This window comes from Podarcis gaigeae (genome assembly GCF_964106915.1).
Source record: "Podarcis gaigeae genome assembly, chromosome: 8".
NCBI classification, from domain to species: Eukaryota; Metazoa; Chordata; class Lepidosauria; order Squamata; family Lacertidae; genus Podarcis; species Podarcis gaigeae.
Window position 1 is genome coordinate 73,643,825 of NC_139684.1, and position 60,948 is coordinate 73,704,772.

The 60,948-nt window shown below is 45.5% G+C and overlaps 3 protein-coding genes across 8 annotated transcripts in view; 2 read left to right on the forward strand and 1 right to left on the reverse strand.

Annotated features, from left to right (window-relative positions):
* Positions 1-4,442, forward strand: part of USF2 (upstream transcription factor 2, c-fos interacting) — a 22,559-nt gene extending 18,117 nt beyond the window's left edge. For both annotated transcript variants that reach the window (XM_083754152.1, XM_083754153.1), the window contains exons 7-10: positions 85-143; positions 1,162-1,256; positions 1,541-1,669; positions 2,702-4,442. In XM_083754152.1, the coding sequence (XP_083610278.1) occupies positions 85-143; positions 1,162-1,256; positions 1,541-1,669; positions 2,702-2,791 (373 nt within the window). In that variant the 3' untranslated portion in view covers positions 2,792-4,442. The remainder of the gene's footprint in view (positions 1-84; positions 144-1,161; positions 1,257-1,540; positions 1,670-2,701) is intronic.
* Positions 4,443-21,462: 17,020 nt separating this feature from the next.
* HAMP (hepcidin antimicrobial peptide) lies at positions 21,463-26,963 on the forward strand. Its single transcript, XM_083754472.1, has 3 exons — positions 21,463-21,653; positions 25,201-25,269; positions 26,678-26,963. Exons 1-3 carry the CDS (start codon positions 21,576-21,578, stop codon positions 26,780-26,782), a joined length of 252 nt encoding a protein of 83 aa, XP_083610598.1. The 5' UTR covers positions 21,463-21,575; the 3' UTR covers positions 26,783-26,963.
* A 2,203-nt stretch (positions 26,964-29,166) lies between these two features.
* LOC310851471 (B-cell receptor CD22-like) lies at positions 29,167-60,370 on the reverse strand. 5 transcript variants are annotated; one of them, XM_083753939.1, is made up of 9 exons: positions 60,294-60,370; positions 37,851-38,012; positions 37,286-37,666; positions 36,056-36,349; positions 35,142-35,414; positions 34,141-34,431; positions 32,777-32,876; positions 31,477-31,660; positions 29,167-29,937 (listed from the first exon to the last, which is right to left on the reverse strand). In XM_083753939.1, exons 2-9 carry the CDS (start codon positions 37,891-37,893, stop codon positions 29,794-29,796), a joined length of 1,710 nt encoding a protein of 569 aa, XP_083610065.1. In that variant the 5' UTR covers positions 37,894-38,012; positions 60,294-60,370; the 3' UTR covers positions 29,167-29,793. The 5 variants fall into 5 exon arrangements, with proteins under 5 accessions (XP_083610065.1, XP_083610064.1, XP_083610066.1 ...); XM_083753938.1 differs by lacking the exon at positions 60,294-60,370 and adding an exon at positions 52,261-52,378; XM_083753940.1 differs by lacking the exon at positions 60,294-60,370 and adding an exon at positions 50,807-50,924 and having other exon boundaries at positions 31,520-31,660.
* Between the last annotated feature and the right edge of the window lie 578 nt (positions 60,371-60,948).

A 60,948-nucleotide genomic window follows, 5' to 3' on the forward strand; every position in this document is an offset into this window, starting at 1 on the left:
CTGAGATGTGAGCAGAGTCTGTGCCCCCTTCCCTGTCCCACTCCTGATTTCCCCCCCTCCCATGCCTTTGCTTTGAAAACCTAGGAAAATGGACGGGACGCGGACGCCGCGGGACGAGAGGAGACGAGCCCAGCACAATGAAGGTGCGCAGAACAGTCGAACAACCCGAACCATCCCTTTAAAAAAATAAAAATCAAACACCACATTCAGATCATTCTGGGATTTCTTGCCTTCTGGGACCACAGAACCTGAGGAGAGGGTTTTTACGTGCTTGCAGGGACAGCCACACTGCTGGCAGCCTTCCCCGGAATGTTTAAAGCTTAATTTTTTGTAGCAGGGTGCTTTTAAGGGGGGCGGCTCCCTGTTTTTCTTCCCATCAAAGCTGTTCCTCTCCTCGCCCATGCTTCCTTAATTACCAGGGCCTGATGCTCTTCACAAGCACCCGCTAATAACTGTGGCAGATTTGAGTTAGCTCAGTTCTTCATGGAGGTGCTATTCCCACCCAAACACCCCAACCAAGCTGGTACCCTCCATAGGCTTCAGTCTACAACTTTCACCAGCCCCAACCTGTGGCCCCTGATTTATTTATTTATTTTGGGGGAGGGGGTGGCAATGATCCCAAAAAGGTACAGTGGTACCTTGGTTCTCAAACTCAGTCCATTCCGGTAGTCTGTTCCAAAGCCAAGGCGAGCTTTCCCATAGAAAGTAGTGCAAAATGGGTTAATCTGTTCCAAACTTTTTAAAAAAACAACCCCTAAAACAGCAATTTAACTTGAATTTTACTATCTTAACGAGACCATTGATCCATAAAATGAAAGCAATAAACAATGTAATGCAGTCACACAGTCAATCAATCAGTAGCTGGACTGGGTTCCACACAGTCACCAAAAAAAGCAAAATAAATAGCAAAAACAGACAGATCTCAGCTTAACACTCAAAGCGGAAGCATGGCACTCAAAATGGAAGCGTAACACTCAAAAACGGAGTACATTTGGCTTCTGAAGAAAGTTCACAAACCAGAACACTTCCAGGTTGCCATGTTTGGGTGCCAAGGTGTTTGAGAACCAAGGTGTTTGAGAACCAAGGTACCACTGTTTGTTTTTTAGAAAAATTCCCTTGTCTAATCAGTTCCCTGTTTTCTCTTTGCCTCCCCCTCTCTAGTTGAACGGAGGAGGCGGGACAAAATCAACAACTGGATTGTCCAGCTGTCGAAAATCATTCCAGACTGCAATACAGACAACAGCAAGACGGGGGCGGTGAGGGCAACTTCTGGGCAGGACACGAATGCCGGGAGAGTTGTTGGTTTGGGAGGAGTTGCTGGCTACTGCTGCGAGTGGCAGGCTTGGCCAATTCTTCCGAAGGAGGCTGAGTTGCCTCGTTCTTCTTGGGACAGTTTATATTGGGGAAGGCTGTTCGAGGGGGTGTAATGCCCTCTGTTCCCATCCCCCTCCCCCGGGTGTCAGATTCTATTGCTGTGGGCAATTTTACCTGTTCTGAGCATGGCAGGGATTTAGGAAATGTGTTCTGTGTGTCCCCACAGAGTAAAGGAGGCATTCTGTCTAAAGCCTGCGACTACATCCGTGAACTGCGCCAGACGAACCAGCACATGCAAGAGACTTTTAAAGAAGCGGAGCGGCTGCAGATGGACAACGACTTGTTACGGCAACAGGTACCCGAGCCCTCCAAACCTGCCCTCCCCAGTAACAAAGACACATTGCTGAGATGGCCTAGCCTACCTCACAGGGTTGTTGTGATGATAAAATGGGGAACGCGATGCGCACCACCTTGACATGACCTCCTTTGAGGGGGAAAGTGGTGTATAGTGGTTCTCAAACTTAATCTGTTCCGAAAGTCGGTTCGAAAACCAAAGCGTTCCAAAACCAAGGTTCGCTCTCCCATAGAAAGTCATGCAAAATGGATTAATCCGTTCCAGACTTTTAAAGACAACCCCAAAAACAGCAGTTTAACATGAATTTTGCTATCTAACGAGACCGTTGATCCATAAAATGAAAGCAATAAGCAGTGTACTGCAGTCGCACAACCAGTAGCTGAACTGGGTTCCACACAAAAACAAAACAAAAAGAGCAGCAAAAACACAAAATAAATAGCAAAAACAGACAGACCTCAGCGTAACACTCAAAACGGAAGTGTGGCACTCAAATCAGAAGCACAAAACTCAAAACGGAGCACGTTCGGCTTCCGAAGAAAGTTTGCAAACCAGAACACTTGCTTCCAGGTTTGCAGTGTTTGGGTTCCAAGTTGTTTGGGAACCAAGGTAAAAGTAGAGGTAAAGGGACCCCTGACCCTTAGGTCCAGTCGTGACCAACTCTTGCTTTATTGGCCGAGGGAGCCGGCGTACAGCTTCCGGGTCATGTGGCCAGCATGTCTAGGCTGCCTCTGGCGAACCAGAGCAGTGCATGAAAACGGCGTTTACCTTCCCGCCGGAGCGGTACCTATTTATCTACTTGCACTTTGACGTGCTTTTGAACTGCTAGGTTGGCAGGAGCAGGGACCGAGCAATGGGAGCTCACCCCGTCGTGGGGATTCGAACCGCCAACCTTCTGATCAGCAAGTCCTAGGCTCTGTCGTTTAACCCACAGCGCCACCTGCATCCCTGAGAACCAAGGTACCACTGTATAAACATTTCTTTAAAAAAAAACCCAGCACAATTACCTCTCTTATCTCTTCCCCCGCCCCACAGATCGAGGAGCTGAAGAACGAAAACGCCCTTCTCAGAGCACAGCTGCAGCAACACGGGATCGAGATTGTGGGAGATGCCCCTGGGCAGTAGCCCCCCCCCCAGCTGCCCACTTTGCCACTGCCTCTTTACACAGGATCTCAGCCTCCAGTTCTACTCATCCTTTTGTACAGAGAACCCCCTCTGCTCTGAACGAACGTTGCCTCCCTTCCCCTCGCGTTGGGGGTAAACCGAGGGGAGCGGCAAAAAATCCGGGGAGTGGGGGGTGGAAGAGTCTGATCAAGGGGCTCGTCAGCCCAGCCACGCCAGCCTTCTCCCCCCAATCTCACTTCCTGTTGTCTTCCCCTCCTGGCTCCCTTCCTCTCCTTAGGATACGTTAAGATTAAACAGACAAAAGATGCATTTTTTTATAGTAGATTTTTAATACAGGTTAGCCAGTTTCCACTTGCCTCCCCTTTTCCCCGCTGGATCTGTGGGGTGGGGACATTTCCCCCTCCTCTGAGATGGGCTGTTTCAAAAGCTATCGGATTCTTTCTTCTGACCGTCTTGCCAGTTCAAAGCCTCCCCAAGGGCAAACCCGTCGTGTTGATTTGGCCACGGGGGTGAAAAAGGAGTAGGGGTTTGGGTTTCTCAGGTTTGGCTGCTAGCCCAGGAGTGGGTGAGGTTGACTCCCCCCCCCCCCAACGCGGTTTGGACACAATCCGCAGGTTAAGTATCCCCTGCCTTTGAGGTGCCCTGAAATGAATGCTCTTTGGGTGAAACTCAGTAGCAGGTTAGTTGGAATTGGACTTGCGATCAGGCCAATGGGTTAATTTATGGAGGGATCCTCGTGCCATGAACCAGGGGGAGGTTGCAGTTCAGTTTTGCCTCTCCGGCCATGTCCACTAACTCTACCCCTCTGTTTTCCCACCACTCCAAAACTTGTAAAATAATAATGATTAAGGCACAGCGGAGTTCAGTCCTAAATCTTACTACTATCTCCTTCCTTTCTTCCTTTCCTTCATTCTCTTTCTTTCCTTCCTTCTTTCCTTCTTTCTTTCTTGTAAGTAATCTCTTATTTTATTAGTTCCCAAGCGCGTTTGTATAGAGGTACGGTGTTTGTATGATAGCTGAAACCCAGGCCATTAGAAAGAGGTTTTTTTTAGTGGTGGATTGACTTGACAACAGGGTTGCTTTTGTGTGTGTTTTTTGATATTATATAATTTTTTAATTAAACTTCAGCAGTGTTTTAGATTTCAGGTTAAGAAAATAATAATAATCAGGAGATGGATTTTTTTTTTTTAAGAAAAGAAGCAATCTCCTATATTTTGGGTTTCCTACCCCGCCCCCCTGCTTTCACACAGAATTTTTTTTAAGAAAAGAAGATAAATGGTTCCTAAAAATTATAAAATATTATTATTGTAATAGCAAGTTCCTTAGGTTTGATTTTTTTTTGTTTGTTTCATTTTATATCTTTATATACCAGCCCTCCTGGAGAAAAAAAAAACATATGTCCAGGATTGTAACTGGATTTGTGGTAATGTTTGTACCCAAATATTAGTCTTGCTCCAATCCTCTATGAATGTGAGGAGGAAGAGATGAAGTGAGGTTAAATCGAGGGGGTTGGGGGAAACAAATGGTATATCAAAAAAAGGAAAAAAAAGTTGGCTTGCAGAGTTTGATCGTTGGAAAGTAGGAAGAAATTCTGTTTATATATAAAAGGAAAAAAGAAAAACCTGCATAGAAATAATATTGTATCAAATCATTTTGTGGTATGACGGTGTTTGTGGCTACGTGTGGGGATAGAACGAAATTGTTTGGCAGTTCCCTTTTCCTGCACCCAAAGACCCAAGTTTGACAACCAGGGGTTTTCAGCTCAGTTGCAGTAGCAACCGTGGGGTGGAGTGGGGGGCTCACCAGAGCTTAATATGTTGTTTATTTGCTGCATTTATATCCCTCTTTTCTTCCAGGGGAAGTGCAAGGTACTCTACATAGTTCTGCCTCTCCCTCTTCCATCCTCACAACAACCCCATGAGAGAGGGACCGGCCCAGTGTCACCCTGTGGACTCTGTGGCCGAGTTGGGACTGGAACTCGGATCTCCCAGGTCTTGGCCTAAAACACTAACCACTACACCACACTTTCTTCCAATCCCAAGGCTTCCTCCCAAGAATCTCTGAGGGGACGGCATCACCTTTTGCCTCAAGAACTCTGTGTGATAGGTTAAGCCGAGAGATGGCGGCTGGCCCCTGGTCGCCCACCAGATGAGATGGCTTCCCACAGTCCTAATACCTCTATGCCATATAATCATTGTGAGCAGTTGGTGAAAGACACACTTGGTCTACTAGTGCCCCCTAGATCTGCCTACAGTTATAGCTTTGGTCCATTAGGCCTTTTCCAGCTGCAGGCTCATTGAGACAAATCCCCACAACTTCCTGTCCAGAGTTTGTGGTACCCTGTATCTCCAGCAGGAAATTACCATAAGAACAGCCTGCTGCGTCAGGCCAGTGGCCCATATAGGTCAGCATCCTTCTCTCCTAGTTGACCAGTCAAGGAGCCTGCGAGAAACCCAGCAAGCAGAATTAAGAGCACAAGCATGGTCTCTCTGGTGGTTTCCAAGAACTGGCATTCAGAAGCATTGCTGCTGTGTAAGTTCAGAAGTTTGATTTGCGCCGCTGTTACAAAGACAGACATGGCATTGGGTAGAAGATGCAAAGTTGTATACTGCTAAATGGTGCTGCTCTTGAGTAGGGGAGTGCTTGTTGCATGGAACTTTTGCAAGAAGCCCCAACAAGGGGGGATAGCTGGCATCCTCCATTCCTGGGATGCACAGGACCCCTGACCATTCTGGCTGGGCTTGATGGGAGTCCTTAGAGTCCAAAAATAGCTAAAGGACCACAGGTTCCCATAGGCTGGAACATAGATTAGGGCTGTGCATGGCCCCTGTGATCTAGCTTGGGACCCAATCCAGTCTGTGTAGATCTGTACTCACCACCACAAGCCTGTCTTTGCTCCTAGATAAGGTTGGGGAACCTGTGTCCCTCCAATTGCTGTTGGATCACAAGTCGTAGAATCCCTGGTTTCTGGGCATCCTCTGGTTGGAGCGGATGGTACTGTGGGAGTCCAACAATGTCTAGAGGGCATCAGGCTGCTCAATCTTCCCTAGAACAGCTGGATAAACATAGCATGTCTCCCTCTTAATACAGAACTAGAATCCTCTTAAGTTGGAAAGGACCTCGGCTCTTCCAGTCTAGCATTCCTTGGAGAACATCAACCCTCAACCCCAGCCAACGCAGCCAATGTTTAGCAAAAATGGGAGATGGAGTGCCACAACATCAGGAGAACCACAGCCTCCATGTCTCTAGTCTAAATTACCTAGCTATGCAGTGGAAATTTAGAATCTTGCATTGGTGCTTTCATACAGAAGATGGTGATATTCCAACGTGGTTAAATCCCCCAACGATCCATGGATCCAACGGCTTATCTGGATGTTAAAAGCACTTCAGGCTACTGAAAAGCCACTAGCCCAGTGTGTGCTGAAGACCAATACTCAACAGGGATGGTTGGTCATAGAGTGGACCATTGAGGTCTTCTGCAAAAGAGTGTTTGGCTCAGAACTGCATTAGCGCTTCCTTGAGGCACTTTAGTATTGTTTTATTTATTTAAAAACCTTCACCCTCAAAGAGTTCCCGTGAAATGGGGTGGGGATGGACTTCTGTTTTCCTCAAATCTCTTTGCATTTGCCCTCCTTTGTAGACCTCCCCTCCTTCCTGGACGCCAGCCCCAGCCTGTAGTAGCAGCGGCCTTGAGCTGCTCTGACAACAAGTTTGTTGACATCCCTGCCCTGCGCAGGGCGCAGCAGGACAGCTTGCCCAGGGGAATGATTTAGCTTGCAAGCCGCTTGGCCAGCCTGCCTGTCGCCTGTCCGTTTCTGTGCCTGTCGCCACTCGTAACCTGTGATCTTGGCTGTTGCTGTCCGTGTCCCAGAATTTAGGGGCGGGAGGGGAGAGGGTGATGCCAGGAGGGCAAACAGGGTTATGTTGCAATGCTCTCTGGCTTGTTTGCAGATTGAGCATCATGCAGTGGTGTCCTCTGACCTGCAGTTTGGCAAATGGTTTTAGATCTGGGTCCCTAGAAAGAAGATTCTCCAAAGGAAGAATGCAGGGATCATGGGGTACCTAGGCCAAGTCTCCCCAAGATGGTGAAAGAGTGAGAGGCGAAAAAAGTCCTGTCAGCCTGCAGGGTTTGGAATAAACAGTCTATGAGAGCACTTCCCCAGGGTTCAGTTTCCTCAGGGTGAGGGACAGCAGAGACTTTTAAGACATATAGCCTATTTATGCATATGTACAACCTGAGCCCACGACGAAGGGGTTCACAGCACGAGCACCCCAGAAAGGTCTTGCCTCTCCCATAGCCATAGCCTTGGATTCAGGCAGATATCACGCATGTCTCTCCCTCTGAGACTTCTGCCTGCAGCCTGCTCCAAGCTCAGCTCACGCACAGCTCTCAACTCTTGCATTTCTCCTAACTACCAGCCACTTGAGGGAGACTGCACCAAGTGTTTGCCATCTGGCACATAGCCACTTCCTTTGTTACCCTAACAATCCATACTTAGGCCATTACCAAGACACTGGCCTGGCTAGTCCAACAACCAAATGCTTGCTGAATCCAGGAATTGTCGTATCTCCTCAAACCTAATGCTTACCCTTTTTTGACCAAATTACATTGCAAAAATTAAGGTGTGCATTAGATTCGATGGCACACTCGCCAGCAAATACTTCTTTGGGTTTTGAAGTTCTGAAAATTGAGGCTTGCATTAGATTTGATGGCGCATTAGGCTCGAGTAAATACGGTACAGCCTCACCCCTACCCACAACACACACAGCCCACCAAAACAAAATCTAAAGGCTCCTCCACATGACCTATTTATTTACTGAGCATCATCCTCATTTGCTGACATAAAGCAAAGCTTTCGTAGAGATCAGGTTATATCTGGTCTTTCTTCGGCATTTGTTCTGATTTTATTTGCTTTATTTGTCCTTTGCATTTATAACTCACCTTTTCCTCTAGGGACCTCAAGGTGGGATACATGGTATTCCATCCCCTGTGAAGTTGGTTAGGCTTAAGAGGAAGGGGCTAGGTCACCTGGTGAGCTTCCTGGCCTAGTGGAGATTTCAACTTAGGCCAACATGCTAACAACTACAACTCCCTGCACATTGGTTTGCAGGGAGGTCATATGGCATTGAGAATCCATCCTGATGGTAATTATATGTCTTCTTGTCAATCATTCATTCATTCCGCGTTATTCAGTGCATTTTTCCATCACTCTCCTAGCTGTCAAAAACCCTTTTTTAAAAAAAGTGGATTTATTGTGCTTGAGTGGCAGCACTCTTTAATCTGCTTTGACCGCACAGGCTCACGATTGTGTTCACATCACACAGTTAAAGCACACACCTACATGCCTCCAGAATCCTGGGAGCTGTAGCTTACCCCTCGCAGAGCTACAATTTCAATAATGATAATAATATTTGTTAATAATATTTGGTGCATGTAACTGATGACCCCACAGAAGGGAAGGAAAGCATTGCTTATTTTGAGACTTGGGGTTTGCAGAAATTGAGGGAAATGACAGTGAAAGAAAAGCAAGTGCACCAAATAAGAACAGCCAGTTTCCTCCCACATCCTTCACAGCCGTGTGATCTGAAGACAAGGCCATTTTGCTTTTTGGCTCTAGATTGGGGGAGGGAAATTTGGACACAAGGGACTGCCCTCTGTGGTGGATGCCTCCCTGACTTCAAGGAGTCTTACCGTTGGTCCATCCAACTTAGTATTGTGCCTGTTCTCCAAAAAGTCTCAAAGAATATATAGACAGAGGCTCTGAGATCACATTTGCAATCTCCTTTAGTGCTCTTGGGTGCAGCGCATCAGGTCCTGTAGATTTCAATTCCTTTTAAGTATCCAGGCATTTCCTTACCACCTCTCTTCCTATCTTTAGCTTCAGCTCCCTCCCCGCATCGTTTATTCTGTTACCTCCAGGTTAGGCACTGCTTTCCTTTTGCAATGAATTCACACTAAACACTGATGAATTTTCAGGACTTAAAAAGAAAATTGCAAAGCCATGTAGAAATCCGGAGAACCAAATTTAAGATTAGGAAAATTAGAAACTGAGAGAAACTGACATCAGCATATTCAGCCACCCTCTGGAAGTAAGTACCATTGGGCTCAACTGGGACTCAGTTCTGAGTAGGAAGGCATAGATTGCCACAATTAATAAATTAGGTTATGAAGAGGACACTCATCACAGGCTTGTTTTTGTTAGGATGGAGTTAGGGTGGAAGCCTGATGGCAGGTCCCTTGTTGACAACATTTGCACATAGTAGTGGACATCACATTCATAATCTGTGGTCACTGAGCATGCTCAGTCCTCACTGGGCTGTTTTAGAGTCCTGCCACCAACTTAGTGGGTTCTTTCCTCCAAAACAATTGCACCTCTGCAAAACTTTATGCAGGTCCCCAAACTCTGCTCTTATGCACAGGTTGTGCCATTTTTGGCTACAAGATGCACACTCTGATAATAAGTTGGATATTAGCAGACCCTCCAAGTGTCTATTTTCCAGGGGTGTCCCAGATTTATAGAAGCCGTCCTGGTTTCTGATTTGATACCAAAATGTCCTGCTTTTCCTTCGGATGTCCCTACTTTCATCGGAGAAACTTTGGAGGGTATGGAGTTATCTGACCCCGAGTCATCTGAAGGCAGCCCTGTATAGGGAAGTTTTTAATGTTTTATCATGTTTTTATATACAGTGGTACCTTGGTTCTCTTTTTTTAAAACATTATATTTATTAACAGTTTAAAGACTATAAAAGGGGAAAAAAGAATTCAACAATACAATACAAATACAAAAACACTACATAGCACCGACACTAAAACATTGAATCAACAAAACAAAACAAACACAATTTAAAACACATCCAATAATTTCAATATCTTATCTTTCATTCACTTGTTTCCACAACCTCCTCACACCTCCCTTTTTGTATTCCACTTCAATTAACTGTTTCAGCAATTCCTTTCCATCTTCCTCTATTTTCTGTCCTGTAATTTATCTTAACTTATTCTAACCTTATTTTTCCTTTTAATACATTAAAAATCTATCTGTACTTAATTCCTTATAACATTTCTGCTAAAGCCATATAACTTCATTTCAACATTTTGGTACCTTGGTTCTCAATCTGTTCCGGAAGTCCATTCCAAAACCAAAGCATTCCAAGACCGAGGTGCGCTTTCCCATAGAAAGTAATGCAAAATGGATTACTCCGTTTCAGATTTTTTTTAAAAAAAACAACCCCTAAAACAGCAATTTAACAAGAATTTTACTCTCTAAAGAGACCATTGATCCATAAAATGAAAGCAATGAACAATGTACTGCAGTCACACAATCAGTCGATCAGTAGCTGAACTGGGTTCCGCAGTGTCACAAAAACGAAACACAAAGAGCCGCAAAAACAAAAACGCAAAATAAATAGCAAAAACAGACAGACCTCAGTGTAACACTCAAATCGGAAGCGTAACACTCACAACGGAAGTGTGGCACTCAAAACCGAAGTGTAACACTCAAAACGGAACATATTCAGCTTCCCAAAAAAGTTCCCAAACTGGAACACTTCCAGGTTTGCAGTGTTTGGGTTCCAGGTTGTTTGAGTACCAAGGCATTTGAGAACCAAGGTACCACTGTATGTTGGAAGCTGCCCCGAGTGGCAACCCAGTCAGATGGGTGGGGTATAAATAGTAAAAAAAAAAAAAGATTATTATTGAATAGGACGTCACTATTTTCATCAGAGAAATGTTGGAGGGTATGTATTAGTAGATAGGATGCACATTTCATTTTTATCCCCCCTTGCTCCCAGGAGCTCAAGGGCATAAACAGGGCTTATGCCAATAATGGCACCATATTCTCTCTCAATTTGCATCTCCTGCGCTCTGACTGTGGCCCTTTCCCTTGTCCTCAGCTCAGAGAGGGCTGCTGGGAAGCGATTTCCCCAAGGCCACTGGTCCTGGGCAGACTGAGTGGAAAGGAAGGTGTGCTGCCTGGCGCCTTTGGGTCTGCACTTGGCCGACGCAGAGGAGCCAGGTCGGCTGGAGCCCGGCCAAATCCCGCTAGGGATGCAAGCAAAGTGGAGAAATGGCAAACAAACTTGTCTCCTCTGGGCTCTGAGCAAACACGTTCAGCCAAGAGGGTGGCATCTCGGCTCAAGGCAGACCTCTCTCTCTGCCTGGAAGGGGAACGTCTGTCACTGAACTCAGAGCACTGGGGCCAGGGGGAGATTTTTTCCCGTTAACACACATGCAGATAGTACATCTTGTCATTCTGCACACTAACAGCAAACTCATCTGTGTATGGATTTTTCTGTAGCTGAAAAACATCAACAGGTGAATCTGTCAATTTCAAGTTTCCAATCTTAAGTTCAGCTCTGTATTTTCACATCTGTTTGCAATTTTTCAAAGTTCTCGTGACAGTTCATCGAATTTATCCTAAACATAAGTCTTTTAGTATGCAGTTTTGCCTAATATGCACATTTTTGCAAAGCAAGCTTGCCTAATATAATGGCTTTTTTTGTATATCATTTTTAGCAATATACATTGCTTCTTTGTACAATTTCCCCCCTAGTATCTACATTTTAATATACATGACTTGGCCTGGGAATGGCATTACTCCTCGTTCACTGGGTTTTGGACTGCAGTCTTAAATAAATGCTTAGTTTCCCCATTGAAATCAAATGGATTTATAAATGTTTAATTTTGGCTGGATTTCCTCTTCATTTCAAAGTTTTGCATCCTGTCTTTCAGTCAAATGATATTCAAGGCAGTTTGCATTTAGCTGAAAATCCAGATCAAATATTAAAGCATAACATTACTTTTACTACTACTACAACAACAACATTAGCATTGTTACAAACTAGCCTGAATTAAATTCCATTGAAAGCTCATCAAAGTGCCCTGGATTTACATTCTCAAATCCTAAATGGAAGTTGCCCAATTGCTAGATGGAAGTATTTTTGGTTACGATTCTGCTTTTCTAATATATTGATGTTACCCATATGGAGCTTTTCAGATTTGTGTTTTTAAACACATAAATGAAGTGCATTTGAAAATAATCCCATCACAGGCTCAAATCAGTTCATCTGTTTATCTTTGTGCACAATTTAACTAATTGCTCTAAGATGCAAGTTGGCTGATTTATTTTTGAAGAATGTTAAAATGTAGCTTCCAGGGCAATTAAAATGGGGGGGGGGTGTTTATGAAAATATTACATATAAAAAACTGAGAATGAACATGAGAAAACTTAAACATTATCAGCATATTAACACACTAAAAATAAATGGGTAAATCAGAAGATGCCAATCAAACATACAGTTATGCCCTATCTAAATAATTATTGTTTTAATAATTTACAAAGCCTAACTGAATAAATCAATTAATTCAATTTCTATGATAGCTTCTTGAAAAATAATTTAATAAAGTATGCTTTGCTTTTATTATTTTTATATCATTCTGAAATTGATGGAATTTGGGAAGTTTTGCAGTATTGATTAATGCAGCAAATAAATTCTAAATGCACCGATTCCATCTCCTAAGAGTAATTAAACAACAGCAGCAACAGTTCTAATGGTACAATCCAATGCATGTCTTTGCAGAAATAGCTCCCTCTGAATTCTGTGCGTAAGTCAGTACAGCCTCAGTCAATAAAGGACATAGTTAATAAACAAATTGCAACAACCAGCACATTCAGAAATGGGACAGATATAAGCCGTGCCCTTTGCAAAAATATAATCAGATTCGTATTTGAGTTCATATAATAAATTATTGGTAGCCAAACTTGATCCACATGATATCATTTACATGAAAATCTTGTAATAGCTAAGGGTTATATCCAACTAAGTTACACCCAGAGCGGAAACAGTGAAGAGAATTGACCCAGGTTAGACATGTCCATTATTTCCAATGGGTCTAAGATGAATACTGGAAGGGACACAAATATTTTATTATAATTTAAATACTAATTCAGCCTTTGTATTCCTTAAATAAAAGTATCTAATATCCCTTTCTTTTCTTTTTAAATCAATACATAAGAAAGGAATGCCATTCAGTTGCTTTCACTAACCTCCTGAGAACCTATACTTTTTAAAATCCAAATCCCAGAAACACCAGGCTGAAGAGGATTTGGATAGAGTGTATTTTAAACTAGCATATATCTGGCAGGCACAACTTATGACAAGTCCCCGTAGTTTGTATTGCTCTGCCTTAACCATTTTTTTAAAAGTTATTTCTTTACATTATTTTTAATCAGGATTTTCCCCCCATTATATTGATGAAAAATCTTATAAAGATATACATATTATGGAAACCCTATTAAATACATATTCCAGCTCTGCAGTTCATCTCTCTCTCTCTCTCTCTCTCTCTCTCTCTCTCTCTCTCTCTCTCTCTCTCTCTCTGTGTGTGTGTGTGTTATTGAGCTGCTTTAAGCCTGCTATATTAACAACTCAACTTTTGTATCTGTTTAACTTGGCTTCATTTTCAAAAAAAAGAATAAAGAAAGAAATACATGATTTATAATATCTGTCGACTATGAAACTAGCAATCAGTGAAACGTATCATTATAATGCTATTCAGACATCTTACAAAAATAGTAACAAGTCGAGAGGAAAACAGAAATCAAAAATTTCATATACAGTGGTATCTTGGTTCTCAAACTTAATCTGTTCCGAAAGTCCATTCGAAAACCAAAGTGTTCCAAAACCAAGGTGCGCTCTCCCATAGAAAGTAATGCAAAATGGATTAATCCGTTGCAGACTTTTAAAAACAACCCCTAAAACAGCAATTTAACATGAATTTTACTATCTAACAAGACCATTGAGCCATAAAATGAAAGCAATAAACAATGTAATAATCAATAATCAATCAATCAATCAGCAATAAACAATATAAGCAATAAACAATCTATCAATCAGTAGCTGAACTGGGTTCCACACAGTCACAAAAAAAAGCCGCAAAAACTAAAAATAAATAGCATAAACAGACAGACCTCAGTGTAACACTCAAACGGAGCTCATTCGGCTTCTGAAAAAAGTTCGCAAACTGGAACACTTACTTTCGGGTTTGCAGTGTTTGGGTTCTAAGTTGTTTGAGTACCAAGGAGTTTGAGAACCAAGTAGAGTATAATACTCTACAGTATTATACTACTGTGTTCTAGATTGATATACGAATGAATGATAGACAATTAAATATATATATACTTTATATAGCCTCTCTCTTTTTTTACCAGGCCCACCCACACAAATAACAACAACCTCAGACTGCTATTAACAGTAAGTTCTGTTAACTTTGGTTCCTCATGACATACGCGATAAATTTAAATATTCCTAAAATGCAAACTAAACAATTTCTAAGGATACTGGCTGAGTTCCAATGTTTTGCTGTAACCACACAATCCTATACATGCTCACCAGAAGTCAGTTCCATTCTGTTCAATAAGGCTTGCTTGCAGGTAGGCGTATTATAGGATGGCAGCCTAAGGCACAGAGAAATAAAAAACAGATTTTATCCTTCTCTGGATGGAAGTGAGACTGGAAGGAGAGCAAAAAGTATTCTAAATCTATGGCCATTAGGAATTGAATTATGTGCATCTCAGCTATCCAGACAGATTCGGCAATAATGATTTTTAAAAGTAACAAAATCTTATTCAGAAAAAAAAACCCAGAAGTAATGGAAAATTTTGTATAAAAAGATTCTGGGAATGAACATGGAACAACTTAAACTTATGATCAGCATATCTACACCACCAAAATAAATGAGTATTAATAAATATAGTTGTGTGTTATCTAAATAATTATTGCTTCAGCGTTTTGTTCTGGGACCCAAACGAATTGAAAACCTCATTTATATAATTTACTAAATCCATAAATGCTTGCTTGAGCTCAGCACAACTTGATTCATTTCTGCTTCTACTATTATTTAGAAACTTAAAATACAGAATAAAAATAACTACAACTACCTGCACTGATATTTGTATGGATTAAAAAAAAACCAACAATATTCAGTGACTGAAGTCAAATCAATTCTACGGAGAATCTTTGCCATCAGTCTTGCAAAAGAACTCAGCAGAGTCGTGACACTAAAACGAACAGTCAGAATTTATGAATGCTAGACTGAAGGAAGGGAGAGTTTAGCTCTGTCGCAATATAGATTGCAATATAGATTGCCTGAGCAGCTTTGGCTTTAGATTCCAATATAGATTGCTTAAACAGGTTTGGCTTGTGACACTGGTCAAGTAGAGAATAGGAGAAGCCACGTAGGCACAAGGAAAAGGTTTACCAAATAAGACAAGCAAATAGGTGAGGAACTTGCTTAACGTGATTATCCTCCTAAGGTAAGATGCTTGGTTGGCGATTGGTGATTGGTGGAGAAAGGTGTGCCTACAGTATAAGAATGCCTGCCAAATGCCATGTATTTGCGGCCAGTCTTTGAGAAGTGATTCCACTGGCAGCCTCTGCGCAGATCTCAATAAACTCTTTTCTCTGAAGAGGAAGCAGCTTCTCTGGTGCTTTTGTGCTCTCCTCGGTCCTGGGCAAGCGGGCAAATGAATCCCCCTTAAACTAAGGCTTCATTTGCGGCCGTGGTGGCGTAGAGAAATATCGTCTTGTCTTCTTTTTTAATTTCTTTACCTGTCATTCCCAGCAAGAAGGCTTCAGGTCTTTTGGGAAATGTATATTTCAATATTTTTTTAAGCTCATTATATATTAGTTCCCAAAAGCCTTTCACCTTCTTACATAGCCACCCATATGGTAAAGATCTCCCTCCGCCTCTGCACATTTCCAGCATTTCTTATTCTTTGATCTATACATTTTGGCCAATTTCACCGGCGTATGGTACCATCTGTATAGCATCTTCCAAACATTCTCTCTGAGTGCCATACAAGCCGTAAACTTTATATTACTGTTCCACAGCTCCAACCACCTTTCGAAATCAATATTATAGCCAAAGTCAATTGCCCACCAATTAATAAACCCTCTGTGGAAGAACATTGTAAATGTCCACCCAGACCAGATTTCTTATATCTCTACTTGGAAGACCAATGTGGAGAAAAATCCCCCATGGTTGAGGGCTTGCCGCCAGGACGGTCAGGCCAACCGGATATGTCCTGTAAGACGAACTGGACTCCCTCCGGTCCTTCAGGATCCAGAGAGGGAAGAAGATAAAGTTTTGATGCCCCTCCGCCGTGTTTATGATCCGCCTGGTCCGCCCGGGCCTAATAATGAGGTGCACTTATACCATTCAACACATACCGTTTTCCAGTGTGGATGTGTGTAACTGGCGGAACCAGAATCCTACCTTTGAGGAAGATCCTGCAAAGATAATTAAATTGTTCAAAGGGATCTTTAAGGCCTATAAGCCTACCTATGATGATATACAGTACCTGTTGGATTCTCTTTTAACTACTGAGGAGGTTAGGAAGGTACATACTGGGGCTAGAGAACATTTGAGAGCCAGGGAATGGCTGATGCTGCAATAGAAAATAACTACCCCCGAACCACTCCTAATTGGGATTATAATACCAATGGAGGTATTACTACCCTGGAAACTTATCATAGAACTGTGTTAGAAGGGATGAAACGGGCAGCCAAGCGCCCTATTAATCTGGATGCCAGAATCTCTGTCCCGGCAGGTTATTCAGCAATATCACGATTCTTCACACGTGGGACCAGATGCTACTGCCAAGCAACTTGAAAGGTGCTTTTACATCGCCAACCTTTATCAACTGGCTGCGCAAGCCTCCAGGAGGCGCATCCTCTGCCAGAAAAATAACCCCAGAACTGGCCCGCTGCCCCCTCCCGGTGTCCAACACTGCGGCACGGCACCCATGGAAGATCTGGTAGTAGACTTCACTGAATTGCCCCGTTGTGGACTGCACCGTTACCTGCTCGTGGCTGTTTGCACCTATACAGAATGGGTAGTAGCATGGCCCACTAAAACTGAAAGGGCCTTGGAAGTGACCAGGTGCTTACTGCGGGAAATCATTCCCCGCTATGGACTACCTAGGTCAATAGGGTCTGACAATGCACCAGCGTTTGTCCACTCGGTCCTACAGGAACTGGCCAAAGTGTTGCAGATTGCCTGGAAATTGCATACAGCATACAGGCCACAGAGTTCTGGAAAAGTTGAGAGAATGAACAGAACTCTAAAGAACCAGCTGTCCAAACTGACCCAGGAAACTGGGTCCAATTGGGTGACTATGTTGCCTTTGGCATTACTCAGGGTCTGCAGTCTTCCATCCAAACGAACTCACTTTTCTCCTTTTGAATTAATGTTTGGGAGACCTGTCCCATATGTATGCATGATTTCCCCCACCCCTGTCCAGGATGTTGAGATGGATAATTATGTTCAGTCACTCTCCCGAGTTCTCCTTTCTCTCAACAGGTGGACCCAACCTCGCACCCCTTGTGTGCTAGTCGAGCCTCTACATCGATACGAGCCTGGTGACCACCTCATTTCCCCATCGCAACCGCAGATCTGTTGATATCACGAATATAGCCTCAGGGAGCAAGCAGACCTGGGGAAAGGACGAATGGCCACCTGAGCGAATAATTGCCCACTGTGATCCGGCCTCCTGGAACCCTGATGAGTTAGTAGTAGGTGCCAGAGAGCCCATTTACAATCTAAACCGCATAATCCGACTCCAGGCAGTAGTAGAGATTGTGGCCAATGCAACGGCCACCGCCCTTCGCCTTGTTGCCACCCAGCTGGATGAGACCTGCACTGCTGTCCTCCAGCTGCGTTTGGGAATGGACTTTATTCTGGCCAAACCTACGCTCAGCCAAAAGCCTTATCGAGCAAAGATTAGCAGACATTGAAAATCAACACAACCTCTCCAGGGGTGGGGGTGTCTGCTCTCCCAGGTATCACGGAATAACCCCACCACTTGGCCTTCCATCATACATGTCATCTCTTTCATCTGCACCACACCGACTTGCATTTATTCGTGCAAGGTTCAATGTTTTTCCATCGAACCTGTTGAGCTACAGATTTTCCAAGGGTTTGGTGTCTCCGCTATGCGAGTGTGACGGGAAAACAGTTGAATCTCTTCCTCATATAATGTTCAACTGTCCCTTACATAGCATAGCTAGGACTAAATTCCTGGGTCCTGCTTTACTGCGCTTGGTTGGCAGGCCTGTTGAGTCACATGCCGCACTGCTCTTGCAGGATACAGATCCTTCTGTAACTCTGCAGGTGGCGAGATTCCTGAATGCGGTTATCTCACACACAGAAACCACCAAAAAACAACAACAACAACAAAAACTAATCGGACAGTCATGATGAGAGTGCATGACGGATCTCATCTCCAGTTCTCCTTTTTCTGTGAACCGTCCCTTGGATCTTTCCAGGCCCCAAGCCGTTACTGTCACTGTTCAATGACCACCCTTGCATCGTGGTCCCCTTCTGTTGTTAGATGTAATGGTTTTTATGCTTCTGTGCTTTTATGTTTGTACATATTTTATGGGCTAATAGCCGTAAATAAATAAATTGAATTGAATTCTGGCCAAACAAGGAGGATTTTGTGCTGCCCTCAACCTGACTGGTGGAGCATGCTGCTTCAATATTTCAGATCATGGTGAAGCCATCCGTAATCTAGCTGCAAGTATTGAGAAGGTGGCACACGTCCCTGTACAAACGTGGGAAGGATGGAATATGTCTTGGCTGGACAAGTTTTTGCTAAGTGGGTGGCTCAGAGGAATGTTTCTTATGCTCTTAGGACCAATTTTATTTTTATTGCTTCTTTGCTTCTGTATTCCCTGCTTGGTGCAATGCTTGCAAAATATGGTGCACAAAACAATGTCGCGCATGATGGGTCCCCGAGTGATAGCTTTGATGCGTGAATACCAGCCTATTGCCTTGGACAAGCCAGAAGGCTGTCCAAAAGAAGAGGAGGGAATGAAGGAAGGGAGAGTTTAGCTCTGTCGCAATATAGATTGCAATATAGATTGCCTGAGCAGCTTTGGCTTTAGATTCCAATATAGATTGCTTAAACAGGTTTGGCTTGTGACACTGTTCAAGTAGAGAATAGGAGAAGCCACGTAGGCACAAGGAAAAGGCTTGCCAAATAAGACAAGCAAATAGGTGAGGAACTTGCTTAACGTGATTATCCTCCTAAGGTAAGATGCTTGGTTGGCGATTGGTGATTGGTGGAGAAAGGTGTGCCTACAGTATAAGAATACCTGCCGAATGCCATGTATTTGCGGCCAGTCTTTGAGAAGTGATTCCACTGGCAGCCTCTGCGCAGATCTCAATAAACCCTTTTCTCTGAAGAGGAAGCAGCTTCTCTGGTGCTTTTGTGCTCTCCTCGGTCCTGGGCAAGCAGGCAAATGAATCCCCCTTAAACTAAGGCTTCAAGGCAAGATTTCAGAATGGATTGTGCTGTATATGGTGACAATAATTAACAATATTATTAGCTAGCCGAAGCTGTAGTTGGTTATTTGGAGTTGCAAATTAAGTGCGTGCTTCTCTATATCTTGATTGTTTTGTTTTTGTTTAGTGCAAAAGAGAACAGCAAAGTTGCCCTTTACTTTTCACTATAAACAGTAAGTCTTATTTATTAAATTGTAAGTTGTATTTTCTTCAGCACCTCAAAAAGACACAGACATTGCGGTTTTGGCAATCTGCAGATATATATAAATTTAACAAATGGAATGAGTAAGATTGTCAGTTAACTAGAATTCTTTAATCTGTTGACAAGTTTCAATTTATGAACTAGGCATCAAACTAACAGGACACATTTACAGAGGTTGTCTGAATAAGTAGGGTTGAAAGGGAAATTTCCACCCATTTAAAATTTGCACAGTCGTGGGGTTCATATCCGACTTCTGAAATTTTGAGTGTTGGCAGATTTAGCATTTGAAATTCAGCACTTTGATTAATACCTTAAAAAGAAAAAAGAAATGCTTGCATGGGTGAATTCTAATGCAGTAAATTACGGGCTTACTAAACCCAATATTTGCTTCTTTTTAAAATAAAATAATTCATAATTGAGAATTTCTTGCAGATTTATCTCCCCTCCTTACTATCTTTAGCTGTATTGGTGGTAGTAGCAGCAGCAGCAGCAGAACCACAATTATAATTATCATTATTTTCTTTTTGTAAACTGTACTGGGAATATGATTGAGGGGCACTATAAAACCAGTTATTAAAATATTAATAATTAATTGTTGGGAAGACTGAGGAGGGGGAGTGTAAAATGTGGATATGATGCAAACAAATGCAAGATGAGATAATTTGCTTGGGAATGTTCCCCTGCAAATTCTTTTTGGCTCACAGGGATATCTTTGATGTGTAACATAAAACCTATGTGTTTTAATTCTCATTCTGACTGGATTTGAAACAACAGATTATTTGATTTCCAGTCCCTATAAATTCTGAGGGCTTTGCAACCTTTGGAACATGGACAAACTCAAAAACTCTGAAAGGATATGTGAACACACTATAGTTTTAAGTTTTCAATATAGCCATTTATTATTATTGTTATTATTATTATTATTATTATTATTATTATTATTATTATTATTATTTTACTGTTTGCTGTTTTTAAATATTTCCTCAGATTTTCCCATATCTGTTCAAAATTGCTGGGGTTTTGATACTTTTAATTAAATAGCTTTTACACTCATGTTTTGCACTTTCACTGTTCCTTTTTTCCTTCACTGCCAGCTAATTGGTCATTTTCATTGGCTGAAAAAGTGGGGGGTGGTGGTGATTATTTATTTATTTATTTTAAACCCCTGTGATTCAAAATAGCAAACACATCAAATCCTTTGGTGGCACAAAATTATCCAGAAGTAAGTAAAGGTGCAGCAAATAATTTAATAATGTCATTGTTCTCCTCTTTCTTTAATTTCTGAGAATTCACAGCCCAATTGATAATTGTAGATGACGCTCAATGAATTGGACCCGACTTCACAATTGCACTGTAAGCCGGATCTTAAATAGATTGACACCAGCCGCCCGTTCATTGAGCTGAAATCAATTTGCATTGAAATCTGTCAAGGTGCACAGACTTCATAAATCCGAATTCGAATTGTGTTGTTCCTATGTCTGTTATGGGCTCTGCCGTAGAACTAGGTTTTAGTGATCAGTAATGTCTTCCATTCTAAGTATTCCTCAGGAACTGTGCTCCCACCCTGTGGTGACGATTGCCTTCCTGATTTGTTTCTTAAACCATTCTCCCCTTCTGTGAAACTTCCTCTGTTCGCAGATTGGAAGCGTGTTGCAAAACGTGGGGAAGTCATAGTGCATAAGCTGCATTTTCCTATTTTTGGCTTCCAGTTTTTTTTAAAAAAAAAATTAAAGGTAAAAACCCACCACAAAATTTCAGTAAATCAGTTGTAATCCCCGGGGAAACCCCAGAAAGGATGGTAGATTAAAAGTTATGAAAGAATGTGTCAATCCTGTTGTTGTACATCAAACTTTTTCCATTCAGTAGCTGCACATGCAGGCGTAAATAAGGATGTGAAGTGTCATGGAGCAACCTCAAGTTACATCAGTTAGGAAATTTGGCCCCCTCTTCCTCTGTGTGTGTGGAATATGAGTTTCTGATAAAATGTGATAAGCCTATTGACCTGTTTGCTCAAGACTTATCTCATCCAAACGTGTTCTTTCTTGGAACACAGGCGATTGGCTGATTCCAAGCTGAGGAGGGACTCTCTGGCATTATAAAAGTAGCCCTCTTCTTTGCTTGGGAATAACACATTCTAGGCCTATCAGAGAGAGATCGTGACAGGCTGAGAGCGGGGAAAAGAGAGAGAAAAGTGATTGAAAAGAAAGGGACAGGACCCATCGCAAGAAAGGAAGATGAAACTGCAACTAGTCTGCGTGGTCTTCATTCTTCTCAGCTCTGCCACCAGAAACACTTGTGCCTTCAAACTTCAGGTGAGAATCACATTCTAAATTATGAGGCGGAATTTATGAGACGATCTTCCTAGTCAAGTCTATCCAATGGAACTTAGGAGGCTATAGGAAGTCATGGGACTTCATAGGAAGTCAGATTATTGAAACATTTGGCTAGGGAACATCTGCCCTTGCTGGAAGTGTCTCTTCAAGGTTTTAGGCAGCAGACATTCCCAGTCCAGCTTGGACATGCCAAGGTTCAGACCTGAGACCATCTGCTTGCAAAGCAGATCCTCTGCCAATGGTCTTTTTGGTGTCAGCCAGTTTTGTATCATATAACTGAGCAAAGGCCCCCTTAACTAGGATAGAGCCGTCTATTTGTGAACCTCGTCACTTTTACATGTGTTCACTCATAAATCCGTTCCAGCCTGTTTCCATATATCATCAGCATCTTATATTGTTAGGTTTTTTTTGTTTCTGTTTTAATCTTTCAAAATCTCTCTCTCTCTCTCTCTCTCTCTCTCTCTCTGTGTGTGTGTGTGTGTATGGGATTGTTTTAAAAAGATATAAGCTGTAATTATTATTATTATTATTTAAAAATCCCTAGGAAATTTCACATCTCAGTATTATGTTTTGGATGCATTTTCTCTTAAAATGTGCATTTTGGGGTTCTAAGGGACACGGGTGGTGCTGTGGGTTAAACCACAGAGCCTAGGATTTGCCGATCAGAAGGTCAGCGGTTTGAATCCCTGTGACGGGGTGAGCTCCTGTTGTTCGGTCCCTGCTCCTGCCAACCTAGCAGTTTGAAAGCACGTCAAAGTGCAAGTAGATAAATAGGTACCGCTCTGGCGGGAAGATAAATGGCGTTTCCGTGCGCTGCTCTGGTTCGCCAGAAGTGGCTTAGTCATGCTGGCCACATGACCCAGAAGCTGTCTGCGGACAAACGCCAGCTCCCTTGGCTTATAGAGCGAGATGAATGCACAACCCCCGAGTCGGTCACGACTGGACCTAATGGTCAGGGGTCCCTTTTATGCACACTTACCCCACTGAAATCAGAGGAACCAACCTGAGTAGATATGGATAGAATTGACAGTAAACATTTATTCCTGTACATCATTTAAAAATACACTTTGGAGTTCTTTTTTCGAGCCAAGAACTATGAAATCTCACAGAAAGCTTCGTTCCGATCCACATATTAGTCTAGCGGTATGACTCGGTGGCGCATAGCTTCACAATTAATTGTTTTGAGTTGCATCGGACTCCATGAACTTGCAAGCTGATGGAGCTACTCTTAGGCCATGCAGGGATGCCAACTTGATTAAAATATTTTTTTGGGGGGGGGGGGAGGTAATCCCCACCCCGCATAATTGACCACAAGACAAGGTACATGCAAACCATTTGAATGGCAATGCCCACCAGCTTTGTGGGGGGGGGCAGTCCTCAAAAATATTGGGGGGGGGGGGCTGAAGGGACCTTGGCCCTTAGGAGTTGGCTCCTATGAGGCCAAGCATGGTGGCCACTTTGTGACAGATCTGGGGTGCCATGAAAGATAGCAAATTGTTACTTTGTTAGCATTACCCTGTGCTATTTTTTTTCTTGAAAAAAGAGGTGCCTGAACTCACCATGAGCACCTCCCTTGTTATCTTAGAATGGCCATGGTGCCTACCTGAGAGGTGCCGGAACTGAATTCTGGAGAGTTCCTACCCTGCAGAGCTACAATTCACAGTTTTCTGGGAAGAGAGAGATTGATTGCTAACCCTCTCGGGGCACTGTAGCTTTGGGACAGGGACTGGGATGGGGTCTCTAACAATTCTCAGCTACTGTTATAGACCTCAGATCCCAGGTTTCTTAGAAGGGAGCCAGCACTGCTGAAGTGGTGTAGTCATGCTTTAAAGGCATGCTGTGAATCTGGCCATAGCTGAACCAGGGTATTCACTATGTTGAGGGAAAGGCGCTGGCCGCTCCATCTCAGAGCACCAAATGTCTTGGGCTGGCTTTGCTTGAAGATAGCCTCACTTTCCTCAGCTTTAGCAACTTATCTACAATAAACGGGGACTATAACTGGCTTTTGCAGGGTTTTGGCAAGGACTTCGGTTGTCCCTAGTCCTTGTTTTCTAAGATCAGTCCCTGAACAATCACAATTCTCTCCCCCCTCTTCCCCCCCTTGCCTTTGAGGAAAACTTCATTTAGTTTTGTATTTTCAAGGCTGTTCCACATTCTCTAACTAGCCTTTCTCAACCTGTGGGTCCCCAGATGTTGTTGAACTACAACTCCCATCACCCCTAGCTAGCAAGGCCAGAGATCAGGGATGATGAGAGTTGTAGTCCAACAACATCTGGGGACCCACAGGTTGAGAACTGCTGCAAGCAGTGGTGCAGGAAGGTCCTTTCAGACTGTGGACTTAATGGCCCCTCTCTTTAGATGGAAATGGATATTTAGGAACATAGGGAGCTGCCTTACATGGAGTCAGACCATTGGGTCCATCTATCGCAGTATTGTGCACATTGACCAGCAGTGGCTTTCCAGGAATTCAGATAAGGGTCTCTCCCAGCCCTGGCAACAAGAGGGGGAGAAAGATCAAAGGGATAGGAGAGCTCCAGTGCTCATAATCAACTGTTGATCCAGCTCAGCTCTTCAGTTTCTTAGCTTTGACAAATCAGGGTCCTAAGAAATTGAATAGAGGGACATGGGTGGCGCTGTGGGTTAAACCACAGAGCCTAGGACTTGCTGATCAGAAGGTCAGTGGTTCGAATCCCCGTGACGGGGTGAGCTCCCGTTGCTCGGTCCCTGCTCCTGCCAACCTAGCAGTTCGAAAACACGTCAAAGTGCAAGTAGATAAATAGGTACCACTCCGGCAGGAAGGTAAACGGCGTTTCCGTGCGCTGCTCTGGTTCGCCAGAAGCGGCTTAGTCATGCTGGCCACATGACCCAGAAGCTGTACGCCAGCTCCCTCGGCCAATAAAGCGAGATGAGCTCCACAACCCCAGAGTCAGTCACGACTGGATACCTAATGGTCAGGGGCCCCTTTACCCTTACCTTTAAGAAATTGAATGCTTTTGCAGCTCCCGCTGAAGGAAATTTCACTGAAACGCATTGAGTTGAATAAACAGTTGATTATCAGAAAGATTATTTATCTTGGCTGCTTTTGGCTTCTCTCTCTCAGCCCTACCTGGAGACTCTAGGATTGAATCTGAGACGTTCTGCCTGCAAAGCAGATGTTCTCCCACTGACCCACCGCAAAGAGAGAATGGTGTTTATGAAACCTGATTCTAAACCAGGGTTTCCCAAACTTGGGTCTCCAGCTATTTTCGGACTACAAATCCCATCATCCCTGACCACTGGTCTTGCCAGCTAGGATGATGGGAGGTGTAGTCCAAAAAAACCAGCTGGAGGCCCAAGTTTGGGAAACCCTGGTCTAAACTTTCCTAACTGTGCCACTGTGCTGAGGGAGGGTGGGGAGAACAAGGAGGGAACCAGAGTTGAAAATGTGCCAAGTCTGGCTTTTCCCCAACCTGTGAAGTTTGGAAAGATTTCCCCCCTTCAGTAACAGATGAGCTAAAACAAATCCCCTCCTTCTTTCTCTTCACAGACAGATGTTGAGAAAGACCTCACGAGCTTGGATACGTACAAGACAGAGCCCAGGGTGAATACCGTTCAGGTGAGACCTATATCCCAGTGGTGCTTGTACTACTCCAATGTGAAGGCAAGGGGGCAGCATGGTGCAAGGAGAAATAGATGTCTCTCTCAGCACCGCACTAAGATCCTTTGGCGTGCCAGGCTATATTCCTGAATCTTGCTTTAGAGTAATGCAGCCTCGAAGGAGAATGCAATTCTGGCTTCTCCTGCCCTTCCTTTTGTCCCCACTCCCCACTTAAATCCCTTAAAAACAAAACAAGAAAACAACATGCCCATTCAGAAGAGAGGTTCTCTGTACAGGCTCAGAAGCCTTCAGCTTGAGATACCTAGATTTAATAAAATAAAATAAAATAAAATAAATTGTGGCAGTCCTACCTAATGACAGCTGATTAGGACCCTGAGAAGTCTAATTTGTCCTGGAATATAGAAAGCTCTCTTCTACTAGATCAGATCTGCCTGGCACACCAGGGTGTCAGGATGATCATTTTCTCATGATCTTTTTTAACAAAAGATGCCAGTGGATCTTCTGAGCTATGGCTCTTCTCTCAGGGCTTGTCCATCCTTCCTCAATCCCACACCTAGAAAGCCTATCAGGTTTTCAGTTTCCCCCTCTGCTTTCCCTTTCCTGAGAGAAAACAGTAGCAACTCTTAACTCCACTTGTTTCAATTACACTATCGGCATTACTGATTTATTTTTATTTATTTATGCTCCCATGCTTTATATTATCTGTTGTTTCATATCCGAGCCTAGTTGTAAACCCCCTTTTAACTGCATTTGGGAAAAAGGAGTATACAATCTGTACCTCTTTCCTTAATAAACAAAACCAGGCCAAGCCCGGCTCGCAAACTTTGGCCCAAAAAATGCCCATCGTCCCTCTTCTGAGGTAAACATGAGTGACTATTAATTTCGTTCGTTTTAAATTGCACTAGTGACTAGACCATACCCTCTGACCTTTCTCTGATGAAAACAGGGATGTCCCATTCCATAATGATCATTTTACTATTTATAACCCCACACATCTGACTGGGTCACCCTGAGCCACTCTGGGCAGCTTCCAACATATACAAAAGCATAATAAAACATTTTTAAAAAAGGATTGCCTTCAGACAACTCTGGAGTTGAATAATAGCATACCCTCTGATATTTTTCCAATGAAAATAGGGACGTCCTAAGGAAAGGTGGGACATCCTGGGATCAAATCAGAAACCGGGACAGCTTCTCTAAATCAGGGATGTCCCTGGAAAATAGGGACATTTGGAGGGGCTGCTATAGGTCTTACTGGTTTATTTATTTATTCTTGTTTTACTTTATTTGTGCTTTGTATTCAAGCCTCATTGTGAGCCTCATTTTAAGCAAATATGGGGAGGGCAGACTGCAAAACGAATAAATGAATCCGTTAATAATGGGCTCTTTCTTCTCACCACTGCAGGCATTGCTACGGAGAGACAAGCGCTTCAACAGCCACTTCCCCACCTGCCACTTCTGCTGCAATTGCTGCAGAAACAAAGGATGTGGCATGTGCTGTTGGGCCTGAGGGCCAAGGATGACCGCCGGGCCGCTCCTCGTCTCAGCACCACACACACACCAGGCTCCCCAAACTTGCCCCCCACCCCGTACTGCTCCCTACCACCTTCAACAATTTTTTCCTTATTTATTAGTTTGCTCACTTTTGTGTGCTCTCGTTTGTTACTATTGGGAATTAAAGTGTTTTTACCTCATGACTGTCTGCGAGGTTTTTTTTACCTCACGAAGTATTTGTGATTACTTTTTACCTCACAACTGCCATAGAGCTCTGCTGGCAAGGGAAGGTGGGAGTTTTAGTCTCAAGCGCGTATGGGGAACGTAATATTGTCAAAGGCTTGTGTCCTCTGCCGTCCTCTGATGTCAACTCTCCAGGGCTTCAGGTGCAGATTCATCTAAATCGGTCTTATTTTTTCTTCTTCTTCCTTATCTTCTACTGACTGATGCAAGTAATCTATGACCATAGCCTTCCTGATAGGTAGCCATCCGGTTTTTGCTTTAAAACCCCCTCTAACCATGAATCTCCCAAGGATGGTTCTTTCACGGTCGAACAGCTAAAGCAGTCAGCAGGTCATTCCTAATGTTTAACCAAAATCCTCTTGTAAAGTGAACCCAGATGCCCTTCAGAGCATCAGAACATACACTTGCTCAATCACCCATATAAAAGCCCTTCGAATTTGTAGATGAGTATCACATCACCTCTTAATAATCCCTTCTCCGGGTGAAATGTTCTTGAGCCTTTCAAGCTAAGGTTTGGTCTCCTCATGAGGTTTCGGTCTCCAGTGTTTCAGCTCAGGAGGCACATGTGATGAAGGCTGGTGTTAAACTAATGTGAGATTTCTGTGTGTTTGGATGAAGATATTTATACAACTGGATTCTGCACATTACCCCAATTGCAGTGGACTAAGTTTGAACTTATTGGGGGGGGTGAGGGGGTTGCATACCCTCCAACATTTCTCCAATGAAAATAGGGATGTCCCATTCCATAATGAAAATTTTACTATTTATGCCCCACCACCACCACATCTTACTGGGTTGTCTCAGCCACTCTGGGCAGCTTCCAACATATATAAAAACAATAAAACATTAAACATTAAAAAAAAACCCTTCTCTATACAGGATTGCCTTCAGACAGCTGGGGGGGGGGGACCTCCATACCCGTCAACATTTCTCCATTGGAAATAGGGGCATCTTAAGGAAAAGTGGGACATTCCAGGATCAAATCAGAAATTGGAACAGTTTTTCTAAATCAGGGATGTCCTTGGAAAATAGGGATACTTGGATGGTCTGGGGTTGTACGTGTAGTGCTGCCTTTCTGTATATCATAGTATTGCGTGTGAAAATGTTTCAACACCCTAAAATGCTTCATAAATTTATGAATACAAGGGAGATGTAAGCATGAAAAACCAAAGTGGGGAAAAGGGGAATTTGGTGCATAGAGGCCCAGAATAAGGCGTACTCAGACCAGTGGGGGTTCCAGGCTTCCAAACGTAAGGTCACCCTGGAGGAGGTGCACAGAAAGAAGACTGAAGGGGGGGGTTCTGTGTGCTCCAAAGGTGCTCAGGAAAACTTTAAACACAAGGTGCTTCGGTCTCAAGAGAACGGTGTGCAACTTTTGTCATGTACATTGCCACTTCATGGAAAAAAACACTTACCAAAACATTTGCCCATGTATACTTGCACAGAAAATAGCGGATCTTGCTGAAAGGCAAGACATGGAGATCTGCACTGATTGTTGCAATGCATTCCTTATTGTTGTTGTTGTTGTATAATTATACAGTGGTACCTCGGGTTATGAACTTAATTCATTCTGGAGGTCTTTTCTTAACCTGAAACTGTTCTTAACCTGAGGTAGCACTTTAGCTAATGGGGCCTCCCACTGCCGCTGCATGATTTCTGTTCTCATCCTGAAGCAAAGTTCTTAACCCGAGGTAATATTTCTGGGTTAGCCAAGTCTGTAACCTGAAGCGTATGTAACCTGAAGCGTATGTAACCCGAGGTACCACTGTAATATGATTGTATAATCTTAGAAGGGGCGTGAGGGTGATTATCAGAAAGAGACCGTGAACTTCTGAATTTTCCACCATGCTACTGCTGATGAGAGCAGTAGTTTTGGGAAAGTCCTGATGGCTGGGTCTAGAGGGGCCTGGAGGGTGACATTTGACCTGTGCTATGCAGTGGCAGAAAGGGAACTGCTTTATTTCTGACCGTCCTGTAGCTGTTCAGACAGGAGCCTGGTTGGGAAAGGAAACACAGCAACCCCTAATCTTCTGTGTGCTCGAAGAAGTCTTCCATTTAAGGCAGCCTCCCACCGCCCCCGCTGAGAGATCTCCATGGCACCCTCTCTCCCACCCCATCCCCAAATTAATCACAGTAATAAAAGCCACAGATTCATGCTGAAAGTACAAAAATAGAGACATATACTTTGAAAGTCTTGACAGTAAAATCCACTGACACAATAGGCTCAGCACAGCAGGAAAGACCTCAGCCATAGAAAGAAAGAGACAGGATTAGAACAGCACAACCCTCCAAACACCCTTCAGTCTTGGAGAGGCTCAGTGCCATTAGCTATCCCTCTCGCAGCAAGAAATCCCAGGGGTGAGGATCAATAATACTTCCTCACAGAAAGGAGCCTCAGGGGGTAAGGTCATAAATATTCCCCCTCATGGACTGGGAACTGGGGTTCTACACCCAAGAACATATCCCTGGACACACACAAAAAGAGCAGGAAGTCCTGAGAGTTAATACTAGTATTTTGTTTTCCCTGCAGCAGGGAGTCCCGAGGGTTTATACTAACAATACTCCCCCAGGGAATTGTAGGAGGTAACCGTTGCATGGAGGGAGCCTCAGAAGATTTATTTGGGCGTACGAATTTGACACCATCCCTCCCTCCCCCCATGGCTCTCCTACTCGATCACCCCCATTGGTCTAGCTAGCATTACTTCTAGTTATTATACAAGCACTTGTTAAATAGAAAAAAAGGAAAAGGAAAGCATTTGGACAAAAGTTCTCTCCTTCCTCGGGTCAGACGTTGGAGTAGATCTGGTCGGTTCCAGAGGTGGGCTTCCAGTTGCCCAGGTTCCCGTACAGTCCAGTCAGCTCACCGGCTGATACATTTTCATAATCTTCAGCCACCGCCATGGATTCGTAGGCCTTGGTGCTCAGATCCTAAAAAGAAAAAAGAGAAAGGAAGAGTTTTAGTCCATTCAAAGTACATGGCTTCCCCTAAAGAAGCCTGGGAACTGTGGTTTACCCTTCTCACGGGACTACAATTCCCAGCACCTGCAACAAACTACCTGATATGGACCTAACCTTAGATTGCCTTTGCAGGCCCTTCTCCTGTTCCCCTGTCTGAGGGAGGCTCAGAGGGCAGTGACAAGGAAGAGGGGCCTTTTTAGTTGTGGCTCCCCATTTGTGGAATGCGTTTCCCCCAGTGAGGGCCACCTGGTGTCTTTGTTGACATATGTTTTGGCACCAAGTAAAAGCTTATTTCCCCGCCTAACTGTCCAGGCTTTCGGTAGACTAAGATGGGCGCTGTTTTGTTACAAGTGTGTTGCCCAGGCTTCCTATGGTAGGGTTGTTTTGATCTGTTTTCATGGTGTGATGGTCTCAAATTAATAATAATAATAATAATAATAATAATAATAATAATATGATTGCTTTGGAGAAGCTGTATGTTCTCAGTGGCAGACCCACACTTGTGGGAGCCCTGAACTGCCATGGGGGCCCCTTCGCAACCAGCAACAAAGTCTGGGTAACCTGTATTATCATCATCAGTGGGGTTGTTCCACATCAGATCACCAAACCTTTACAACATCTGCACTACTGACTCTCAGACTTTGGGATTGTTGAAATATATACAACAAGTCATCTCCTTTAACAAGATAGCTCAGTTGGTAGAGCATGAGACTCTTAATCTCAGAGTTGTGGGTTTGAACCCCACATCAGTCATTGCAGAGGGGTCAGACTGGACCCCTTCCAACTCTAAAGGTGAGGTAAAGGACCCCTGGACAGTTAAGTCCAGTCAAAGCGACTATGGGGTTGCAGCCCTCTTCTCGCTTTGAGGCTGAGGCAGCCGGTGTTTGTCCACAGACAGCTTTCAAGTGGCCAGCATGACTAAACAGCTTCTGGTGCAACGGAATACCGTGATGGAAACCAGAGCACATGGAAATGTTTTTTACCTTCCCGCCACAGCTGTACCTATTTATCTACTTGCACTGGCGTGCTTTCAAACTGCTAGGTTGGCAGGAGCTGGGACAGAGGAATGGGAGCTCAGCCCATGGTGGGGATTTGAACTGCCAACCTTCCGATTGGCAAGCCCAAGAGGCTCAGTGGTTTAGACCACAGTGCCACCTGCATCCCTAACTCTACAGTTCTATGATTCTATGAAAAAATAATAATCAATCTGAGTCATGCAACTCATATGGGGTCTCATAGTTTTTAAGCAATGTGGATGAAAGCAGCTTCTGGGGCTCCTCCAGAATTAGGAGCCCAAAGCTTAAGTTTCATTATAGAATTATAGAATTGGAAGGGACCCTGTGGATCAATGCCCTGCAATGAAGGAATATGCAGCTGTCCCACATAGGGAGCGAACCGGCAACCTTGGCATTATCAGCCCCACACTCTAACCAACTGAGCTATCAGGGCTGACCTAGTTTCACAGTAAATCCGCCCCTGAGTATTGTACTGCCCTGAGCCTTCCCCTACATTGTCAGCAGCTGGGCTCCCTCCTCCCTTCGACTTGCTGTACATGTTGAACTGCTCCTCTTTCTTCTTGGACCTGGAGGGCTTCTCTACTTTGAGCGACGTCTTCTGCTCTCCATTTTCATCCGTGACATACAGCGTAGGGTCTTCCTGCTCCTCATCTTCCTCTTTCTTCTGCCCCTTTTTTCTAGCGGCAGAAAGGGAGGAGGGAAAAGAAAGCCATGGTGTTATAAGTGGGGTGTAGGGATAAGGTTGTCAACCGATAGGATAAAATTCACAGCCTGTACTGCATTAAAATAAAATATGATGAAGATGGTTTATAGATGGTATATCACTCCAGTGAAATTAGCAAAAATGTATAAAGTATGTAATAAGTGTTGGAAATGTAAAGAAAAAGAGGGAACATTTTATCATATGTGGTGGGAGTGTAAAAAGGTGAGAGTCTTCTGGGAACTGATATATAATGAATTTTAAAAAATGATGAAATATACATTTGTTAAAAAACCAGAAGCTTTTTTGTTAGGAATGGTTGGAAAGGAAATAAATAGAAAGGACCATAAATTATTTTTATATGCAGTATCAGCAGCAAGAATACTACTGGCCCAAAAATGGAAGCAGGAAGAATTACCATCGATAGAAGAATGGAGAATTAAATTAATGGTCTACGCAGAATTAGATAAACTAACAAGAAGGATCCGAAACCGACGAGATCACAAGTTTACCAAGGACTGGAGCAAATTTGTGGACTATATGAAAAGCATTTGTGATACGCAAATAACGTTTGTGGGTTTACAGGAAGCTTTGTGAAGAAATAATATTAGAAACACTGTAAAAAAGGGAATAAGGGAATAGGTTTATTTAAAATAAAAGGCAATGTTAAATTTAGAACTGCGGATAGAAGATTAGAAAACGGAAGATTCACGGATGAGCTGAAGGAAGTCAAAATTATGTATTTGTGATAATATTGAAAATGTATGTTTAAATCTTGTATTGGAAATTGAATATTATTATTTTTTTTAAAAAAAAGGTTGTCAACCTATAGCGGTGGGAGAATCTAGCACCGCTCATGGAAGATTGATGCAGGTGAAGCTTCCCCAGCCATGGGGAGCAACTGCTCATGTCTGCAGATCAGGTTTCTCTGAAAGGCGCAGGAGCATCAGCCCGTAAAAAAAGTTGGCAACCCTCCACAGTAATGGAGACAGGGGAGAGGGTGGGGGAAGAGGGTACATAAGCTGGTTTTTGCTAAATAATGAAAGCCAGCATCTACTTGCTAACAGTGTTGAGGATGAATCCAGCTGCTCACCTGCTCTTCGTCACCTTGTAGATCACCGTTCCCAGCAGGGAGAAGAAGAGGAGGCCCCCAACGGCACCCCCAGAGGCCATGAGCAGGAGGGTGGTGTCCCCTGCAAAAAGAGACAGTGAAACCTGGTGGCTGTCCTTTGCAAAGAGGCCGTCCGCATGCGGATGAGATGCAAGGTCCCTTCTAGCAGTCAGCTGACTGGCAGAAATCCAGGTGGTACCTTCTCCATGACAGCTTCACCTGTTAGATGCTAAGCCTGCCAGAAAGGTCAGCATCAGCCCCTAGTATTCTTGGCCATCAGCCAAGCCCCCCAAGTCACTGGTGGTGCCTGCCTTCAGTCCTCCATCCCTTTTTGGTCCAGGATTCCAAAATGTGTCCGCTGACTTGATTTAGCTATCCTTCTAATTTCCCACAATTCCTCTGGCTTACTGCCACTCTGAGGCATTGTGGGGAATAAAACAAGTGTCTAGACCAGGGGCAGTCAACCTTTTTATACCTACCGCTCACTACTGCATCTTTCTTGATGGTAAAATTTCCTCACCGCCCACTAGTGCTCGATAGAAGGAGGATTCAGCTTGTGCCACAGAACCCCCTACTGCCCACCAAGAATCCTGAAATGCCCACTAGTGGGCAGTAGGGACCAGGCTGACAACCTAGAGCACAGAGCACTGTCATTTCAGAAGTGCAGCAGTTGGGTGAGGGTGGGGAAAGGTCTGGATCTCGACCGTAGCATGGAGAAAGGGTTTTATAACCCTCCTCTGATATGGATTGTTCCCCACACCCCCAGGTTCTGTGTCTCCCGTTTAGTAAATCAAACAGCTAGGAAGCAAAGGCCCAAACCCATCACATGTAGTTCACATGTGGTGAATCTACCTAATTCGCACATCTTGAAACCATGTACTGTAACCCTTCCAAAATCTGCACTCTTCTGACTTTTGCAATGTAGTATAGGTACTGTGAGTAAAATTGCATATACGAGTTAAGAGGGGAAAATGCATTTTATGAGGGGAATTTGCTTTCAAAAATGTGCACACTGGGAGAGATTCATACTAATTCACACTGACGTATCCTCATACCATTTTTTTTATATATATATAATTGTGAACTGATGTGGAGAACTGAATATTGGAAAGATAAGAAAATGAGAGAGGCCCAAAGTGACAGATTTGTCCCCATGTCTCATGGAGATAATTTGTGTTGCATGCAGAAGATCCCAGGCTCAGCCGGCATCTCCATATAGTGCTGAGAGCTGCTGCCAGCCAGAGCTGACAATATTGAGCCAGATGGACCAATGGTCTCACTTGATTTAAGGAAGCTTCCTATGTTCCCAGATACCTCTTATTAGCACTTAAACCTTACTTACTTACCTGCCTGGATGGTGGGTAGTGTGATTTGGCTTGGCCCGTGTTGGTTGGTAGCTGTGCAAGACACGTTGGTGAGGCTGGAGGTGGGGCCTGTCAATATCCCAATGATGGCCTGTCCCCAGGAGACTGAGGCTGCCTGCAGCTCAGAGCTGTTGAACTCCCCAGGAACGGTACGGTTTGGTAGGCGCCACTCGATTTCGGGTAAGGGGTTTCCCTCGGCTATGCAGTAACACGTTACTATTTCTCCAGTCCGTGACAAGGTGCAGTTCCCTTGAGGCAGGATCACTGGCTTATCTGCAAGGATGGCAGAGGGATATTTTAAAAACTAGAACAACCAGACGTCACAGTGTGTGTTCCCATGGTCCAAGCTGCTACACTTCCAAAAGTTTAAAGGGTTTTAAAATGTGCACTTAATGCAGCCTTGCAAATAAGTACTAGCCTGCAAGAGGTTTTTTTACCAGTTTATGGAGGCTAGTAGAGCAGGGAAGAAGACAGAGACGCGAAGGGCTGAAAAAGTGGGTGGGGAAATAGTTTCCCCCATTCCCCTGTCCCGTCATTCAAATCTCTAGACAGAGATTGAATATACCACACACCACACATTTAAAGCACAAAACATTTCCTCAAAGAATCTTGGGAACTGCAGTTAGGGGTGCTGGGAACTGTAGCCCTGTGATGGGTAAACTATAGTTCTCAGGATCCTTGGGGGAAGTCACATGCTTTAAACTGGCGCATCTCAGTGCCTCTGCTTAACATGCATTATTGGGTTGTGCCTGGTGGGCAGAAATTCATCCGGCAAAGCTTTCTCAGGCATGGAGATGCCATAACAGCAGCAACAACAAAAATCACCCACTGCGTTTTTACAAAAGCGTAGGAGCTCCAGGCGAAGAAAAAGGTGGCAACTTGACATAGTAAACATGAACTTGGTGTGACTTTGCCACTAAGCCCCAAGTAAGCCACAGATAAATACGGTGATATTGAAACAAGAAATCAAGGCCTCTCCTTACACTCCACATTGAGGTAGGTGGGTGGCGAGTCTTCCCCCATCCCGACATCATTCTCTGCAACACAGTGGTATGGCCCCGAGTCCCTCCGCACATCTGCCAGGGTCACCTCTGGCCCAACACCTGCTGCCCGCAGTGGTGCTTTGCGAGGCCCGAAGAACCATCGGTAACTGACAGCCGGGGGGTTGCTCTGGCTGCTGCATCGGAGGGTGACACTGTCTCCTTCTTTCAGGTTGGGGTTCCCCACGACGGAGACGACAGCGTTTTTGGGAGAATCTGGAAGAGTCCGTCAGAGTAGGATAGAGGTCAATGGAAACCCATTTTTGCTGCTAAGGCTGCACACTCCATCCTACGCCTCACCTATTGACCCCAACGCCTCCATCTGCACCTGCTGAATTTCTACCTGTTTTCCAGGAATTAAAGGTGCAGGCTCACACAAAAAGGGGAATAACACCATATGGTTGCAATGGGTGACTGGGGTTACACCATGTATTGAAAGCACACAACTTTTCCCAATGAATCATGGGCTGCTAGGAATTGTAGCACTGTGATGCTATAGTTCTCAGGATTGTTTGGGGGGGGAGCCTTGGGCTTTAAAAGTATGGAGGGGGGTGCTAAATTGTGCTACAAACATCTTGTTTCTATGCTTCAAGTGGGTTTAGAAAATTATTGTTCAAACCCCCTCCACCCTTTCCCAGGCTTTCCTAAACTGCAGGAAGCTTTTCACCTAAGACTAAAAAACTTGCCCACTTTTATTTATAAAGTTAGCAAGTAACTAGTCCTCATGGTAGCTGGAAGAAACCGTCTTAACAATTTAAAATCAGAGCCGACTTTCAAGGGCAGAGCATCCATTGCTTTGAAGTGAAGGGGGCCTTCTGACCGAATTTCCACCCACAGTACTGTGTCCAGACACTCACATTTAACCTGCAGGTAGATTCCATTGCTAGACTGTTGCTGGTTTGGGAAGGTGGCTGTGCACTGCAGGTATTTGCCATGATCTTTGTGCGAAGGGATGTAGCTGAGCCCCGATTCCGTCCGCCAGGAACCCCCAGCAAGACGTTCCTGGACTGTGGCAGCCTTGCCTCCCACAAGGTTCCAGGTCAGAGTAGGTGGAGCCAAGGGGCAGGTGTGCAGGGTTGAACAGGTGATCAGGGTGCGGTCGCCTTCGGTCAGTAAGCCTGGGTCACTCATCTCCAGTTGCGATGGAGTGTCTGCAAGCAAAAAGGCTACAAATCATCCCGAGGACCACATTCCATTGTGAGAAATCTTTCAGGTGGCATGTCCCAGCGGTGGGCGGGGCCAGGCCAGAGGCAAAAGTGGGCAGAGGATTCCTCTCCCACACCCTTCTCAAACTTCCATCCAGGCACGCAAGAGGCATGGTCAGAGTTGAAGGATGTATTCCAGCCAGGCAAAATCTTTCAAGGAGGGTGGGAAGAAAGGGCAGCGAGGGGTGTGGTCTGAGGATGGGGTGTGGCCTGGGAAGAGTCCTAAGGACCAGAAAGAGATGGCAGGGAGGCCGAATTTGGGGACTGAACATGAGATTCCTCCACGAACAAGTGAGAGACCAGGATGCAGCAGAGATGGGAAGGCAAGGGGGCCAGGAAGGCGGGCCGAGAGTGATGGGAAGGGGGTCTTCCGGGAGGAGCGATAGTCACATGAAGCAGGGAGGGGGGAGGCAGAGCTCCCACCTAATCCTCCCCACAGAAAGGGGGTGTCGAGACCCATAGGTCATGTGACATGGGCAAGGAGAGGTTGGGGGGTCCTGGCCAGGTGGGGGGGGGAGATTGGGTCAGGTGGCCTGAGATGGGGCAGCTTGTAAAGTGAGGCCCCTATTTCAGGGTGGGGTGACTGAGGGGAGCTTGCCTCTTAGCAAAGTGGGGGGCATTGGAGGGGAGCCCACATGGGGAGAGGCAGGAGCCTTTGGGGGGGGTCGAGTTTGGAAGGAAGTTCTGAGGGCGGGAGGGGGGAGGAAGAGGCTCAGGATGGAAACGAGAGGTTCTTGTTTTCGTTTTTACTATGCATTTTGTGCTTGTATGTTGTGAACCTTCCTAAGACCTGCGGGTATAGGGCGGTATGCAAGTTTAAATCACCATCATCATCAAATCAGCATCACTACTCCCCGGCCTGGATGCACGGGTCCACCTCACCTGCTACGTCCACCCGGACTGTGACGTCGTAGAAGCGGTGTTTAACCGAATCGGGGTTGATCCAGACATAGTAGCTCATGGCATCCTCGCTGCGAACGGGGTTGATGCTAAGGGTGCAGTTGCCCATCTCGAGGTCTCCCAGCACCTCCGTCCGCCCTTGGTACTCCAACAGGATGCTGCCCTGGCTTTTGCTGTTGTAGATTTCAGGGTACCCTCTCGATCGGTACTGGTACCAAGCCACGCTGAACTTGCCACCCCAGGAATCACGGGAACCCGGGAAGGTGAACGAGCAGGGAATGACCACGCAGGAGCCCTTCAGGGCTTGGATGGAGCTAGGCAGCATGGACGTCCAGGCATCAGACACAGGGCTGTAAAACAGAACTGGAGGAAAAGGTGCGGGGAGCAGGGAGAGAGTCTCTCAGCAGGTCTTTAAGTGGTTGTGGAATACTCAAGAGTACACACCACCAGTACCACTTTTCTTAGAAGGAAAGCATTGCTAAAGACCCAGTTCTATATTGTGTGACATGGACTTCCTGATAAGACCTGCTAGCAACCAGGAACCTACCTAGGAGACATGCCAGTGGGAGACCTTTGCCGGAGAGTCTCATGTTGTGAAGCACCTCTGGGTTCGCAGCCCTGAGAGAGGCTCAGGGCTGGGGGAATGGGAAATCCGTCTCTTCTCCGTCATGCACAGCGAAGCCCGCGGGTGAGTTGGAAGAAGGAAAAGCTGGAGGAAATTAAGGAGAAGTCAAGAAAATCAGGTGTGCGCCAACTTTGATTCTCCATGGGAGCCAGCGTGGTGTAGTGGTTAGAGTGTTGAATTAGGACCTGGCAGACTAGGGGATGGAAGCCCCTTCAGAGCAGTCTGTCCCTCTTTGGTCTGCCACTAGCTGGGCTAGTAACTTCTTCCCCGGCTAGTAACTTTAGTTACTTGCAAGGCATGACCAAGGAACAGATTTGTTAAATGTTCTGGATTTTCTGAATTGCTGCCAGGATGTTCAGATTGAGAGCTGTGTGTGTAAAGAAGCGTAAAGAGGCAGCTTGTCTTTAATGGATGTCCAGGATTTCACAAACCTTTGAAATACACAGTTTGGACTCATACTTTGGCCTCTTTCTTTGGCCAAATTTACATGGCCTTTCCCCATTTTTTCTCTTGGCACGATGTGTCGTCCTGCACCGAACACACATCTAAGCTGTCTTGCAATGCAATCCAAGACATGTCTGCTCAGAAGTAGGGCTGAAGGAGAAATTCAACCCAGTTTGCCTTCACAGGGGAACCTACATAGTGCACAGTTCCCAAAACAATATGCAAACTGAAGCAGCAGTCCTTCGAAATCTGCCCTTTGAATTTTGCAATGCAGTTCTCCATCAAAGTATTGTGTACAAAGATGCATATACTGGGGTAAAGGGTGCAAAAAGATACAAACAGTAGCAAAAATAGCATACAAAATTACAGAAAATGACTTTGCAGAAATATGCATAATAGGTGAAAATTGCACACGAAAAAAGGTTAATATTAGGAAAAATTCGCACTAAAATGCGGGTGAATCCTCATGATAATTTTTTTAAATGAAGGTTCCCAGCTAATGAGGAAATGCAGGAAACTGGATTTAAAAGTGGGCAAATTAGAAACTGAGAAAAACCAAAATGGACAGATTTGCCCATCCCTACTCATAAGTAGGGACGCGGGTGGCGCTGTGGGTAAAACCTCAGTGCCTAGGACTTGCCGATCGAATCCCCGCGGCGGGGTGAGCTCCCGTCGTCCAGTCCCAGCTCCTGCCCACCTAGCAGTTCAAAAGCACCCCTAAGTGCAAGTAGATAAATAGGTACTCCTTTATAGCGGGAAGGTAAACGGCGTTTCCATGTGCTGCACTGGTCTGGCTCGCCAGAGCAGCTTCGTCACGTTGGCCACATGACCCGGACAGCGCTGGCTCCCGGCCTCTTAAGCAAGATGAGCACGCAACCCCAGAGTCGGTCACGACTGGCCCATACGGGCAGGGGTACCTTTACCTTACTCATAAGTAAGTCCTATTAACTTCAATGGGGCTTACTCCCAGTCTTAGCTGGATATCCCAGAGGTGGAAAAGGCACAAAGAAGGGCAGTCAAAATGATCAGTTCTTCTATGACTGAAAGATTACAATTGTTGGGGATTTTTAATTTAGAGAAAAAAGTGAGGAATGGGGGAGCTTGATAGAAGTGTATCAAACTATGCTTGATGTAGAGAAAGCAGACGGAAGAGTTTCTCCCTCCCTCATAATGCTAGAAGCTGCAGGCATCCAATTAAGCAGAATGGTAGGAGATTCAGGGCAAGAGAACTGCAACAGAGCATCTCTGTCTTGCAAGGGCTCTGACTGTTTTCATGCAAAAACAGAAGCTCTAGCACTGCCCTATGACCCTCACAAAGTAAGATTTAACCGCCAGTCGAATCAACTTTTGTATGTGGATTGGGGAGGTGGGGCAGCATCTAATCCTTTGCCTAGGCAGCAAAACATTTTGGGCTGCCCCCAGCCATGAGGGGTGAAGCTTCGTGTTGCTGGATTCCTGCCCATCTCAAGGCTGTTGAAAGCCCATCCAAAAACCCCAGTTAAAGGGTCCCCTTTAACTTCCTTGCTGCAACATGAAGATGTTGAAACACCAGGCTCCTGGCAAAAGTCTCCGAGGCCTGCAGAAACTGGGATAAAGAGCCTTGCAAGAGACTAAAATAGAGCAAGAAAACACACCCCGCTGGGCTCCCTCCCTCCCAAATTGATGGAAAGCGAAAGCAGACTATGGCAAATGTGATGTGCAATGGGGCACTTCGACTCCCATCATTGCAGAATGCACAAAAAAGGATACATTTCCTACAAAAGAGACACAAAACTTTTGATTCCTGAATATGCTAAAGCACAGTCTGACCCCCTCCTTTGGTAATCCTCATAAAATGCTAGCCCAGTTGTTGCCATTAATTTGATTCTGAATTGATTTTAGAATGAATTGATTTTAGAATGTATTTCAATTAATTGATTGTGATTTTATGTAAACTGTGTTACTTTTACTGTTGTTAGCCGCTCTGAGCCCGGCTTCAGCTAGGGAGGGTGGGATATAAATAAATTATTATTATTGGCCCACCGTATTAATTTTTTTAATCACAGGTTTTTATGGGCATTTCTTTTCTACACATTGTTTTCCTCCTTCTTTGTATTCTTGCCCTCGCTTCCTTGTCCCCCACTCCCAATATTTATACATTTCTAAGAGTAAACACACCTTTTTTCTTTCTCTTTTTCGCAGGGGGGATACAGCTTATACCAAGTAAGCACATATTGGGTGGGTGAGTATAGAAGTTTTTGTTCTGCGGTGCTTCCTCAATGCTACTACTGTCTGGAGCGGCACTCACTATAGCAGAACAACACCCCGCCCCCCTGCACACACAAACCAGAATATTTGTAGGGCAAAAAGTTGCAGTATTTCAGCAGGATGTTATGGAGAATTGGAATCAAAGCAGTATGCCGACTACAAAAAACTTTTGCAGGCACAAACAGTTATCGAATGCAGGACTTTTACATGCTGATGCCATCAAGGCATGTGGGCTCTGGGCACATTACTACCTTAAAATTCAGTTAGCACCACATTCAGACCCTCCATGCGTCCCTATTTTCTAGGGGCGTCCCTGATTTAGAGAAGCCATCCCGGTTTCTGATTTGATCCTGGAATGTCCCACTTTTCCTTAGGATGTCCCTAATTTCATTGGAGAAATGGTGGAGGGTATGGAGTTATCTAGTTAGCTAGTGATGTATGGAAGTGAGAGCTGGACCATAAAGAAGGCTGATTGCCGAAGACTTGATGCTTTTGAATTATGGTGCTGGAGGAGACTCTTGAGAGTCTCTTAGACTGCAAGAAGATCAAAACTATCCATTCTTAAGGAAATCAGCCCTGAATGCTCACTGGAAGGACAGATCCTGAAGCTGAGGCTCCAATACTTTGGCCACCTCATGAGAAGAGAAGACTCCCTGGAAAAGACCCTGATGTTGGGAAAGATGGAGGGCACAAGGAGAAGGGGACGACAGAGGATGAGATGGTTGGATAGTGTTCGCAAAGCTACCAGCATGAGTTTGACCAATCTGTGGGAGGCAGTGGAAGACAGGAGTGCCTGGCGTGCTCTGGTCGATGGGGTCACGAAGAGTCAGACACGACTAAACGACTAAACAACAACAACAACAACAACATGGAGTTATCTGACCCCCTAGCTGTCTGAAAGCAATCCTGTATTAGGGAAGTTTTTTAAAAAAATGTTTAATGTTTTATTATGTTTTTATATATTTTGGAAGCTGCCCAGAGCGGCTGGGGCAACCCAGTAAGATGTGTGGGGTATAAATAGTACAATTATCATTATGAAATGGGATGTCCCTATTTTCTTCGGAGAAATGTTGGAGGGTATGCACATTCACGACACAATACCACTTTAAACAGTCAAGGCTTCTCCCCCCCAAAGACTTCTGGGACCTGTAATTTGTTAAGGGTGCTGAGTTGTTACCAGTCCCCCATTCCTCTCACGGAGCTACAATTCACAGAGCAGTTTAACAACCGATGCCTCTTTTTTCAGCGTACTCTGGAAACTGTACATCTGGAAAGAGAATGGGATGTGTGCGTCTGTTAACAACTCTCAGCCCCTTTCACAAACTACAGCTCCCAGAATTCTTTGGGGGAATGCCATGACTGTTCAAAGGGGTCTCATATTGCTTTAGAGCAGGCATCCCCAACCTGCGGCCCTCCAGATGTTTTGGCCTACAACTCCCATGATCCCTAGCTAACAGGACCAGTGGTCAGGGATGATGGGAATTGTAGTCCAAAACATCTGGAGGGCCGAAGGTTGGGGATGCCTGCTTTAGAGGCATGGTGTGAATCGGAGTCACATTTACCAACTTCGGCACAATGTTTTCCCATAATATTTTGTTCTATAGCAGGAGTCAGCAAACTTTTTCAGCAGGGGGCTGGTCCACTGTCCCTCAGACCTTGTGTGGGGCCAGACTATATTTTGAAAAAAAAAAAAAATGAACGAATTTCTATGCCCCACAAATAACCCAGAGATGCAATTTAAATAAAAGGACACATTCTACTCATGTAAAAACACACTGATTCCCGGACCATCCGTGGGCCGGATTTAGAAGGCAAATGGGCCAGATCCAGCCCCCGGGCCTTAGTTTGCCTACCCATGTTCTATAGGGAGGGGAAACATTTTTTTATAGATTCGGATTGGAACTGTCTTTGGGTGAAATGCATCGAAATGCAGTATTTCGGACAGGATAGATGCTGGCTGTGTGTGCACCACTTCCTAAGCGAGTGGTGGGAGCACACTGGGTGCAGCGAGAGCCACCTCGAACCCCAAGCCGCCTCTGGATAGAACAGGTTTGCCCTGGAGTTCATCCACAGGCTCACTGGGATGCAGCAGGCACACAGAGAGACACACAGAGGCGCGTGAGCCAGCGAGCGCTTGGCCCCCGAAGGTGCTGGCAGGCTGCCAAGTCCCAGCTCCCAGCCTCTGTGGCGAGCACCAGAACCTCAAACGCCAGGCAGTCACCTCTAGCACGGCTCAGTTAATTGTTGCCTGCAGCTGAGCGCCCCCCAATACTTTGAGATAGCCCACTCCCCTCCACAGAAAAAAACCACACAAACCAAACAGCAGCTGCCCCCTCCTCTCTGCTTGCTGACAAGTGACAGACATCTGCCCCCTCCCCTCGCTCAGGCCTGCAGCCCACCACAGAGGCAGGGCTCTGTGTCATCGGCAGCATCACCACCAAGAGCGCACAATGTTCTAGCGATGCACGGAGAGGTGGCCTCGGGGTGATCTAGCTGCTGTCCACACCGATTTGAAGCCGCTGCCTCTCACCCCCTCCCTTGCTTGCACCCCGCCGGCTAAATAGTGCTTAATTTCTAAAGCAAAAGAGGGGGTGGGGAAGAGGCAGTTGCAAAGTTATGCCTTCCCATCTGAAAAAAAAGAGGCTGCCCTGATGAGTGGAGGCTGGCTGTGACTCATTGAGGGCGCTGCACATGTTGTGTGTTCTCTCCCTTCCTAAGCGATGTCCGCCGCTTGTGGCACTCGCATTCTCCGACCCCATCTAACATACAGGCCGGGAGCCGCTAGCTATGGCTTCCCAAAGGACATGCGCTGTGTGGGGGCGAGGTTGCCAACTGACCGGCTTGGCCTATTGTTGCTGTGCTTTTCAAAGCAACTTGATGGCCCACAGACTGTCTCGCCAGGGTGGTGCATGCTTTAGTTATCTCTCACTTGTACTACTGCAATACGCTCTACGTGGGGCTACCTTTGAAAGTGAGGCGGAAACTACAATTAATCCAGAATGCGGCAGCTAGACTGGTGACTGGGAGTGGCCGTCGAGACCATATAACACCGGTCCTGAAAGACATTGGCTCCCAGAATGTTTTCAAGCACAATTCAAAGTCTTGGTCGTGACCTTTAAAGCCCTAAATGCCCTCTGCCCAGTATACCTGAAGGAGTGTCTCCACTCCCTCGTTCAGCTGAGGTCCAGCTCCGAGGGCCTTCTGGCGGTTCCCTCACTGCGAGAAGTGAGGTTACAGGGAACCGGGCAGAGGGCCTTCTTGGTAGCGGCGCCTGCCCTGTGGAATGCCCTCCCATCAGATATCAAGGAAATAAGCAACTCTCTGACTTTCAGAAGACATCTGAAGGCAGCCCTGTTTAGGGAAGTTTTTAATGTTTGATGTTTTATCATGTTTTTAATATTCTGTTGGGAGCCGTTCAGAGTGGCTGGGAAAACCCAGCCAGATGGGCAGGGTATAAATAATAAATTATTATTATTATTATTATTGTTGTTGTTGTTGTTGTTGTTGTTATGGGTCGAACTCCCTTGACCCAGGGCAGCTAGTGGCGCAGTGGGTTAGTTTGTGTGGCTATTTACCAGAAGGTTGGTCATTTGAGCCCACCCAGGGGTGGCTGTGGGCAGGATTCTTGGATTCCACGGGGTTAGGCTAGATGACCCCGAGGTCCTTTCAAACGCAACAATTTTGTCAGTTCATTCCTCTCTTTTTTTAACCATCTCCTGCTACTGTCTGCAGATTATCCTGTTGTTCAAAGGCAAAGGGGAAAGAGCTGGGTAGGGAGGTTACATGAATACTCTATGCATGAACTCGTGTCCAGAACAGGCATACACACCTAAGGATCACATGTTCTGAATTTTAAATTGCTGTCACCCACCATGGTGAAGAGCAGGTAATAAATTCCAATATAATAATAATTAATATGTTGAGCTGTATGTGGGTTGCAAGCTCATCTTACACAGTGTGTGCTTTCTGGATAAGAAATGGGTGAGGTGCAAAGTAGCCATAGGGGAGGTGATACTCTGTACATTCTCAGGAGCACCCTGTACTTTAGTATCCTCGCTTGTTCCAGGGATGGGTGCGATTCAGTTTAAATCTTGCCACTCAGCTACAACTCCCTACAAGGAATCCTTTATTCATTCAACAAAATGTAGATGCCGCTTGGTTGTAAACAGAACCTCTCGGAGGTTTAGAAAAACAAACGTGAGCATTGTCGATAAAAGACAGATGCTAAAAATGGATATTTTGAAAACTGGAAACATAATGAAAATCAACAATAAGCTAATGCAAAATACAAAATTAAAATGCATGCCAGCACCCTACATGTCTGGAAACAAAAATGCTTCAAGCAGGGGCCAAAACGAGTGCAGGGAAGGCAATATCAATAGGCAGAGCATTCTGAAATGTAGGTGCTGCTATGCTAAAAGGTCAATTTTTTTGCAAAAAAAAAAAAAATCTGTAAGAGGACCAGTCCTACAGACTGAAGCAGCCCTCGGGTAACCTGGTCCCAAGCTGTTAAGGGCTTTATATACCAAGAGTAACACCCTGAACGTGGTTGGGTATCAAATGGACAGCCAGTGTTCTGCGTGCCCCTTCCTTTATCCATCTCTGCCCACGTCCTGTCTGCTTGTTTCTTACTCCTGTCTTCTGCGGCCCTCAATGTGTGCTGGCTTTCTAGCCTCAGCCATTTCCTGCACCCCGCCTTGCATGTGCGTAGGCCCTTTGTGAACAAGAGGCTCATGCAGAGGCTTCTCCCTTGGGATCGAAGCAGCCGGCTCGGTGGCAGGTTTGATCCCCAGCATCTCCAGGTAGGGCTGGGGGAAAAGATCCTGTCTGAGATCCTGGAGAGCTGCTGCTATTCAAATACTGAGAGATGGACCAAGCTGCCTCCAGAGCAGGGCTGCTGCTTCCTCTGCATCTCCTTCCTTTGCATCAGCCCTGCTGCCCACTCTACCCAGCCCCTGAGAGTTGACAAGTTTTGGCAGGCTTCCAACCATCAAGCGATATGCAAATTCAAAGACATATAGGTGGGTGTGCTCCTGCACCCAGTCTTGCATTTAACTACTTGCCTGGTCGCCACAGGTGACCAGGAATTCCATGCAGGCGAGTAAGGCTGGTAGAAGAGGGACCGATCGCTCTGGAGCTGCCATTGAGGGTCAACCTAGTTGGTCATCTTCTTGGAGACCACATCCCAGTTGCAGGCTCACTGACCTGCTCTTTCTCTTCCTCACTGCAAGCTCCTTGTCCACCATCCCTTGTTCTGGCTCAGTAAACCAAGGAGGATGAGTAGATGCCTCTGCCTATCTGCTCACTCATTAGCTTTGGTTCTCTGCCTGCGAAGGAGCAGGATGTGAGGATAACAGCAGGGGAGACCAAGGCTCATAGTGGGAGGGGACAGGTTAGCTTGAACAGGTTGTGTAGCAATCTGTCTCTCCTCCACCAGCCCTCTTGGTGGAAGTCAGTTGTTGATGGTGTTATGAACCTGCTCAGCATGTAGAGCAGGGATGGGCAACCTGTGGCCTTCCAAAACATTCCCATCAGCCACAGCTGGCACGGCTAATGCTTAAGAAGGATGGGAGTTGGAGTCCAGCAAGACACATTTTGCCTTGCAACTTCACGGTTGCTTCTTCAGTTCAGATTCTCAGGGCAAATGCTTCTGAATTTAAAGACCTTGGGAGAATTTCGCAGGCTGTTCTCCTTTCTGTTTGGATCCTTAGGGGTTATACACCAACAACATCTGGAAGACCACAGGTTCCTCTTTCCTGGTCAGAAAGCTCCTGCTCAAGTCCTGTTTGTGTAAACAATAACACGCAACACGATGGCTAATAATGTATTATTGTTTAGTCGTTTAGTTGTGTCCGACTCTTCGTGACCCCATGGACCAGAGCACGCCAAGCACACCTGTCTTCCACTGAATTTTTATAACATAATATTCTTTCGAAGTTCATAAACAGAAGAACTATATATATAAAGGAAACCACAAATAATGAGATTCAAATGAACGTTAGGTGCGGTCAATCTCTAAGGTGGAGGCAAAAAGCCTTTCCAAAGTCAATGTCCTACAATTGTGTGATGGTAGGTGCTCTGGGCGTAGCAGTAGGGTACTCCGAGCACATCAGCAAACAGAACAGTTTTTCCAGATAATAAACTGTTTCAAAGATTATTTTTCATCAGCAAATAACTGTCCTAAAAGGTACAACAAACAGCCATGGATCAGCAATCACAGAAAAGTGTAGCAAGCTGCTGCTGCAGAATCATCTTTGAAACAATTTATTTATTTGTGGTTTCATATATATATATATATATATATATATTTCTTCTGTTTACAAACTTTGAAAGAATATTATGTAATAAAGATTCAGTTAGCATATTATTGCATGTTGCATGTTGTTGTTTAGGATGTTCTGTTTTTGCAACTCAAGTCCTGCTGGTGGGCTGGCCTCCGTGAGAACAGGATACTGGGCTAGATGCTCGGTCACAAAAGTTCTAATAGCACAAGGATGGAAGACTGAAGAAACCCCAACTAAAGAATCATGGCAAGAAAAATGGATGGACTATGCAGAACTGGCAAAACTGACATATAAGCTACGGGACAAGGATAACTGTGACTTTAAAGAGAATAGGAACCCTTTACAAAGTATTTGAAGAGGCAACAAAGCGAACTGGCCTCCTTGGCTGGCTTTGAATAAACATTCACAAACTTTTTATTGATAATAATCACCTAAATAGTTTGAGGATCTATACAACTGTGTAACATGCAGAAAACAGCATTCTCAGAGAAATCAAAGACTGGAACTGAGGGAAGCCAGGGGTGGGGTGGGGGATTAAGGTTTTGTGTGGGAGGGTGGGGTGAGGGAGGATAAATGGGGGGGGGATAAGGGTGGTATGTTTCTGGATAATATGTTTTGCTTAAATTTTGAATATTTTTTTTTAAAAAAGATATGTTTTTCGTCTTTGGTCCAGCAGGGTTCTCCTTGTTGCAGGAAATTAAAATGTCAGTCACCCAGCTGAAGTGTCCTTCCGGCCTGCCATTCTGACCAACCCCAGGAGGCGGGATATAGCCACCCTTTTATTTTCCCACAATGCCCTAACTGTAGCACCACTCTGGGGCATTGTGGGAAATTAAATGGGTGACCACTTCCTGCCTCCTTCTGCAGCTTAGAGAGCTGCTACCATAGCCTGGTAAACCTGCCCACTGACCGAGGAGTGGGGACATCAGATGGCATTTCACTCAAGTCCCCCCCCCCCAAAAAAAATCCCCACACCCTGGAACAGGACCTGCCTAGTATTCTGATTAATGTTAAAATTATTTTTCTGGCTTTTCTGGATGAAGAAGTCGAGGGTAGGTTGGGGCTGCTGGCTTTCAGGAACCGCAACCCATATTTGCTAGCGTTGAACATGGATTTGGAAATCTGCCTGGACATTTTCAAATGCACATGAAATTTTTGGTTCAGTATCCCGTTGCTGACAAACCTACTAATGGTCACCCATATAAATTGCACACAGACTAGCACTGAAAAAAACAACAAAAGATTGAAAGGCAAAAGGCCACACACAGGCACACTTTCAAAAAAACAAAACAAGTTATCTGTGCAGCTGTAATTACAAGCCCTTCGATCTGTTCTGACACACCCCTCTCTCTTTCTCTGCAAAACTCCCTCTCTCGGTCCCCATGGGCTCCCTCTCCCAAACCATTCCTATCTCCACCCACCCACCCTGACCTTATCTGTTTATCTCTGCTCCTGGCATACATTGCTCCCTGGACATTTTTTTAAAAAAAATCTGTCTCCCTGCTATGGACATTCATGTATGCTGCTGCCAAGAACATGGGTAGGCAAACTGAGGCCCAGGGGCTGGATCTGGCCCAATCACCTTCTAAATCCGGCCCGCGGACAGTCCGGGAATCAGCGTGTTTTTATATGAGTAGAATGGATCCTTTTATTTAAAATGCATCTCTAGGTTATTTGTGGGGCATAGGAATTCATCTCCCCCCCAAAATATAGATATAGTCCGACCTTCCACAAGGTCTGAGGGACAGTAGACCAGCCCCCTGCTGAAAAAGTTTGCTGACCCCTGGCCAAGAGGATAACAGTCCAAGGGCCAATGTGGCATAGTGGTTAGAGTGTCAGGACTAGGACCTGAGAGACCAGGGTTCGAATCCCCACTCAGCCAGGAATCCCACTGGGTGACCCTGGGCCAGGCTTCCTCAATCTCAGCCCTCCAGATGTTTTTGGCCTACAACTCCCATGATCCCTAGCTAGCAGGACCAGTGGTCAGGGATGATGGGAATTGTAGTCTCAAAACATCTGGAGGGCCGAGGTTGAGGAAGCCTGCCTTGGGCCAACCATGGCCTCGCAGCCTAACCTTCCTCACAGGGTTGTTGTGGGGATTAGATGAGGAGGGAGAGAACCACATTTTGCCACCTTGAACTCCTTAGAGAAAAAATATGGGATGTGAACACAATAAATACATAACACTAACTGACCAGGATTGGGTCAGTTTCTCATTTTTCCAAACATCCACATTCCCACATCCATTTGCAATGTATTTTTATTTTTTTGGTAAATAAGTCCTTGTGGAAGTTGCTCAGCATTTTAGTTGCTCCTAACGTACGCATGCACATATGCAATTTTTGCCTCTCGTAACAGCAACTTCCACGGCAAAACCAAATTTCCAGTTTGGGGGCAAGCAAACCTGACTATGGGCTTCTCTAAGGTGGTCATTCAATTAAGGCCGAAATCCTACAAATACTTTACCTGAGAGCATGCCCCATCAGTGGCGCCAAGTCCAGGGGCCCCTGGGGGCCCAGACACTCAAACCCCCCCCGGTACTTTCCGTATATTGGAAAGTATGGCATTGTTACAGTCCAAGACCACATGCTAGCCATCCAAAAGCACTCAAGAGGGGCCAGAAAAAGGGTGTGGCCTGGGAAGAACTCCAAGGGCCATATAGAGAGATATTGAGGGCCACATCTGCTCTCCTTAGGCCTGTGGCTCCCCACCCCTGGATTAATGAATGAAATCTGCATACCTCTGCATACTTGAGGGGAGGGGAATCATTCTAAAGAAATGGAGCATAGTGCGAGACCAGGGTTCAAATTCCCACTTAGCTGGGAACCTAACTGGGAGACCATGAGCTAGTCACTACCTGTCAGCCCTGCCTACCTCACAGGGTTGTTGAGAGGATTAAATGAGATGGGGAAGAAGCACCTTCAGCTCCTTGGAGACAAAGGTGGGATATAAATAAAACAAGCAGTAAATAACAACAACGGCCCACACCCCCTACTTTCTTGTTCATGGGTCAAATACAGCAGGCATCCTCTTAAGAAGAGGCAAAGAGCCCCATTCAAATAATGTGGGAAATCACCATTTTATTTTAAAGTATTTTCAGCCACCCACAACATTTCTCATCGATCTATCCAACCGATTGACCAGCACAGTATTGCAGCCCTGGAAAACTCCCTGTTTTCGTTTGAAGCATGACTTTCTCCGAATGTCGTGGGCATGGGAGGGAAGTAGTGGCTAGTGGCTAGAGGCTTAGAGCAAAGGGCAGAATTCTTCTGGGGCCTTTTATCCCTCCGCCTGAGAGGGCAGCAGAGTCTTAGCAGCTTCTCTCCAGTTGTTGTCCTTATCTGTGGGAGGGATCTGGGGGTCTATGCTGGTTTTCCTTTGAAGGCGGTGGGGGAGGTAATCCAGCCCAGGATTCTCGAAACGGGGTCCTAGAGGGGCGAGTCTCCCTTCTCGGGGCAGGAGAGGATTATTTGCAGGCTCGAGCTGGGAGGTTGAAAGAATCCGTTTTCCCTAGCTGTCAAAATCTCCGCAGATTTGCGGGAGAGGGGAAGCCTCTTGGGTTCTGCCTTCAGCTACAGGAGGGGAGCAGCGGTGTGGGTAGGGGGTAAGAGGAGGAGGAGGAGGAGGAGGAGGAGGAGGAGGAGGAGGAGGAGGAGGAGGAGGAGGAGAAGAAGAAGAAGAAGAAGAAGAAGAAGAAGAAGAAGAAGAAGAAGAAGAAGAAGAAGAAGGGCTAGCCTGGCAAGGTCCCCACCTCGGACTCCTGGGTTCTTTCCTCTAACTGGTTGTGTAAACAACTAGTAAACACTTCTCCGTCTCCCAAGCTTTGCTCCCAAGCGACCCCCAACCGAGATAAGAATGCCCCTTGCCGACCCATCCCAACACACACCCCTCCAAAGGACTCACCTATCACAGACCAGGGGGGGGGGTCTCCAGTTGCTGCCCCCCAGCACCTGCAAGCGGGGCAGCTTCCTCCTCACGCTCTATTTCTTCCTCTCTGTGTGTCATTCTCTTTATCATTTCATCCCTCCCTCCCTCCCTCCCTCCCTCTCGTGTCCTCTCCCCGCTCCTGCCAACTATAAATAATCACTTCTCTCTCTCTCTCTCCCTCTCTCTCTCTCTCATTCTCTCTCTCTCTCTCTCTCTCTGGCCCGCGGCGCTACAAAGTTTCTGCGCTCCGCTGCTTCCAGCCTTCAGCACCAATTGGCCTTCACTCGCCAACCTGCCTCACTACCTGCTGGTTTTACCGGCAAAGAGGAATGTTTGGCTATGTGCTCCCGGAGCCGCTGTCCTTTTGAACGCGCACGTCCCCGAACCTTGCACTTTCCCGGTCAAGGAATGTGTACAAAAAAGCCACGCTCTAGGGCGAAAGCGTGCGTAAAAATGCACACATGGTTGTGGCAACGGAGTGCGAAGGTGTATTATACGAGGGGAAATTTCTTGCAGCCAGATATGAGGCAGAAATGGCATAGAAACGTGTGTTTATCAGGGGAGATTTGGGCTAAAACGCTGGTGAAGTTTCATGAGGAAGAGAAAGAGAAAGTGAGAGAGAGATCTGAATTTAGGATTGAGGAAATTAAAACAGAGAGAAACGGAAATTGAGACATTCGCAGATCCCTTTTCTTGGAGGCCACTCACTCACTCTTGGCTTAATCTACCTGGTAGGGTTGTTGTTGTGGGGCTAAAAGGGGGAGAGGGAGAACTCTGTATGCCACTTCGATCTCCTTAAAGGACAAGTGGAATATAAACAAACAAACCAATAATATTCACTCGGCATTTCTAAAATGTGATTGGGGACCGTGGCTTCCAGCCTTTATGAATCTAGCATCCAACACAAGTCTAAAGCATAAGACCCTACCTGGGGAGATGGTGGTCTCTACTGGTGGTGTTTAAGCAGAGACTGTGTGGCCATCTGTCAGCGATGCTGTAGGTGCAAGATCCCAGCACTGAGCCAGGAGTCAGTCTGCAGGGCCTTCTGGGACCCCTTCCAGCTCTGAAAGGCTATTTCCGTTCTGTTTCTCCTCTCCTCTCTCCTTCCTTTCCCTTTGCTCCATTCTCATTTTCTGATGCCGTTTCAGCACATCAGGGACCCTCTGTTAAAGGCCAACAGCAATAGAACTGGGATCAGCCTGGAGTTCAAACCATGCTTTTTTTTTGATCCGGGTTGGCATCCCCTGTTCAGAGGAGACCCACTGAAACAGCTAAAGTAGACCCATTAGTTTCATTGGGCCTACTCTGAGCACGATTTGAGTTGGCCAGAACCCCCATCTGTTTATTTTGTAAAAACCGTATATATATTAAATGTTTCTTATTGCTCCTTATGGTGGTAGTGATGCTATTGCAGCTCAGGCCCAACTCACTCATTCAGGGGAATCTGTGGGTCCTCCGAATGCCACTGGACAGCAACTCCCAGTGTAGGCCCCTGCCTGGTGTCAATAGGCAGTGAGTTCCAAAGTAATAAGTGCTGCCACATCACTTTCTCACAAATGCGGAACGAGGATCACGCGGTGCCCATAAGCAGTGCCAGTTCTGCCCATATGACTGTGAGTTCTCACCCACCACAGTTGCAACTTCCTGTGGAACAAAATTTTGGTGCCACTCACATCCTCAGTGTAACAGCCTGGATACATCATTTCATTCATGGCCTTTGGAAGGCAAGCGTCTGCAGAAGTGCTAAAAAATGGACTGTGCCACTTCAAGTTGGAGATGAGCACATTTTTAAAAAAATGCTCGTTTACATTTTTTAAAAAAACTAACCTCCCTCCAGATAGAAAACTAGCTAGATCTAGCAAAGGGCTATGTTAGTTTTCTCCTTGCAGGAAGTGGGTTTGTTTTTAAAGGCAGGGGAGCATCAAAACTTGTTTTCCCCTACCTCCAGCCTGAAGTGGTACAGTCCACTTCACCCTCCCCACATTTCCTCCTCAGACCAGACCTGAGAGACAAATCATCAAGTGGTCAACACCCATCTGTTCACAAGCATCCTGTGGCATGGCTAGGTGAGGCCAGCTGCGCATGGGTTGGGTGGAGGAGAGAACATATGCTTCACATCTCAAGAGCGTGATGTCTGATCTGGATACTTTTCTCCCTAATCCACGATGTGAAAATTATCCATAATTATCCCCCACGGTAAGGGAGATGCACTCTGTACCTGCACAGAGGTGCTGTTGTGTATTCTTACTCCCTGCGTTGCTAGCCTGACCCCTGGCATTGAAGACTGATGCAGGAACCAGCCCCTGGCAACAAGTTAAGGACCAGTGCAGGATGGCGTTGCTGGCAAATGTGGGTTCTTGTTGGCTGCAGATCCACTAGGTCTAAGATTTGACTCAATGTGCAAAGCCGAGCCAAGAGCCAGGAATTTAACAGGGAATTCCAATGTCGTGTTTATGTGGCAGCAACCCTCCTGTACAGTGGTACCTTGGGTTACATACGCTTCAGGTTACATACGCTTCAGGTTACAGACTCCGCTAACCCAGAAATAGTGCTTCAGGTTAAGAACTTTGCTTCAGGATGAGAACAGAAATCATGCTCCGGCGGCGCGGTGGCAGCAGGAGGCCCCATTAGCTAAAGTGGTGCTTCAGGTTAAGAACAGTTTCAGGTTAAGAACAGACCTCCGGAACGAATTAAGTACTTAACCCGAGGTATCGCTGTATATTGAATGAGGTTTAGTTCACAGACCCTAGTAAGTGTGCCTAGGATGGCATACCCTCCAACATTTCTCCGATGGAAATAACGACGTCCTATTCAATAATAAATAGTAATAATAATACCCTGCTCATCTGACTGGGTTTCCCCAGCCACTCTGGGTGGCTTCCAACATATATAAAAGCATAATAAAACATTTAAAAACTTCCCTACACAGGGCAGCCTTCAGATGTCTTCTAAAGGTTGTCTAGCTACTTATCTACTTAGCTTGGAGGGTCGCATAGCTCCATTCCCGCCACCATTTCTCTGATGAAAATAGGAATGTCCTAAGGAAAAGCGGGATATTCTAGGATCAAATCAGAATCCGGGATGGCTTCTGTAAATCCAGGACTGTCCCTGGAAAATAGGGACACTTGAAGATTCTGGGATGGCAGCCTTCCAATGCCCGTGGCATTTTTGTGTGCTTCACTTTGGCTGGCTTGTTCCCGCTGCACACAGATGCAAGAGAAATGCAAGTGATTTGTGAAATACAGTGGAAATCCCTCTACACTTGTTTACAAAATCAGAATCAGTCATGTGGGACTCCCTCTAGTGGTTTTGTTTTTTTAAAAACGAAACAAAAACACTTTGTGGGCATTGATCTCTCTTGGTCTCATTCTCTCACCGCCAAACACTCACTCTCGCTTCTCCATACCGAAACTTCCCAATGTCACTATTTTCTAGGGCAAGTCCCTGTTTCCTGATCTGGGGAAAAAACATCCTCTCACTGCTGCTTTTTGGGGGTTGAGGTTAGAGATGCCTTTGGGGGAATAACATACTGTGGCTATATCTGCACTAGAATCAGGCAAAGGCAAACAAACACACACCCTGGAAACTCTAGCTCACTGGTCTGCTCTTGGTGAGTTAGGACCCACTAGTCCACTGTTGGAAGGACAGATCGTGAAGCTGAGGCTCCAATACTTTGGCCACCTCATGAGAAGCGAAGACTCCCTGGAAAAGACCCTGATGTTGGGAAAGATGGAGGGCACAAAGAGAAGGGGATGACAGAGGACGAGATGGTTGGACAGTGTTCTCAAAAGCTACCAGCATGAGTTTGACCAAACTGTGGGAGGCAGTGGAAGACAGGCGTGCCTGGCGTGCTCTGGTCCATGGGGTCACGAAGAGTCGGACACGACTAAACAACTAAACAAGAAGTCCACTGTTTCTCAAACTTGGGTTTCCAGCTGTTTTTGGACTACAATTTCCCTGACCTGCTAACTATGGATGATGGGAGTTCCAGTCCAAAAACAAGCTGGAGACCCAAGTTTGGAAAACCATGGGCTAGTGGATCACAGCCTGATCCAAGGTGGGTCGCAACAGGGACACTTCCCACCATGCAAATATATGGTAAAAAGATGAAGAGATGGCTCCCCAAATGTATGTTTAAGTTAAAAGCGGGGCTGGATCTGGAAAGGTAGGAGACTGCAGCTCCAGAAGATGGATCTCTGAGAGAGGGAGTGTGGCAAGAGATGCATTTGGACCCATGACTCCTGCCTCTAGGCATGGGGCCTGCTTTTTTTTAAAGCATGGCTGGTTTGTTGTGGTTGCATTGTTATTGTTTATCATGTGGTCATGGGAAGATGTCGCAAGCAGGCAGAGCTAGGGCTGGTCCACACTCCCTTTCGTCTCGTGAATTCTAGCCACAGGTCCAAGAGATTCTATTTTTTGTCCCAATATTTTGTTCCCTGGGAAACCAACAAATGGAGCCATCAAGGCAGGACTTTAGTGCAAAAGCCCAGAGCCCCATTTAGCAGGGCTGGCTTAGAAGCAGTGCTTTTCATCTAGGTAAAATCAAAGTGCTGGTATTCACTGGCCAGAAGGGCGTTGACTTCCCCCCCCACACACACACACACATGGAGGGAGCGCAGTCACATGATGTGTTGATGTGCTGCCCCCTGCCAAAACATATTGGGGGAGCCGAAGCCCCCTCCACCCCCTATACCCAGCACCGCTGTCAGCAAGCAGGTGGAGGAGGGGCATGGCCTGAAGCCAAGGCTGGGCAGTGAGGTCAGGCTAGCCGCTTGATGCTCCTTTGCCCGCTCACGCAGGTGAATAGGCCTCCCCACCCCGGCTTTGAGAAGGAGGCAGCAGAGCTCCAGGATCCTGCCAGAGCATTGCACCCCTGAATGAGGCAAATGCTTCCTGGCCTTGCGGAAGGAGATGTGATGCTTTGAAGGGGTCAGAGAGTCCTTCCACCTCCTTCCTCCCCCCCCCCAAAAAAAAGTGGCGGTACTGTGTATTGCTGCATGCCACCAGGAAAAAGCACTGCTTCCCACATTTTGAGGTAAAATAAGCAATGTCCATTAGCTGCTGGTATGCGATTGAATCCCACCGCTTCTAAAGCGGGGGCTTTCCACAAGACTGTAAAGACCAGTGTCTAAGGGCCTTTCCAGAGTTTCGCTAAATTTGTGCAGGATTCAATCACACAATTTCAGGCCCTGCGATTCAAGTTGTTTTGGTGCTTTTGTGCAACAAACCTGCTTGCACACACCCCGGGACTTTTTTGCAATAAGGAAATGGAAAATGCACTTTAAAGTGTGAGAGAACAACAGCTTGGCACAACGTTGTCTAACTTCCCTGCAAGCAAAATGGAACAAATGCTCAATAAACAGCCATCTAAACTCCCTGCAAAGTTTGTGCAAACTGATCAGGATGAATGCTCAACAAGCAAGTCACCTGGAAGTGAGCTAAGATTATCTAAGTGCACCTCTGCCCCAGAGCTGTTATAGATGATCAACAGGGGCAGTTTCATTTCATGGGAGAACAGAGATGTGAGTGCCAGGCAGTCTTGCCCTGCACTCTTCAAGCCAGAGTCTGCTAAAGCTCCCATCGTTCCCAGTCAGCATAGCCAGTCGGATGCGCAAATCAATTGATTTTGGTTTCTTTCAGTTTCCCAGTTTCCCAGCCTTAAGTTCAGCACTCCACATTCCCACATCAGTTTGTGGTTTTTTAAAAAACGTCTTCATAAAAATCCACCCGCATTTTAGGGCAAATTTGTCCTAATGGGCACATTTTTGCATGCAATTTAATAATAATAATAATAATAATAATAATAATAATAATAATAATAATAATGGTGCATGATGTACGCACTTTTGCAAAGTGCTTCCCCCCCAATATAATGCATTTTTAATGTCCCTTTCACCAACATATCCATTTTTATGGACACTTTGCCCCAGAAAATGCACTCAGCTGGAGGGCTGCATGGCAACATTTGGAGAAACACTGTGCAGTATTTGGAAATCCACAAACGGCTTGATAAATCTCTGGTGGCAATTAAAACAGGGACATTTTCATCCCCATGAAGAGTTCACATATTGCTTCAGAAAGTGTGGAATGGGTAGGTTTTCCTTTAAATGCAAACCAATATGTCAGGGATGATGGGAGCTGAAGTCCACAGCATCTGGCTGCTGCCACATTGGCCACTTCTGCCCAACACAGGCTTTCTGCCCTCTGAGTGATTTGAAGTAGGTCACTGAGGCTTGTTTAACAATAGCAAATACACACACAAACCACCAGCACCAAAAATGAGGCTGCCAAAATAATAATAAAAAAACAAGCCTGGGGTAAGGACCACAAATGGATTTTGATGTGGAAAAACAAAACAAAACTGTAGGCACTTCCAGACAGGGTGGGATTCAATCAGCAAACTCAGGTTGCATTGCTGAAGTTGATTTGTTGCTCTTATGCCAGAAATCCCAGTGTCTCTCCACATCCCCGAAAAATGATGGAGAACTGCACTGGAAAGTGTGGAATGACAATTGCTTGATGGAACATCTTCTAACATCCCTGCAAACAAACCCAGAACAAACGCTGCATCATGGATGTCATCCTACACACCCTGCAAACTTTCATAGAATCCCAGCATCGTAGAAGGGATTCCGAGGGTCATCTAATTCAACACTCTGCAATGAAGGAATCTCGATTAAAGCATCCATGACAGGTAAAACCTCCACTGTCAATCAGTTCTTATGGTCAGAAAGTTCTTCCTGATCTTTAGTTGGTATCTCCTTTCTTGCAACTTGAAGCCATTGGTTTGGGTCCTAGCCTCTTAGAGCAGGAGAAAACAAGCTTGCTCCATCTTTCATGTGACAGCCCTCCAGATATTTGAAGATGGCTATCATATCTCCTCTTAGTCTCCTCTTTTCCAGGCTAAGCATACTCAGTTCCCTCAACCATTCCTCATAAGGCTTGGCTTCCAGACCCTTGATCATCTTGGTTGCGGTCCTCTGCACACGTCCCAACTTATCAATATCGTTATTGTGGCACCCAGAACTTTATGCAAAACGATCGTGATGAATGCTGTGCTGCTCAGGTCATGCTATTTGAGCTGGTTGGGAGGCCTCGTTCGCACAACAAGCAGCTTCTCCAAAAGTCTGGACTTTTTGCAATAAGGAAACATGCCAGAGAGAGTGGGGTGAGGGGGGCGGGGGGGGGGGTAACAGTGGCTTTGATGCCATGAAATCTGGCCTTCCCTCAACCAAATCAGAATGAATGACCTGGAAGCACCCAGAGATGGACACAACTCTCTCTTCTTCGATTACAGTGGTACCTCGGGTTAAGAACTTAATTCGTTCTGGAGGTCTGTTCTTAATCTGAAACTGTTCTTAACCTGAAACACCACTTTAGCTAATGGGGCCTCCTGCTGCCACTGTGCCACTGCTGCACGATTTCTGTTCTCATCCTGAAGCAAAGTTCTTAACCTGAGGCACTATTTCTGGGTTAGCAGAGTCTGTAACCAGAAGCATCTGTAACCTGAAGTGTCTGTAACCTATTTGAGGTACCACTGTACAAGAATACAAGTGTCCCCATTTTGATCATGACCATTCTGCAAGACATGTGTGCCTATCAACACAAAGCATGGGAGAAAGAGGGAGAAAGGGGAGGAAAGAGAAAAGGGAGAGGTAGATGGCTCTCTCCTCCTCCTCCTCCTCTTTTATTTCTCCAGAAGCTGACCAACGCCCCCAGGGGACATTCTCCTCTGCTGCATTGGCTGCTGCACAAACCAAAGCTTCCAGCTTTTTACTATTCCACACTGGCGGAAGTGGGAGGAGTGGCGGCTGCAGCTGAGGTTATTAACTCAGTGCCATGGAAGAAAGAGAACTATCCCCCCCCCCCCTCCAGGCACAACTACTCTGGCCTATGAAGTGAAGGGATGTGGTATTAGGAGGTCAAGGGGAGAAGTGCTTATGTCTGGCTGGCCCCACCTCACCTGAACTGGCCAATGGGTTGTAGCCTAAGGAGTGGTGGTGTGTGTGGAGGGAGAGGAAGACACAAGAAAAGCTGGGAGCCCTTAAGGACATTCCAGTAAACTCTTCTGTAAATGTTCAGTTTATTTTGTATTATTATTTTAAAAGCCACTTCGTTTTTAGGAATATCACACTATTTCTGACTGTGGTTCTGGTCAAGAGGTTCCAAGTGCTTAAAAAAAATATATTCAATGCACCTTTGCCACATCTTTCAGGACACATTACTCTCACAAGGTGGCTTACAGGATTATTCTTTTTATTTTAAACCATGCAAAATATCAAAACACTGCAATGAGTTTCCAATACACTATTTCAGTGTTAAAAACCAGCAGCAGTTAAAAAGTTCACAGCACAGGAAGCAAATTCGCCACAGACCACCGGAATAAAAATAGAAAGCGCAATTCAAAATCGCACTTGCCCAGCTGCCCCCGCAGCAATTGAAATGCTTTCAGAGCAGCTGGTTCATTAAATCCAGCATCCTATTCTTACAGTGGCCTACTAGATGCCTCTGGGAAGCCCACGAGCAGGACCCGAGCACAAAAGCAACTCTTTCATGTTGTGGTTTCCAGTGAGTGGCCATTCAGAAGCATACTGTGTTTGACAGTGGAGGCAGAGTGCAAGCAGTAGAATTAGTAGCCATTGCTAACCAGGTGATTTTGTACGCTTGCCATGCACTGCAAACTGGCAACTTCAAGGCCTTGCTCCCTCTTGCACCAGCCTCTGATATTTTTGTTTTTCGCACCTGATCACATGCACTTCTGCTGTGGCAAAGGCAGCTACTGGGGTGAGAGTGATTTCCTTGCCACATTTCTCTCTTTCTCAAAACCCTTTCCTTTGGAGCAGAGGTGGGAAGTTATGTTCCCTTTCCCCTCCGGATGTTCCGAGCCTACCAACCCAAGAACACCAAACAGCATCTGTCACAGGAGCCTGTCAGTCAGTAATCACACAGATCAAAGATGGAGTTAACTCCACATTAGCACAACCTCCACAGACTTGGCTGAGTGTCAGGCTTAATGAGCAGAGCAGCTCATTCCCAGTGATCTTCCTCCATGAAAATCAGTTGCTGAGTCTGAAATCCCTCCTCACCAGGGATTTCCCCAAGGAATCGGGGACGCTGCTTGCCTGCAGCCAATGTCTCCTCTGCCCTTTTCATGCCTCTCCAGGCCCTGGGAGACCAGTGTGGAGGGGAGCATGTTGCAGCAGGAGGCACAGAAACCCATGCTTCTTCACCAACCCGATTCATCTCTGCCTCTTGGCCTCCCTCCTCTCCTGCTTCAGCTTCTGCCTCCGATTCTGGACTGCTCTCTTCCACAGACTCCCCCCGCTCACTAAGCCCTGTTACCTCTTCACTTTCTGACACCCCATCTTCCCAGACTTCTCCCTCTTCTCCCTACAAACACTATTTCCTCCCACTGTCCCTCTGCATCCAACAAGTCCAGGACAGCAACTTTTTATGAACTTACCTGGCAAGATGCCCCATGGAGTTAAACGGGGATGGCTTCTGACGGAGCAGAGGGCAGGGGTGGGGAACTTCAGACTCGCATGTCTTTATCTGGCCCTTGGGCCACACCCCTTTCACAAGCCACACCCCTCCCTCACCAGCTGCGCTTCACATCCTCCTTGAGTGTCTTTGCCTGGCTAGGAGGCATCCTTGGACTCAGATGGAGACTCCTGCTTGCCTGCATGGAGGATAGTGAGCAGGGAGGGGGGTATGAGTGTGTTTAGAAACCTGCCCCCTGCACAAACACAAACTTGTTATTAATTTCTCTGGCCACTTTGGTCTCTGGCCCAATACACCTCAGGCATGGTCCCCCCACCTCAGAATGGGATATATCTCTCAAGGGCCCCCCTTTTCTGTGCCTAGGATTGCATTGCAAGCCTCAAATGGCCATCCCCGCAATGTTAGTGGGAAGAGTGGACTGCGTTAGCCGCAAACCTAAAACATCATCACCATCAACATTTCATCTGTATGGCGCCTTTCCACAGCTGAAACTATGCTCAAGGCAGCCTACAACAAGACAAGATTCATATAATTACAAACATAACAGAAGTCATAAACTATAAATACAGCTCATCAAAAAGTACACAACCTAATGGAAACAATTTCCACATAAATCA

Bases quoted from the DNA above. Each gene is read 5' to 3' on its own strand.
- HAMP (XM_083754472.1), top strand. From the start codon at position 21,576: ATGAAACTGCAACTAGTCTGCGTGGTCTTCATTCTTCTCAGCTCTGCC. The intron at 21,654-25,200 runs GTGAGAATCACA...TTCTCTTCACAG, and splicing joins CTTGTGCCTTCAAACTTCAG to ACAGATGTTGAGAAAGACCT. The intron at 25,270-26,677 runs GTGAGACCTATA...TCACCACTGCAG, and splicing joins CCAGGGTGAATACCGTTCAG to GCATTGCTACGGAGAGACAA.
- LOC310851471 (XM_083753939.1), bottom strand. From the start codon at position 37,893: ATGAGACTCTCCGGCAAAGGTCTCCCACTGGCATGTCTCCTAG. The intron at 34,432-35,141 runs GTAAGGAGAGGC...CCATCCTTGCAG, and splicing joins CACCTACCTCAATGTGGAGT to ATAAGCCAGTGATCCTGCCT. The intron at 29,938-31,476 runs GTAGGGGAAGGC...TTTTCTTTTTAG, and splicing joins GGAGCCCAGCTGCTGACAAT to GATCTGAGCACCAAGGCCTA.